This window comes from Esox lucius, unplaced genomic scaffold, assembly GCF_011004845.1.
Source record: "Esox lucius isolate fEsoLuc1 unplaced genomic scaffold, fEsoLuc1.pri scaffold_53_arrow_ctg1, whole genome shotgun sequence".
Lineage (NCBI taxonomy): Eukaryota > Metazoa > Chordata > Actinopteri > Esociformes > Esocidae > Esox > Esox lucius.
The window spans coordinates 1-56,115 of record NW_022995033.1 but is presented as its reverse complement, the minus strand read 5'-3'; the positions used below and the strand labels follow the sequence as shown (position 1 = coordinate 56,115).

The 56,115-nt window shown below is 50.0% G+C and overlaps 5 long non-coding RNA genes across 5 annotated transcripts; all 5 read left to right on the top strand.

Moving 5' to 3' along the window:
- The first annotated feature begins 12,375 nt into the window (after window positions 1-12,375).
- On the top strand, window positions 12,376-37,318 carry LOC117594221. Its single transcript, XR_004575585.1, has 3 exons — window positions 12,376-13,354; window positions 17,814-18,018; window positions 37,049-37,318. It is a non-coding gene; the product is annotated as an uncharacterized LOC117594221 (long non-coding RNA).
- LOC114839312 lies at window positions 18,293-19,552 on the top strand. The gene is made up of 2 exons (XR_004575582.1): window positions 18,293-18,415; window positions 19,357-19,552. It is a non-coding gene; the product is annotated as an uncharacterized LOC114839312 (long non-coding RNA).
- On the top strand, window positions 28,577-29,881 carry LOC117594220. Its single transcript, XR_004575584.1, has 2 exons — window positions 28,577-28,664; window positions 29,686-29,881. It is a non-coding gene; the product is annotated as an uncharacterized LOC117594220 (long non-coding RNA).
- A 178-nt stretch (window positions 37,319-37,496) lies between the features above and the next one.
- LOC117594219 lies at window positions 37,497-38,793 on the top strand. The gene is made up of 2 exons (XR_004575583.1): window positions 37,497-37,581; window positions 38,598-38,793. It is a non-coding gene; the product is annotated as an uncharacterized LOC117594219 (long non-coding RNA).
- A 9,056-nt stretch (window positions 38,794-47,849) lies between these two features.
- LOC117594218 lies at window positions 47,850-49,164 on the top strand. The gene is made up of 2 exons (XR_004575581.1): window positions 47,850-47,972; window positions 48,969-49,164. It is a non-coding gene; the product is annotated as an uncharacterized LOC117594218 (long non-coding RNA).
- Window positions 49,165-56,115: the final 6,951 nt, after the last annotated feature.

Below are 56,115 nucleotides of genomic sequence, written 5' to 3'. Positions count from 1 at the left end.
GTAGAATGAGGCCTGTTGCCTGTCTATGGAGGTCAGCTGGAGCTGACCCCTGAGTTCATGTCCCCCATGAGTAGGGAGAAGCATACACAAGTGTAGCCTGAATATAGGACCAGAGGTAGGCATACAATCATGGTCAATGTAGCCTAGATTGAGCCCTCTCCTGTGGTAAGAATGAGGCCTGTTGCCTGTCTATGGAGGTCAGCTGGAGCTGACCCCTGAGTTTAAGTTCCCCATGAGTAGAGGAGAAGCATACACAAGTGTAGCCTGAATATAGGACCAGAGTAGGCATACAATCATGGTCAATGTAGCCTAGATTGAGCCCTCTCTGTGGTAGAATGAGGCCTGTTGCCTGTCTATGGAGGTCAGCTGGAGCTGACCCCTGAGTTTAAGTTCCCCATGAGTAGGGAGAAGCATACACAAGTGTAGCCTGAATATAGGACCAGAGGTAGGCATACAATCATGGTCAATGTAGCCTAGATTGAGCCCTCTCCTGTGGGTAGAATGAGGCCTGTTGCCTGTCTATGGAGGTCAGCTGGAGCTGACCCCTGAGTTTAAGTTCCCCATGAGTAGGGAGAAGCATACACAAGTGTAGCCTGAATATAGGACCAGAGGTAGGCATACAATCATGGTCAATGTAGCCTAGATTGAGCCCTCTCCTGTGGGTAGAATGAGGCCTGTTGCCTGTCTATGGAGGTCAGCTGGAGCTGACCCCTGAGTTCATGTTCCCCATGAATAGGGAGAAGCATACACAAGTGTAGCCTGAATTGGGGACCAGAGGTAAAGGCCTAAAATCATGATCCATGTTGCCTAAATAGTGCTCTCTACTGTGGGTAGAATACAGTTTGATGCCTGCCTATAAATGTTGCCTGTCTATGGAGGTCAGCAGGAGCTGACACCTGAGTTCATGTTCCCCATGAATAGGGAGAAGCATACAGAAGTGTAGCCTGAATTGGGGACCAGAGGTAAAGGCCTAAAATCATGATCCATGTTGCCTAAATAGTGCTCTCTACTGTGGGTAGAATGCACTTTGATGCCTGCCAATGAATCCATCCTGTAGCCTGCCTATGGAGGTGAAAAGGCCCAGAGACTTGTGCCAACAGATATTCCCAATGAGCAGACTAGGACCAGCTCAGTGTAGCCTATGTGAAGGGGATGTCGTGGTCTGTGTCTCCCTCTACTGGCTCAATTTGGAACATACTCTAAGTGCTGTCTGCCACAGTTTGCATGGAGGTGAACAGGCCTAGACTTGATTCCCAGTGAGCAGAGCAGAGTATGGCTGAGTTCAAGTTCCCCATGAGTAGGGAGAAGCATACACAAGTGTAGCCTGAATTGAGGACCAGAGGTAAAGGCCTCAAATCATGACCAAACTAGCCTAGATCAGGTTCTCTCCTGTGGGTAGAATGCACTTTGATGCCTGCCTGCCTATGAATGTTGCCTGTCTATGGAGGTCAGCAGGAGCTGACCCCTGAGTTTATGTTCCCCATGAATAGGGAGAAGCATACACACAAGTGTAGCCTGAATTGGGGACCAGAGGTAAAGGCCTTAAATCATGACCAATGTGGCCTAAATAGTGCTCTCTCATGTGGGTAGAATGAGGCCTGTTCCCTGTCTATGGAGGTCAGCTGGAGCTGACCCCTGAGTTTAAGTTCCCCATGAGTAGGGAGAAGCATACACAAGTGTAGCCTGAATTGGGGACCAGAGGTAAAGGCCTTAAATCATGACCAATGTGGCCTAAATAGTGCTCTCTCATGTGGGTAGAATGAGGCCTGTTGCCTGTCTATGGAGGTCAGCTGGAGCTGACCCCTGAGTTCAATTTCCCCATGAGTAGGGAGAAGCATACACAAATGTAGCCTGAATATAGGACCACAGGTAAGGCCTAAAATCATGACCAGTGTAGCTTAGATCAGGTTCTCTCCTGTGGGTAGAATGCACTTTGATGCCTGCCTGCCTATAAATGTTGCCTGTCTATGGAGGTCAGCAGGAGCTGACCCCTGAGTTCAAGTTCCCCATGAGTAGGGAGAAGCATACACAAGTGTAGCCTGAATTGGGGACCACAGGTAAAGGCCTTAAATCATGACCAATGTAGCCTAAATAGTGCTCTCTACTGTGGGTAGAATGCACTTTGATGCCTGCCTATGAATCCATCCTGTTGCCTGTCTATGGAGGTCAGCTGGAGCTGACTCCCAGTGAGCAGAGTATGGCCTACACAGGGCTGCCTACCTACCTGCCTGCCTCCCTCCCTCCCTGGCCTACCTCCCTGGGCCTCCTCCCTGGGCTGCCTGCCTGCCTCCCTGCCTGCCTGGGCCTCCTCCCTGGGCTGCCTCCCTGCCTGCCTCCGGGCCTCCTCCCTGCCTGCCTGCCTGCCTGCCTACTCCCAGTAGCCTCCTGCAGTAGCAAGGTGGGACTCATAGGCTCCCTTGTGACCAGGCACAGGCTTGTGCTCTCCTTCCCCCCAGCCTACACCCAGCCTATACCCAGCCTACACCCAGCCTACACCCAGCCTCCTGGTCCTCAAACTGGGGGGGAATTCCACCTAAGGCCCCCGAAAAAGAAAATGCCCGTCTCAAGCATGACCCTGCCAGGGCTCATTCAATAGCCCTGGTCAAGGCCCAGAACCTCAACCTCCATGAGTCCCCGGGTACCCACTCTTAAGCACCCCCCCGACCCCCCCGGACCCCGAAAGATGCTTAGTGGCGCTCTCAAAAGGGTCGGACACCTGGTAACCAGAATGCATTAAAACAGCAGTCTACCAAACAGCCAGCAGAGGGCCGCTACCAGGGAATGCACTGCCTGGGAGAGATAGACTGATAGGACCTGATCCAAATCACACAGCCCGGTCATACACTGTCCACAAGATGCTCTGATGCTTGCTTCATATTTCACAGGGGACACTACTCAAAAACACAACACTGTACACTAGCACCAGCCTGTAAGTACACCATTTCTGAGGTAGGCAGCACCTCTTTTACTTTATTAAATGATCCAAATCATTGTAAAAAATACCCCTGGGTTATGTGCCATATTTGCCCCGTGACTGATGGCCTGGGAACATCCAAATACATCTTATTTCAGCAAATCGTTTCTTTGCACTCGCATTCACAGTGTGTCTCACAATCAACTTCATGACAAGTGTCTCCCTCTCCTGGCTGGAGTTGGTACTATGCTATATTCTCCGTAGTTGGTGAATTTTAGCATATCTCCACAGGGGGGGCGTGTTTTTGTCGACCTCTCCTGGTTGGAATTAAGAACAACATGTGCTATAGCATCGCGTCGTATTTGGTGAGTTGCAATAAATCTTCCAACACATTGTAGGCGTAATATTTCTTTTATTTTCTTCATGGAATCAATTGTTTCATCCAAGTACATGCCCGTACCATTACACCGGAACGGAACAACATTACACTGCAACGAAACGCCCGTTGCTGTTGACATTAGCCTCCCAGAAACGAGTGTAGTACAATAGTAGCCTATTCACCGTGGTGGCCAAATGCTCTTGTTTGCTAGGCAAAACTCGTCTGTGCATTACCAAACCTTGATCATATCAGACCGGGAAAGACGACGTGTTTGTAGCCTATTCATTTAGAGAAGAGGAGAAGAGGAGAATTCACAATAAATCCCTCTCACAGCCACCGGAGGGCGAGCATTCAAAGTGAGCACGGGTGAAGAGGATAACTATACAAATCATTGGAAATCTCCTTGGATAAATTCATTTGATCGCCTATTCCCTATGGGCAAAATGCTATTGATTTTTTAAACCAATCTCTTCTTGGCTTTTCTATAGCAATCGGGTGAATACGATTTACATTGCGTTAGGAACCTTTGATTCCGGATATCATGTTGACAATGGGACACGGTTAACTGTAAAACAGGATGTTTTTCTCCGTCGTTCAGGTAAGCTTTCGTTCAATACACCTGCTTAAAACACCTGTTTAGTGTATCCTATTATAACCCAGCGAAAGAGGGAGACTTGTGGTATGTAGTTGATTCATTATTTCATTCGTTTACCTATCGTTTGCGCCGCTAACAAGCTAGCGCGAGTAGCTTGCTATTTAGCCAGATACTATAGGTTACCTATGGCTTTCGCTAACCCGTTAGCAAGTAGGCCGCGCTAGCCAGCTGGCTACTAAAGACGTGAGTGCTACTTGTTTTATTTTCTCAAGTATGTATACATTAATTCCATCAAAATGGGACAACATCTCTGATGGTGGTAATAATAGATGGTAGAATAAATCCCGTTAGTAAGTAGCTTGCTATTTAGCCAGCTCCTATAGGTTACCTATGGCTTTCGCTAACCCGTTAGCAAGTAGGCCGCGCTAGCCAGCTGGCTACTAAAGACGTGTGCTACTTGTTTTATTTTCTTAGGTAACGCTGCGGGTACAGCTCCGGGGGGGAAAAAATTACAAGACCACTGAACCATTGATCTGGCCTGCCTGCCTGCCTGGGCCTCCTCCCTGCCTGGGCCTCCTCCCTGCCTGGGCCTCCTCCCTGCCTGGGCCTCCTCCCTGCCTGGGCCTCCTCCCTGCCTGCCTGCCAGCCTGCCAGCCTGCCTGCATAGAGAAACTAGAGCCAGGGCTAACCCTATCATCCAGTACCCAGGTGAGAATTGTGCTACATAAATATACTGTGTAGCCTGTATAGAGAACCAGGGCATGATCCTCCCTCTTTTGTGTGTGTGTGTGTGTGTGTGTGTGTGTGTGTGTGTGTGTGTGTGTGTGTGTGTGTGTGTGTGTGTGTGTGTGTGTTTGCTGTGAAAATTGTGAATCCAACACCAGGCCCGTGCTAATCGCACCTGTAGTTCCTAAGATAGTCCAAGTTGAAGCACAGCCAATCACAAGCCAGATATGCAAATGAGAGTCAAACTCTTGAGGGTCAAAGTCGTTTTTATCCTTATACCTAACCCTAACCCTAACCCTAACCCTAACCCTAACCCTAACCCTAACCCTAACCCTAACCCTAACCCTAACCCTAACCCTAACCCTAACCCTAACCCTAACCCTAACCCTAACCCTAACCCTAACCCTAACCCTAACCCTAACCCTAACCCTAACCCTAACCCTAACCCTAACCCTAACCCTAACCCTAACCCTAACCCTAACCCTAACCCTAACCCTAACCCTAACCCTAACCCTAGATCAGTTTCTCTCCTGTGGGTAGAATGAGGCCTGTTGCCTGTCTATGGAGGTCAGCAGGAGCTGACCCCTGAGTTCATGTCCCCCATGAGTAGGGAGAAGCATACACAAGTGTAGCCTGAATATAGGACCAGAGGTAGGCCTTAAATCATGGTCAATGTAGCCTAGATTGAGCCCTCTCCTGTGGGTAGAATGAGGCCTGTTGCCTGTCTATGGAGGTCAGCTGGAGCTGACCCCTGAGTTCATGTCCCCCATGAGTAGGGAGAAGCATACACAAGTGTAGCCTGAATATAGGACCAGAGGTAGGCATGAAATCATGGTCAATGTAGCCTAGAAAGTGCTCTCTAATGTGGGTAGAATGCACTTTGATGCCTGCCTATGAATCACTCCTGTAGCCTGCCTGTGGAGGTGAAAAGGCCCAGAGACTTGTGCTAACAGATATTCCCAATGAGCAGACTAGGACCAGCTCAGTGTAGCCTATGTGAAGGGGATGTCGTGGTCTGTGTCTCCCTCTACTGGCTCAATTTGGAACATACTCTAAGTGCTGTCTGCCACAGTTTGCATGGAGGTGAACAGGCCTAGACTTGATTCCCAGTGAGCAGAGCAGAGTATGGCTGAGTTCAAGTTCCCCATGAGTAGGGAGAAGCATACACAAGTGTAGCCTGAATTGAGGACCAGAGGTAAAGGCCTCAAATCATGACCAAACTAGCCTAGATCAGGTTCTCTCCTGTGGGTAGAATGCACTTTGATGCCTGCCTGCCTATGAATGTTGCCTGTCTATGGAGGTCAGCAGGAGCTGACCCCTGAGTTTATGTTCCCCATGAATAGGGAGAAGCATACACACAAGTGTAGCCTGAATTGGGGACCAGAGGTAAAGGCCTTAAATCATGACCAATGTGGCCTAAATAGTGCTCTCTCATGTGGGTAGAATGAGGCCTGTTCCCTGTCTTTGGAGGTCAGCTGGAGCTGACCCCTGAGTTCAATTTCCCCATGAGTAGGGAGAAGCATACACACAAGTGTAGCCTGAATATAGGACCACAGGTAAGGCCTAAAATCATGACCAGTGTAGCTTAGATCAGGTTCTCTCCTGTGGGTAGAATGCACTTTGATGCCTGCCTATAAATGTTGCCTGTCTATGGAGGTCAGCAGGAGCTGACCCCTGAGTTCCAGTTCCCCATGAGTAGGGAGAAGCATACACAAGTGTAGCCTGAATTGGGGACCACAGGTAAAGGCCTTAAATCATGACCAATGTAGCCTAAATAGTGCTCTCTACTGTGGGTAGAATGCACTTTGATGCCTGCCTATGAATCCATCCTGTTGCCTGTCTATGGAGGTCAGCTGGAGCTGACTCCCAGTGAGCAGAGTATGGCCTACACAGGCCTGCCTACCTCCCTCCCTGGCCTACCTCCCTGGGCCTCCTCCCTGGGCTGCCTGCCTGCCTCCCTGCCTGCCTGGGCCTCCTCCCTGGGCTGCCTGCCTGCCTCCCTGCCTGCCTGGGCCTCCTCCCTGGGCTGCCTGCCTCCCTGCCTGCCTGGGCCTCCTCCCTGGGCTGCCTGCCTCCCTGCCTGCCTGGGCCTCCTCCCTGGGCTGCCTGCCTCCCTACCTCCCTGGGCCTCCTCCCTGCCTGCCTGCCTGCCTGCCTGCCTACTTCCAGTAGCCTCCTGCAGTAGCAAGGTGGGACTCATAGGCTCCCTTGTGACCAGGCACAGGCTTGTGCTCTCCTTCCCCCCAGTGAGGCTTGCCTACATGGGGGAAGAGCACAAGCCAGCCTACACCCAGCCTACACCCAGCCTACACCCAGCCCATACCCAGCCTCCTGGTCCTCAAACTGGGGGGGAATTCCACCTAAGGCCCCCGAAAAATAAAATGCCCGTCTCAAGCATGACCCTGCCAGGGCTCATTAAATAGCCCTGGTCAAGGCCCAGAACCTCAACCTCCATGAGTCCCCGGGTACCCACTCTTAAGCACCCCCCCCACCCCCCCCGACCCCGAAAGATGCTTAGTGGCGCTCTCAAAAGGGTCGGACACCTGGTAACCAGAATGCATTAAAACAGCAGTCTACCAAACAGCCAGCAGAGGGCCGCTACCAGGGAATGCACTGCCTGGGAGAGATAGACTGATAGGACCTGATCCAAATCACACAGCCCGGTCATACACTGTCCACAAGATGCTCTGATGCTTGCTTCATATTTCACAGGGGACACTACTCAAAAACACAACACTGTACACTAGCACCAGCCTGTAAGTACACCATTTCTGAGGTAGGCAGCACCTCTTTTACTTTATTAAATGATCCAAATCATTGTAAAAAATACCCCTGGGTTATGTGCCATATTTGCCCCGTGACTGATGGCCTGGGAACATCCAAATACATCTTATTTCAGCAAATCATTTCTTTGCACTCGCATTCACAGTGTGTCTCACAATCAACTTCATGACAAGTGTCTCCCTCTCCTGGCTGGAGTTGGTACTATGCTATATTCTCCGTAGTTGGTGAATTTTAGCATATCTCCACAGGGGGGGCGTGTTTTTGTCGACCTCTCCTGGTTGGAATTAAGAACAACATGTGCTATAGCATCGCGTCGTATTTGGTGAGTTGCAATAAATCTTCCAACACATTGTAGGCGTAATATTTCTTTTATTTTCTTTATGGAATCAATTGTTTCATCCAAGTACATGCCCGTACCATTACACCGGAACGGAACAACATTACACTGCAACGAAACGCCCGTTGCTGTTGACATTAGCCTCCCAGAAACGAGTGTAGTACAATAGTAGCCTATTCACCGTGGTGGCCAAATGCTCTTGTTTGCTAGGCAAAACTCGTCTGTGCATTACCAAACCTTGATCATATCAGACCGGGAAAGACGACGTGTTTGTAGCCTATTCATTTAGAGAAGAGGAGAAGAGGAGAATTCACAATAAATCCCTCTCACAGCCACCGGAGGGCGAGCATTCAAAGTGAGCACGGGTGAAGAGGATAACTATACAAATCATTGGAAATCTCCTTGGATAAATTCATTTGATCGCCTATTCCCTATGGGCAAAATGCTATTGATTTTTTAAACCAATCTCTTCTTGGCTTTTCTATAGCAATCGGGTGAATACGATTTACATTGCGTTAGGAACCTTTGATTCCGGATATCATGTTGACAATGGGACACGGTTAACTGTAAAACAGGATGTTTTTCTCCGTCGTTCAGGTAAGCTTTCGTTCAATACACCTGCTTAAAACACCTGTTTAGTGTATCCTATTATAACCCAGCGAAAGAGGGAGACTTGTGGTATGTAGTTGATTCATTATTTCATTCGTTTACCTATCGTTTGCGCCGCTAACAAGCTAGCGCGAGTAGCTTGCTATTTAGCCAGATACTATAGGTTACCTATGGCTGTAGCTAACCCGTTAGCAAGTAGGCCGCGCTAGCCAGCTGGCTACTAAAGACGTGAGTGCTACTTGTTTTATTTTCTCAAGTATGTATACATTAATTCCATCAAAATGGGACAACATCTCTGATGGTGGTAATAATAGATGGTAGAATAAATCCCGTTAGTAAGTAGCTTGCTATTTAGCCAGCTCCTATAGGTTACCTATGGCTTTCGCTAACCCGTTAGCAAGTAGGCCGCGCTAGCCAGCTGGCTACTAAAGACGTGTGCTACTTGTTTTATTTTCTTAGGTAACGCTGCGGGTACAGCTCCGGGGGGGAAAAAATTACAAGACCACTGAACCATTGATCTGGCCTGCCTCCCTGCCTGGGCCTCCTCCCTGCCTGGGCCTCCTCCCTGCCTGGGCCTCCTCCCTGCCTGGGCCTCCTCCCTGCCTGGGCCTCCTCCCTGCCTGGGCCTCCTCCCTGCCTGGGCCTCCTCCCTGCCTGGGCCTCCTCCCTGCCTGGGCCTCCTCCCTGCCTGCCTGCCTGCCAGCCTGCCAGCCTGCCTGCATAGAGAAACTAGAGCCAGGGCTAACCCTATCATCCAGTACCCAGGTGAGAATTGTGCTACATAAATATACTGTGTAGCCTGTATAGAGAACCAGGGCATGATCCTCCCTCCTGTTGTGTGTGTGTGTGTGTGTGTGTGTGTGTGTGTGTGTGTGTGTGTGTGTGTGTGTGTGTGTGTGTGTGTGTGTGTGTGTGTGTGTGTGTGTTTGCTGTGAAAATTGTGAATCCAACACCAGGCCCGTGCTAATCGCACCTGTAGTTCCTAAGATAGTCCAAGTTGAAGCACAGCCAATCACAAGCCAGATATGCAAATGAGAGTCAAACTCTTGAGGGTCAAAGTCGTTTTTATCCTTATACCTAACCCTAACCCTAACCCTAACCCTAACCCTAACCCTAACCCTAACCCTAACCCTAACCCTAACCCTAACCCTAACCCTAACCCTAACCCTAACCCTAACCCTAACCCTAACCCTAACCCTAACCCTAACCCTAACCCTAACCCTAACCCTAACCCTAACCCTAACCCTAACCCTAACCCTAACCCTAACCCTAACCCTAACCCTAACCCTCACCCTAACCCTAACCCTAACCCTAACCCTAACCCTAACCCTAACCCTAACCCTAACCCTAACCCTAACCCTAACCCTAACCCTAACCCTAACCCTAACCCTAACCCTAACCCTAACCCTAACCCTAACCCTAACCCTAGATCAGTTTCTCTCCTGTGGGTAGAATGAGGCCTGTTGCCTGTCTATGGAGGTCAGCTGGAGCTGACCCCTTAGTTCATGTCCCCCATGAGTAGGGAGAAGCATACACAAGTGTAGCCTGAATATAGGACCAGAGGTAGGCCTTAAATCATGGTCAATGTAGCCTAGATTGAGCCCTCTCCTGTGGGTAGAATGAGGCCTGTTGCCTGTCTATGGAGGTCAGCTGGAGCTGACCCCTGAGTTCATGTCCCCCATGAGTAGGGAGAAGCATACACAAGTGTAGCCTGAATATAGGACCAGAGGTAGGCATGAAATCATGGTCAATGTAGCCTAGAAAGTGCTCTCTAATGTGGGTAGAATGCACTTTGATGCCTGCCTATGAATCACTCCTGTAGCCTGCCTGTGGAGGTGAAAAGGCCCAGAGACTTGTGCTAACAGATATTCCCAATGAGCAGACTAGGACCAGCTCAGTGTAGCCTATGTGAAGGGGATGTCGTGGTCTGTGTCTCCCTCTACTGGCTCAATTTGGAACATACTCTAAGTGCTGTCTGCCACAGTTTGCATGGAGGTGAACAGGCCTAGACTTGATTCCCAGTGAGCAGAGCAGAGTATGGCTGAGTTCAAGTTCCCCATGAGTAGGGAGAAGCATACACAAGTGTAGCCTGAATTGAGGACCAGAGGTAAAGGCCTCAAATCATGACCAAACTAGCCTAGATCAGGTTCTCTCCTGTGGGTAGAATGCACTTTGATGCCTGCCTGCCTATGAATGTTGCCTGTCTATGGAGGTCAGCAGGAGCTGACCCCTGAGTTTATGTTCCCCATGAATAGGGAGAAGCATACACACAAGTGTAGCCTGAATTGGGGACCAGAGGTAAAGGCCTTAAATCATGACCAATGTGGCCTAAATAGTGCTCTCTCATGTGGGTAGAATGAGGCCTGTTCCCTGTCTTTGGAGGTCAGCTGGAGCTGACCCCTGAGTTCAATTTCCCCATGAGTAGGGAGAAGCATACACACAAGTGTAGCCTGAATATAGGACCACAGGTAAGGCCTAAAATCATGACCAGTGTAGCTTAGATCAGGTTCTCTCCTGTGGGTAGAATGCACTTTGATGCCTGCCTATAAATGTTGCCTGTCTATGGAGGTCAGCAGGAGCTGACCCCTGAGTTCAAGTTCCCCATGAGTAGGGAGAAGCATACACAAGTGTAGCCTGAATTGGGGACCACAGGTAAAGGCCTTAAATCATGACCAATGTAGCCTAAATAGTGCTCTCTACTGTGGGTAGAATGCACTTTGATGCCTGCCTATGAATCCATCCTGTTGCCTGTCTATGGAGGTCAGCTGGAGCTGACTCCCAGTGAGCAGAGTATGGCCTACACAGGCCTGCCTACCTCCCTCCCTGGCCTACCTCCCTGGGCCTCCTCCCTGGGCTGCCTGCCTGCCTCCCTGCCTGCCTGGGCCTCCTCCCTGGGCTGCCTGCCTGCCTCCCTGCCTGCCTGGGCCTCCTCCCTGGGCTGCCTGCCTCCCTGCCTGCCTGGGCCTCCTCCCTGGGCTGCCTGCCTCCCTGCCTGCCTGGGCCTCCTCCCTGGGCTGCCTGCCTCCCTGCCTGCCTGGGCCTCCTCCCTGCCTGCCTGCCTGCCTGCCTGCCTACTCCCAGTAGCCTCCTGCAGTAGCAAGGTGGGACTCATAGGCTCCCTTGTGACCAGGCACAGGCTTGTGCTCTCCTTCCCCCCAGTGAGGCTTGCCTACATGGGGGAAGAGCACAAGCCAGCCTACACCCAGCCTACACCCAGCCTACACCCAGCCCATACCCAGCCTCCTGGTCCTCAAACTGGGGGGGAATTCCACCTAAGGCCCCCGAAAAATAAAATGCCCGTCTCAAGCATGACCCTGCCGGGGCTCATTAAATAGCCCTGGTCAAGGCCCAGAACCTCAACCTCCATGAGTCCCCGGGTACCCACTCTTAAGCACCCCCCCGACCCCCCCGGACCCCGAAAGATGCTTAGTGGCGCTCTCAAAAGGGTCGGACACCTGGTAACCAGAATGCATTAAAACAGCAGTCTACCAAACAGCCAGCAGAGGGCCGCTACCAGGGAATGCACTGCCTGGGAGAGATAGACTGATAGGACCTGATCCAAATCACACAGCCCGGTCATACACTGTCCACAAGATGCTCTGATGCTTGCTTCATATTTCACAGGGGACACTACTCCAAAACACAACACTGTACACTAGCACCAGCCTGTAAGTACACCATTTCTGAGGTAGGCAGCACCTCTTTTACTTTATTAAATGATCCAAATCATTGTAAAAAATACCCCTGGGTTATGTGCCATATTTGCCCCGTGACTGATGGCCTGGGAACATCCAAATACATCTTATTTCAGCAAATCCTTTCTTTGCACTCGCATTCACAGTGTGTCTCACAATCAACTTCATGACAAGTGTCTCCCTCTCCTGGCTGGAGTTGGTACTATGCTATATTCTCCGTAGTTGGTGAATTTTAGCATATCTCCACAGGGGGGGCGTGTTTTTGTCGACCTCTCCTGGTTGGAATTAAGAACAACATGTGCTATAGCATCGCGTCGTATTTGGTGAGTTGCAATAAATCTTCCAACACATTGTAGGCGTAATATTTCTTTTATTTTCTTTATGGAATCAATTGTTTCATCCAAGTACATGCCCGTACCATTACACCGGAACGGAACAACATTACACTGCAACGAAACGCCCGTTGCTGTTGACATTAGCCTCCCAGAAACGAGTGTAGTACAATAGTAGCCTATTCACCGTGGTGGCCAAATGCTCTTGTTTGCTAGGCAAAACTCGTCTGTGCATTACCAAACCTTGATCATATCAGACCGGGAAAGACGACGTGTTTGTAGCCTATTCATTTAGAGAAGAGGAGAAGAGGAGAATTCACAATAAATCCCTCTCACAGCCACCGGAGGGCGAGCATTCAAAGTGAGCACGGGTGAAGAGGATAACTATACAAATCATTGGAAATCTCCTTGGATAAATTCATTTGATCGCCTATTCCCTATGGGCAAAATGCTATTGATTTTTTAAACCAATCTCTTCTTGGCTTTTCTATAGCAATCGGGTGAATACGATTTACATTGCGTTAGGAACCTTTGATTCCGGATATCATGTTGACAATGGGACACGGTTAACTGTAAAACAGGATGTTTTTCTCCGTCGTTCAGGTAAGCTTTCGTTCAATACACCTGCTTAAAACACCTGTTTAGTGTATCCTATTATAACCCAGCGAAAGAGGGAGACTTGTGGTATGTAGTTGATTCATTATTTCATTCGTTTACCTATCGTTTGCGCCGCTAACAAGCTAGCGCGAGTAGCTTGCTATTTAGCCAGCTACTATAGGTTACCTATGGCTGTAGCTAACCCGTTAGCAAGTAGGCCGCGCTAGCCAGCTGGCTACTAAAGACGTGAGTGCTACTTGTTTTATTTTCTCAAGTATGTATACATTAATTCCATCAAAATGGGACAACATCTCTGGTGGTGGTAATAATAGATGGTAGAATAAATCCCGTTAGTAAGTAGCTTGCTATTTAGCCAGCTCCTATAGGTTACCTATGGCTTTCGCTAACCCGTTAGCAAGTAGGCCGCGCTAGCCAGCTGGCTACTAAAGACGTGTGCTACTTGTTTTATTTTCTTAGGTAACGCTGCGGGTACAGCTCCGGGGGGGAAAAAATTACAAGACCACTGAACCATTGATCTGGCCTGCCTCCCTGCCTGGGCCTCCTCCCTGCCTGGGCCTCCTCCCTGCCTGGGCCTCCTCCCTGCCTGGGCCTCCTCCCTGCCTGGGCCTCCTCCCTGCCTGGGCCTCCTCCCTGCCTGGGCCTCCTCCCTGCCTGGGCCTCCTCCCTGCCTGGGCCTCCTCCCTGCCTGCCTGCCTGCCAGCCTGCCAGCCTGCCTGCATAGAGAAACTAGAGCCAGGGCTAACCCTATCATCCAGTACCCAGGTGAGAATTGTGCTACATAAATATACTGTGTAGCCTGTATAGAGAACCAGGGCATGATCCTCCCTCCTGTTGTGTGTGTGTGTGTGTGTGTGTGTGTGTGTGTGTGTGTGTGTGTGTGTGTGTGTGTGTGTGTGTGTGTGTGTGTGTGTGTGTGTGTGTGTGTGTTTGCTGTGAAAATTGTGAATCCAACACCAGGCCCGTGCTAATCGCACCTGTAGTTCCTAAGATAGTCCAAGTTGAAGCACAGCCAATCACAAGCCAGATATGCAAATGAGAGTCAAACTCTTGAGGGTCAAAGTCGTTTTTATCCTTATACCTAACCCTAACCCTAACCCTAACCCTAACCCTAACCCTAACCCTAACCCTAACCCTAACCCTAACCCTAACCCTAACCCTAACCCTAACCCTAACCCTAACCCTAACCCTAACCCTAACCCTAACCCTAACCCTAACCCTAACCCTAACCCTAACCCTAACCCTAACCCTAACCCTAACCCTAACCCTAACCCTAACCCTAACCCTAACCCTAACCCTAACCCTAACCCTAACCCTAACCCTAACCCTAACCCTAACCCTAACCCTAACCCTAACCCTAACCCTAACCCTAACCCTAACCCTAACCCTAACCCTAACCCTAACCCTAACCCTAACCCTAACCCTAACCCTAACCCTAACCCTAACCCTAGATCAGTTTCTCTCCTGTGGGTAGAATGAGGCCTGTTGCCTGTCTATGGAGGTCAGCTGGAGCTGACCCCTGAGTTCATGTCCCCCATGAGTAGGGAGAAGCATACACAAGTGTAGCCTGAATATAGGACCAGAGGTAGGCCTTAAATCATGGTCAATGTAGCCTAGATTGAGCCCTCTCCTGTGGGTAGAATGAGGCCTGTTGCCTGTCTATGGAGGTCAGCTGGAGCTGACCCCTGAGTTCATGTCCCCCATGAGTAGGGAGAAGCATACACAAGTGTAGCCTGAATATAGGACCAGAGGTAGGCATGAAATCATGGTCAATGTAGCCTAGAAAGTGCTCTCTAATGTGGGTAGAATGCACTTTGATGCCTGCCTATGAATCACTCCTGTAGCCTGCCTGTGGAGGTGAAAAGGCCCAGAGACTTGTGCTAACAGATATTCCCAATGAGCAGACTAGGACCAGCTCAGTGTAGCCTATGTGAAGGGGATGTCGTGGTCTGTGTCTCCCTCTACTGGCTCAATTTGGAACATACTCTAAGTGCTGTCTGCCACAGTTTGCATGGAGGTGAACAGGCCTAGACTTGATTCCCAGTGAGCAGAGCAGAGTATGGCTGAGTTCAAGTTCCCCATGAGTAGGGAGAAGCATACACAAGTGTAGCCTGAATTGAGGACCAGAGGTAAAGGCCTCAAATCATGACCAAACTAGCCTAGATCAGGTTCTCTCCTGTGGGTAGAATGCACTTTGATGCCTGCCTGCCTATGAATGTTGCCTGTCTATGGAGGTCAGCAGGAGCTGACCCCTGAGTTTATGTTCCCCATGAATAGGGAGAAGCATACACACAAGTGTAGCCTGAATTGGGGACCAGAGGTAAAGGCCTTAAATCATGACCAATGTGGCCTAAATAGTGCTCTCTCATGTGGGTAGAATGAGGCCTGTTCCCTGTCTTTGGAGGTCAGCTGGAGCTGACCCCTGAGTTCAATTTCCCCATGAGTAGGGAGAAGCATACACACAAGTGTAGCCTGAATATAGGACCACAGGTAAGGCCTAAAATCATGACCAGTGTAGCTTAGATCAGGTTCTCTCCTGTGGGTAGAATGCACTTTGATGCCTGCCTATAAATGTTGCCTGTCTATGGAGGTCAGCAGGAGCTGACCCCTGAGTTCAAGTTCCCCATGAGTAGGGAGAAGCATACACAAGTGTAGCCTGAATTGGGGACCACAGGTAAAGGCCTTAAATCATGACCAATGTAGCCTAAATAGTGCTCTCTACTGTGGGTAGAATGCACTTTGATGCCTGCCTATGAATCCATCCTGTTGCCTGTCTATGGAGGTCAGCTGGAGCTGACTCCCAGTGAGCAGAGTATGGCCTACACAGGCCTGCCTACCTCCCTCCCTGGCCTACCTCCCTGGGCCTCCTCCCTGGGCTGCCTGCCTGCCTCCCTGCCTGCCTGGGCCTCCTCCCTGGGCTGCCTGCCTGCCTCCCTGCCTGCCTGGGCCTCCTCCCTGGGCTGCCTGCCTCCCTGCCTGCCTGGGCCTCCTCCCTGGGCTGCCTCCCTCCCTGCCTGCCTGGGCCTCCTCCCTGGGCTGCCTGCCTCCCTGCCTGCCTGGGCCTCCTCCCTGCCTGCCTGCCTGCCTGCCTGCCTACTCCCAGTAGCCTCCTGCAGTAGCAAGGTGGGACTCATAGGCTCCCTTGTGACCAGGCACAGGCTTGTGCTCTCCTTCCCCCCAGTGAGGCTTGCCTACATGGGGGAAGAGCACAAGCCAGCCTACACCCAGCCTACACCCAGCCTACACCCAGCCCATACCCAGCCTCCTGGTCCTCAAACTGGGGGGGAATTCCACCTAAGGCCCCCGAAAAATAAAATGCCCGTCTCAAGCATGACCCTGCCGGGGCTCATTAAATAGCCCTGGTCAAGGCCCAGAACCTCAACCTCCATGAGTCCCCGGGTACCCACTCTTAAGCACCCCCCCGACCCCCCCGGACCCCGAAAGATGCTTAGTGGCGCTCTCAAAAGGGTCGGACACCTGGTAACCAGAATGCATTAAAACAGCAGTCTACCAAACAGCCAGCAGAGGGCCGCTACCAGGGAATGCACTGCCTGGGAGAGATAGACTGATAGGACCTGATCCAAATCACACAGCCCGGTCATACACTGTCCACAAGATGCTCTGATGCTTGCTTCATATTTCACAGGGGACACTACTCCAAAACACAACACTGTACACTAGCACCAGCCTGTAAGTACACCATTTCTGAGGTAGGCAGCACCTCTTTTACTTTATTAAATGATCCAAATCATTGTAAAAAATACCCCTGGGTTATGTGCCATATTTGCCCCGTGACTGATGGCCTGGGAACATCCAAATACATCTTATTTCAGCAAATCGTTTCTTTGCACTCGCATTCACAGTGTGTCTCACAATCAACTTCATGACAAGTGTCTCCCTCTCCTGGCTGGAGTTGGTACTATGCTATATTCTCCGTAGTTGGTGAATTTTAGCATATCTCCACAGGGGGGGCGTGTTTTTGTCGACCTCTCCTGGTTGGAATTAAGAACAACATGTGCTATAGCATCGCGTCGTATTTGGTGAGTTGCAATAAATCTTCCAACACATTGTAGGCGTAATATTTCTTTTATTTTCTTTATGGAATCAATTGTTTCATCCAAGTACATGCCCGTACCATTACACCGGAACGGAACAACATTACACTGCAACGAAACGCCCGTTGCTGTTGACATTAGCCTCCCAGAAACGAGTGTAGTACAATAGTAGCCTATTCACCGTGGTGGCCAAATGCTCTTGTTTGCTAGGCAAAACTCGTCTGTGCATTACCAAACCTTGATCATATCAGACCGGGAAAGACGACGTGTTTGTAGCCTATTCATTTAGAGAAGAGGAGAAGAGGAGAATTCACAATAAATCCCTCTCACAGCCACCGGAGGGCGAGCATTCAAAGTGAGCACGGGTGAAGAGGATAACTATACAAATCATTGGAAATCTCCTTGGATAAATTCATTTGATCGCCTATTCCCTATGGGCAAAATGCTATTGATTTTTTAAACCAATCTCTTCTTGGCTTTTCTATGGCAATCGGGTGAATACGATTTACATTGCGTTAGGAACCTTTGATTCCGGATATCATGTTGACAATGGGACACGGTTAACTGTAAAACAGGATGTTTTTCTCCGTCGTTCAGGTAAGCTTTCGTTCAATACACCTGCTTAAAACACCTGTTTAGTGTATCCTATTATAACCCAGCGAAAGAGGGAGACTTGTGGTATGTAGTTGATTCATTATTTCATTCGTTTACCTATCGTTTGCGCCGCTAACAAGCTAGCGCGAGTAGCTTGCTATTTAGCCAGATACTATAGGTTACCTATGGCTTTCGCTAACCCGTTAGCAAGTAGGCCGCGCTAGCCAGCTGGCTACTAAAGACGTGAGTGCTACTTGTTTTATTTTCTCAAGTATGTATACATTAATTCCATCAAAATGGGACAACATCTCTGATGGTGGTAATAATAGATGGTAGAATAAATCCCGTTAGTAAGTAGCTTGCTATTTAGCCAGCTCCTATAGGTTACCTATGGCTTTCGCTAACCCGTTAGCAAGTAGGCCGCGCTAGCCAGCTGGCTACTAAAGACGTGTGCTACTTGTTTTATTTTCTTAGGTAACGCTGCGGGTACAGCTCCGGGGGGGAAAAAATTACAAGACCACTGAACCATTGATCTGGCCTGCCTCCCTGCCTGGGCCTCCTCCCTGCCTGGGCCTCCTCCCTGCCTGGGCCTCCTCCCTGCCTGGGCCTCCTCCCTGCCTGGGCCTCCTCCCTGCCTGGGCCTCCTCCCTGCCTGGGCCTCCTCCCTGCCTGGGCCTCCTCCCTGCCTGGGCCTCCTCCCTGCCTGCCTGCCTGCCAGCCTGCCAGCCTGCCTGCATAGAGAAACTAGAGCCAGGGCTAACCCTATCATCCAGTACCCAGGTGAGAATTGTGCTACATAAATATACTGTGTAGCCTGTATAGAGAACCAGGGCATGATCCTCCCTCCTGTTGTGTGTGTGTGTGTGTGTGTGTGTGTGTGTGTGTGTGTGTGTGTGTGTGTGTGTGTGTGTGTGTGTGTGTGTGTGTGTGTGTGTGTGTGTGTGTTTGCTGTGAAAATTGTGAATCCAACACCAGGCCCGTGCTAATCGCACCTGTAGTTCCTAAGATAGTCCAAGTTGAAGCACAGCCAATCACAAGCCAGATATGCAAATGAGAGTCAAACTCTTGAGGGTCAAAGTCGTTTTTATCCTTATACCTAACCAAATCCTTTCCCCAAACCCTAACCCTAACCCTTTCCCCAAACCCTAACCCTTTCCCCAAACCCTAACCCTTTCCCCAAACCCTAACCCTTTCCCCAAACCCTAACCCTTTCCCCAAACCCTAACCCTTTCCCCAAACCCTAACCCTTTCCCCAAACCCTTTAACCCTTTCCCCAAACCCTTTCCCCAAACCCTAACCCTTTCCCCAAACCCTTTAACCCTTTCCCCAAACCCTTTCCCCAAACCCTTTAACCCTAACCCTTTCCCCAAACCCTTTCCCCAAACCCTTTAACCCTAACCCTTTAACCCTTTCCCCAAACCCTTTCCCCAAACCCTTTAACCCTTTCCCCAAACCCTTTAACCCTAACCCCAAACCCTTTCCCCAAACCCTTAACCCTGAGCCAAAGTTAGCCCTATTCCCTAAGTAATAGCTAAACCCTTAACCATAACCCATTTCACAGGTGAAGCTTTTGGAATATATAGGTGTGTGTGTGTGTGTGTGTGTGTGTGTGTGTGTGTGTGTGTGTGTGTGTGTGTGTGTGTGTGTGTGTGTGTGTGTGTGTGTGTGTGTGTGTGTGTGTGTGTGTGTGTGTGACACATGTGTTTTTGTCTTGATTGCAGGATGCTACAGAATGCCCTGGGCCCAGGCAGGGGAATCAGCCTTCTACCTGGCCCCACAACACCCAGGCAGGGGAATCAGCCTTCAACCTGACCCCACAACACCTTCCCTGGAAGGAACTGAGCCTGAAACTGCACCCCCTCTTCACCCTGCTCTATGCACCTATTATGATTATTTCAATAAATGTCGTGAAAATGATCTGTCTGTTTTGAATCTATTAACCTACAGTCTATGTTTAGCCAGGAGAGATGTCTCCTAGATGGTGTAAAGACAGGGTGCTTGTGTATGGTTCTCCTGGCTCTATTTGGAACATACTCTAAGTGCTGGCTGCCACAGTGCATAGAGGTCAGCAGGAGCTGAGCCCTGAGTTCCAGTTCCCCATGAGTAGGGAGAAGCATACACAAGTGTAGCCTGAATATAGGACCAGAGGTAGGCATAAAATCATGATCCATGTAGCCTAGATCAGTTTCTCTCCTGTGGGTAGAATGAGGCCTGTTGCCTGTCTATGGAGGTCAGCTGGAGCTGACCCCTGAGTTCATGTCCCCCATGAGTAGGGAGAAGCATACACAAGTGTAGCCTGAATTGGGGACCACAGGTAAGGCATCAAATCATGATCCATGTACCCTAGAAAGTGCTCTCTACTGTGGGTAGAATGCACTTTGATGCCTGCCTGCCTATGAATGTTGCCTGTCTATGGAGGTCAGCTGGAGCTGACCCCTGAGTTCATGTTCCCCATGAGTAGGGAGAAGCATACAGAAGTGTAGCCTGAATTGGGGACCAGAGGTAGGCATACAATCATGGTCAATGTAGCCTAGATCAGTTTCTCTCCTGTGGGTAGAATGAGGCCTGTTGCCTGTCTATGGAGGTCAGCTGGAGCTGACCCCTGAGTTCATGTCCCCCATGAGTAGGGAGAAGCATACACAAGTGTAGCCTGAATTGGGGACCACAGGTAAGGCATCAAATCATGATCCATGTACCCTAGAAAGTGCTCTCTACTGTGGGTAGAATGCACTTTGATGCCTGCCTGCCTATGAATGTTGCCTGTCTATGGAGGTCAGCTGGAGCTGACCCCTGAGTTCATGTCCCCCATGAGTAGGGAGAAGCATACACAAGTGTAGCCTGAATTGGGGACCAGAGGTAGGCATAAAATCATGGTCAATGTAGCCTAGATTGAGCCCTCTCCTGTGGGTAGAATGAGGCCTGTTGCCTGTCTATGGAGGTCACCTGGAGCTGACCCCTTAGTTCATGTCCCCCATGAGTAGGGAGAAGCATACACAAGTGTAGCCTGAATATAGGACCAGAGGTAGGCCTTAAATCATGGTCAATGTAGCCTAGATTGAGCCCTCTCCTGTGGGTAGAATGAGGCCTGTTGCCTGTCTATGGAGGTCAGCTGGAGCTGACCCCTTAGTTCATGTCCCCCATGGGTAGGGAGAAGCATACACAAGTGTAGCCTGAATATAGGACCAGAGGTAGGCCTTAAATCATGGTCAATGTAGCCTAGATTGAGCCCTCTCCTGTGGGTAGAATGAGGCCTGTTGCCTGTCTATGGAGGTCAGCTGAAGCTGACCCCTTAGTTCATGTCCCCCATGAGTAGGGAGAAGCATACACAAGTGTAGCCTGAATATAGGACCAGAGGTAGGCATAAAATCATGGTCAATGTAGCCTAGATTGAGCCCTCTCCTGTGGGTAGAATGAGGCCTGTTGCCTGTCTATGGAGGTCAGCTGGAGCTGACCCCTTAGTTCATGTCCCCCATGAGTAGGGAGAAGCATACAGAAGTGTAGCCTGAATTGGGGACCAGAGGTAGGCATACAATCATGGTCAATGTAGCCTAGATTGAGCCCTCTCCTGTGGGTAGAATGAGGCCTGTTGCCTGTCTATGGAGGTCAGCAGGAGCTGACCCCTGAGTTCATGTTCCCCATGAGTAGGGAGAAGCATACAGAAGTGTAGCCTGAATTGGGGACCAGAGGTAGGCATACAATCATGGTCAATGTAGCCTAGATTGAGCCCTCTCCTGTGGGTAGAATGAGGCCTGTTGCCTGTCTATGGAGGTCAGCTGGAGCTGACCCCTTAGTTCATGTCCCCCATGAGTAGGGAGAAGCATACAGAAGTGTAGCCTGAATTGGGGACCAGAGGTAGGCATACAATCATGGTCAATGTAGCCTAGATTGAGCCCTCTCCTGTGGGTAGAATGAGGCCTGTTGCCTGTCTATGGAGGTCAGCTGGAGCTGACCCCTTAGTTCATGTCCCCCATGAGTAGGGAGAAGCATACACAAGTGTAGCCTGAATATAGGACCAGAGGGAGGCATAAAATCATGGTCAATGTAGCCTAGATCAGTTTCTCTCCTGTGGGTAGAATGAGGCCTGTTGCCTGTCTATGGAGGTCAGCAGGAGCTGACCCCTGAGTTCATGTCCCCCATGAGTAGGGAGAAGCATACACAAGTGTAGCCTGAATATAGGACCAGAGGTAGGCCTTAAATCATGGTCAATGTAGCCTAGATTGAGCCCTCTCCTGTGGGTAGAATGAGGCCTGTAGCCTGCCTATGGAGGTGAAAAGGCCCAGAGACTTGTGCCAACAGATATTCCCAATGAGCAGACTAGGACCAGCTCAGTGTAGCCTATGTGAAGGGGATGTCGTGGTCTGTGTCTCCCTCTACTGGCTCAATTTGGAACATACTCTAAGTGCTGTCTGCCACAGTTTGCATGAAGGTGAACAGGCCTAGACTTGATTCCCAGTGAGCAGAGCAGAGTATGGCTGAGTTCAAGTTCCCCATGAGTAGGGAGAAGCATGCACAAGTGTAGCCTGAATTGGGGACCACAGGTAAAGGCCTTAAATCATGACCAATGTGGCCTAAATAGTGCTCTCTCATGTGGGTAGAATGAGGCCTGTTGCCTGTCTATGGAGGTCAGCTGGAGCTGACCCCTTAGTTCATGTCCCCCATGAGTAGGGAGAAGCATACAGAAGTGTAGCCTGAATTGGGGACCAGAGGTAGGCATACAATCATGGTCAATGTAGCCTAGATTGAGCCCTCTCCTGTGGGTAGAATGAGGCCTGTTGCCTGTCTATGGAGGTCAGCTGGAGCTGACCCCTTAGTTCATGTCCCCCATGAGTAGGGAGAAGCATACAGAAGTGTAGCCTGAATTGGGGACCAGAGGTAGGCATACAATCATGGTCAATGTAGCCTAGATTGAGCCCTCTCCTGTGGGTAGAATGAGGCCTGTTGCCTGTCTATGGAGGTCAGCTGGAGCTGACCCCTTAGTTCATGTCCCCCATGAGTAGGGAGAAGCATACACAAGTGTAGCCTGAATATAGGACCAGAGGGAGGCATAAAATCATGGTCAATGTAGCCTAGATCAGTTTCTCTCCTGTGGGTAGAATGAGGCCTGTTGCCTGTCTATGGAGGTCAGCTGGAGCTGACCCCTTAGTTCATGTCCCCCATGAGTAGGGAGAAGCATACACAAGTGTAGCCTGAATATAGGACCAGAGGTAGGCCTTAAATCATGGTCAATGTAGCCTAGATTGAGCCCTCTCCTGTGGGTAGAATGAGGCCTGTAGCCTGCCTATGGAGGTGAAAAGGCCCAGAGACTTGTGCCAACAGATATTCCCAATGAGCAGACTAGGACCAGCTCAGTGTAGCCTATGTGAAGGGGATGTCGTGGTCTGTGTCTCCCTCTACTGGCTCAATTTGGAACATACTCTAAGTGCTGTCTGCCACAGTTTGCATGAAGGTGAACAGGCCTAGACTTGATTCCCAGTGAGCAGAGCAGAGTATGGCTGAGTTCAAGTTCCCCATGAGTAGGGAGAAGCATGCACAAGTGTAGCCTGAATTGGGGACCACAGGTAAAGGCCTTAAATCATGACCAATGTGGCCTAAATAGTGCTCTCTCATGTGGGTAGAATGAGGCCTGTTGCCTGTCTATGGAGGTCAGCTGGAGCTGACCCCTTAGTTCATGTCCCCCATGAGTAGGGAGAAGCATACAGAAGTGTAGCCTGAATTGGGGACCAGAGGTAGGCATACAATCATGGTCAATGTAGCCTAGATTGAGCCCTCTCCTGTGGGTAGAATGAGGCCTGTTGCCTGTCTATGGAGGTCAGCTGGAGCTGACCCCTTAGTTCATGTCCCCCATGAGTAGGGAGAAGCATACAGAAGTGTAGCCTGAATTGGGGACCAGAGGTAGGCATACAATCATGGTCAATGTAGCCTAGATTGAGCCCTCTCCTGTGGGTAGAATGAGGCCTGTTGCCTGTCTATGGAGGTCAGCTGGAGCTGACCCCTTAGTTCATGTCCCCCATGAGTAGGGAGAAGCATACACAAGTGTAGCCTGAATATAGGACCAGAGGGAGGCATAAAATCATGGTCAATGTAGCCTAGATCAGTTTCTCTCCTGTGGGTAGAATGAGGCCTGTTGCCTGTCTATGGAGGTCAGCTGGAGCTGACCCCTGAGTTCATGTCCCCCATGAGTAGGGAGAAGCATACACAAGTGTAGCCTGAATATAGGACCAGAGGTAGGCCTTAAATCATGGTCAATGTAGCCTAGATTGAGCCCTCTCCTGTGGGTAGAATGAGGCCTGTAGCCTGCCTATGGAGGTGAAAAGGCCCAGAGACTTGTGCCAACAGATATTCCCAATGAGCAGACTAGGACCAGCTCAGTGTAGCCTATGTGAAGGGGATGTCGTGGTCTGTGTCTCCCTCTACTGGCTCAATTTGGAACATACTCTAAGTGCTGTCTGCCACAGTTTGCATGAAGGTGAACAGGCCTAGACTTGATTCCCAGTGAGCAGAGCAGAGTATGGCTGAGTTCAAGTTCCCCATGAGTAGGGAGAAGCATGCACAAGTGTAGCCTGAATTGGGGACCACAGGTAAAGGCCTTAAATCATGACCAATGTGGCCTAAATAGTGCTCTCTCATGTGGGTAGAATGAGGCCTGTTGCCTGTCTATGGAGGTCAGCTGGAGCTGACCCCTTAGTTCATGTCCCCCATGAGTAGGGAGAAGCATACACAAGTGTAGCCTGAATATAGGACCAGAGGTAGGCATACAATCATGGTCAATGTAGCCTAGATTGAGCCCTCTCCTGTGGGTAGAATGAGGCCTGTTGCCTGTCTATGGAGGTCAGCTGGAGCTGACCCCTTAGTTCATGTCCCCCATGAGTAGGGAGAAGCATACAGAAGTGTAGCCTGAATTGGGGACCAGAGGTAGGCATACAATCATGGTCAATGTAGCCTAGATTGAGCCCTCTCCTGTGGGTAGAATGAGGCCTGTTGCCTGTCTATGGAGGTCAGCTGGAGCTGACCCCTTAGTTCATGTCCCCCATGAGTAGGGAGAAGCATACACAAGTGTAGCCTGAATATAGGACCAGAGGGAGGCATAAAATCATGGTCAATGTAGCCTAGATCAGTTTCTCTCCTGTGGGTAGAATGAGGCCTGTTGCCTGTCTATGGAGGTCAGCAGGAGCTGACCCCTGAGTTCATGTCCCCCATGAGTAGGGAGAAGCATACACAAGTGTAGCCTGAATATAGGACCAGAGGTAGGCCTTAAATCATGGTCAATGTAGCCTAGATTGAGCCCTCTCCTGTGGGTAGAATGAGGCCTGTTGCCTGTCTATGGAGGTCAGCTGGAGCTGACCCCTGAGTTCATGTCCCCCATGAGTAGGGAGAAGCATACACAAGTGTAGCCTGAATATAGGACCAGAGGTAGGCATGAAATCATGGTCAATGTAGCCTAGAAAGTGCTCTCTAATGTGGGTAGAATGCACTTTGATGCCTGCCTATGAATCACTCCTGTAGCCTGCCTGTGGAGGTGAAAAGGCCCAGAGACTTGTGCTAACAGATATTCCCAATGAGCAGACTAGGACCAGCTCAGTGTAGCCTATGTGAAGGGGATGTCGTGGTCTGTGTCTCCCTCTACTGGCTCAATTTGGAACATACTCTAAGTGCTGTCTGCCACAGTTTGCATGGAGGTGAACAGGCCTAGACTTGATTCCCAGTGAGCAGAGCAGAGTATGGCTGAGTTCAAGTTCCCCATGAGTAGGGAGAAGCATACACAAGTGTAGCCTGAATTGAGGACCAGAGGTAAAGGCCTCAAATCATGACCAAACTAGCCTAGATCAGGTTCTCTCCTGTGGGTAGAATGCACTTTGATGCCTGCCTGCCTATGAATGTTGCCTGTCTATGGAGGTCAGCAGGAGCTGACCCCTGAGTTTATGTTCCCCATGAATAGGGAGAAGCATACACAAGTGTAGCCTGAATTGGGGACCAGAGGTAAAGGCCTTAAATCATGACCAATGTGGCCTAAATAGTGCTCTCTCATGTGGGTAGAATGAGGCCTGTTCCCTGTCTATGGAGGTCAGCTGGAGCTGACCCCTGAGTTTAAGTTCCCCATGAGTAGGGAGAAGCATACACACAAGTGTAGCCTGAATTGGGGACCACAGGTAAGGCCTAAAATCATGACCAGTGTAGCCTAAATAGTGCTCTCTCATGTGGGTAGAATGAGGCCTGTTCCCTGTCTATGGAGGTCAGCTGGAGCTGACCCCTGAGTTCAATTTCCCCATGAGTAGGGAGAAGCATACACACAAGTGTAGCCTGAATATAGGACCACAGGTAAGGCCTAAAATCATGACCAGTGTAGCTTAGATCAGGTTCTCTCCTGTGGGTAGAATGCACTTTGATGCCTGCCTATAAATGTTGCCTGTCTATGGAGGTCAGCAGGAGCTGACCCCTGAGTTCCAGTTCCCCATGAGTAGGGAGAAGCATACACAAGTGTAGCCTGAATTGGGGACCACAGGTAAAGGCCTTAAATCATGACCAATGTAGCCTAAATAGTGCTCTCTACTGTGGGTAGAATGCACTTTGATGCCTGCCTATGAATCCATCCTGTTGCCTGTCTATGGAGGTCAGCTGGAGCTGACTCCCAGTGAGCAGAGTATGGCCTACACAGGCCTGCCTACCTCCCTCCCTGGCCTGCCTCCCTGCCTCCCTGGCCTACCTCCCTGGGCCTCCTCCCTGTGCTGCCTCCCTCCCTGCCTGGGCCTCCTCCCTGTGCTGCCTCCCTCCCTGCCTGGGCCTCCTCCCTGCCTGCCTGCCTGCCTGCCTACTCCCAGTAGCCTCCTGCAGTAGCAAGGTGGGACTCATAGGCTCCCTTGTGACCAGGCACAGGCTTGTGCTCTCCTTCCCCCCAGCCTACACCCAGCCTACACCCAGCCTACACCCAGCCCATACCCAGCCTCCTGGTCCTCAAACTGGGGGGGAATTCCACCTGAGGCCCCCGAAAAAGAAAATGCCCGTCTCAAGCATGACCCTGCCGGGGCTCATTAAATAGCCCTGGTCAAGGCCCAGAACCTCAACCTCCATGAGTCCCCGGGTACCCACTCTTAAGCACCCCCCCGACCCCCCCGGACCCCGAAAGATGCTTAGTGGCGCTCTCAAAAGGGTCGGACACCTGGTAACCAGAATGCATTAAAACAGCAGTCTACCAAACAGCCAGCAGAGGGCCGCTACCAGGGAATGCACTGCCTGGGAGAGATAGACTGATAGGACCTGATCCAAATCACACAGCCCGGTCATACACTGTCCACAAGATGCTCTGATGCTTGCTTCATATTTCACAGGGGACACTACTCAAAAACACAACACTGTACACTAGCACCAGCCTGTAAGTACACCATTTCTGAGGTAGGCAGCACCTCTTTTACTTTATTAAATGATCCAAATCATTGTAAAAAATACCCCTGGGTTATGTGCCATATTTGCCCCGTGACTGATGGCCTGGGAACATCCAAATACATCTTATTTCAGCAAATCGTTTCTTTGCACTCGCATTCACAGTGTGTCTCACAATCAACTTCATGACAAGTGTCTCCCTCTCCTGGCTGGAGTTGGTACTATGCTATATTCTCCGTAGTTGGTGAATTTTAGCATATCTCCACAGGGGGGGCGTGTTTTTGTCGACCTCTCCTGGTTGGAATTAAGAACAACATGTGCTATAGCATCGCGTCGTATTTGGTGAGTTGCAATAAATCTTCCAACACATTGTAGGCGTAATATTTCTTTTATTTTCTTCATGGAATCAATTGTTTCATCCAAGTACATGCCCGTACCATTACACCGGAACGGAACAACATTACACTGCAACGAAACGCCCGTTGCTGTTGACATTAGCCTCCCAGAAACGAGTGTAGTACAATAGTAGCCTATTCACCGTGGTGGCCAAATGCTCTTGTTTGCTAGGCAAAACTCGTCTGTGCATTACCAAACCTTGATCATATCAGACCGGGAAAGACGACGTGTTTGTAGCCTATTCATTTAGAGAAGAGGAGAAGAGGAGAATTCACAATAAATCCCTCTCACAGCCACCGGAGGGCGAGCATTCAAAGTGAGCACGGGTGAAGAGGATAACTATACAAATCATTGGAAATCTCCTTGGATAAATTCATTTGATCGCCTATTCCCTATGGGCAAAATGCTATTGATTTTTTAAACCAATCTCTTCTTGGCTTTTCTATAGCAATCGGGTGAATACGATTTACATTGCGTTAGGAACCTTTGATTCCGGATATCATGTTGACAATGGGACACGGTTAACTGTAAAACAGGATGTTTTTCTCCGTCGTTCAGGTAAGCTTTCGTTCAATACACCTGCTTAAAACACCTGTTTAGTGTATCCTATTATAACCCAGCGAAAGAGGGAGACTTGTGGTATGTAGTTGATTCATTATTTCATTCGTTTACCTATCGTTTGCGCCGCTAACAAGCTAGCGCGAGTAGCTTGCTATTTAGCCAGATACTATAGGTTACCTATGGCTGTAGCTAACCCGTTAGCAAGTAGGCCGCGCTAGCCAGCTGGCTACTAAAGACGTGAGTGCTACTTGTTTTATTTTCTCAAGTATGTATACATTAATTCCATCAAAATGGGACAACATCTCTGGTGGTGGTGAGAATAGATGGTAGAATAAATCCCGTTAGTAAGTAGCTTGCTATTTAGCCAGCTCCTATAGGTTACCTATGGCTTTCGCTAACCCGTTAGCAAGTAGGCCGCGCTAGCCAGCTGGCTACTAAAGACGTGTGCTACTTGTTTTATTTTCTTAGGTAACGCTGCGGGTACAGCTCCGGGGGGGAAAAAATTACAAGACCACTGAACCATTGATCTGGCCTGCCTGCCTGCCTGGGCCTCCTCCCTGCCTGGGCCTCCTCCCTGCCTGGGCCTCCTCCCTGCCTGCCTGCCTGCCTGCCTGCCTGGCCTGCCTGCCTGCCAGCCTGCCAGCCTGCCTGCATAGAGAAACTAGAGCCAGGGCTAACCCTATCATCCAGTACCCAGGTGAGAATTGTGCTACATAAATATACTGTGTAGCCTGTATAGAGAACCAGGGCATGATCCTCCCTCCTGTTGTGTGTGTGTGTGTGTGTGTGTGTGTGTGTGTGTGTGTGTGTGTGTGTGTGTGTGTGTGTGTGTGTGTGTGTGTGTGTGTGTGTGTGTGTGTTTGCTGTGAAAATTGTGAATCCAACACCAGGCCCGTGCTAATCGCACCTGTAGTTCCTAAGATAGTCCAAGTTGAAGCACAGCCAATCACAAGCCAGATATGCAAATGAGAGTCAAACTCTTGAGGGTCAAAGTCGTTTTTATCCTTATACCTAACCAAATCCTTTCCCCAAACCCTAACCCTAACCCTTTCCCCAAACCCTAACCCTTTCCCCAAACCCTAACCCTTTCCCCAAACCCTAACCCTTTCCCCAAACCCTAACCCTTTCCCCAAACCCTAACCCTTTCCCCAAACCCTTTAACCCTTTCCCCAAACCCTTTCCCCAAACCCTTTAACCCTAACCCTTTCCCCAAACCCTTTCCCCAAACCCTTTAACCCTAACCCTTTCCCCAAACCCTAACCCTTTCCCCAAACCCTAACCCTTTCCCCAAACCCTTTAACCCTTTCCCCAAACCCTTTCCCCAAACCCTTTAACCCTAACCCTTTCCCCAAACCCTTTCCCCAAACCCTTTAACCCTAACCCTTTAACCCTTTCCCCAAACCCTTTAACCCTTTCCCCAAACCCTTTAACCCTAACCCCAAACCCTTTCCCCAAACCCTTAACCCTGAGCCAAAGTTAGCCCTATTCCCTAAGTAATAGCTAAACCCTTAACCATAACCCATTTCACAGGTGAAGCTTTTGGAATATATAGGTGTGTGTGTGTGTGTGTGTGTGTGTGTGTGTGTGTGTGTGTGTGTGTGTGTGTGTGTGTGTGTGTGTGTGTGTGTGTGTGTGTGTGTGTGTGTGTGTGTGTGTGTGTGTGTGTGTGTGTGTGTGTGTGTGTGTGTGTGACACATGTGTTTTTGTCTTGATTGCAGGATGCTACAGAATGCCCTGGGCCCAGGCAGGGGAATCAGCCTTCTACCTGGCCCCACAACACCCAGGCAGGGGAATCAGCCTTCAACCTGGCCCCACAACACCTTCCCTGGAAGGAACTGAGCCTGAGACTACACCCCCTCTTCACCCTGCTCTATGCACCTATTATGATTATTTCAATAAATGTCATGAAAATGATCTGTCTGTTTTGAATCTATTAACCTACAGTCTATGTTTAGCCAGGAGAGATGTCTCCTAGATGGTGTAAAGACAGGGTGCTTGTGTATGGTTCTCCTGGCTCTATTTGGAACATACTCTAAGTGCTGGCTGCCACAGTGCATAGAGGTCAGCAGGAGCTGAGCCCTGAGTTCCAGTTCCCCATGAGTAGGGAGAAGCATACACAAGTGTAGCCTGAATATAGGACCAGAGGTAGGCATAAAATCATGATCCATGTAGCCTAGATCAGTTTCTCTCCTGTGGGTAGAATGAGGCCTGTTGCCTGTCTATGGAGGTCAGCTGGAGCTGACCCCTGAGTTCATGTCCCCCATGAGTAGGGAGAAGCATACACAAGTGTAGCCTGAATTGGGGACCACAGGTAAGGCATCAAATCATGATCCATGTACCCTAGAAAGTGCTCTCTACTGTGGGTAGAATGCACTTTGATGCCTGCCTGCCTATGAATGTTGCCTGTCTATGGAGGTCAGCTGGAGCTGACCCCTGAGTTCATGTTCCCCATGAGTAGGGAGAAGCATACAGAAGTGTAGCCTGAATTGGGGACCAGAGGTAGGCATACAATCATGGTCAATGTAGCCTAGATCAGTTTCTCTCCTGTGGGTAGAATGAGGCCTGTTGCCTGTCTATGGAGGTCAGCTGGAGCTGACCCCTGAGTTCATGTCCCCCATGAGTAGGGAGAAGCATACACAAGTGTAGCCTGAATTGGGGACCACAGGTAAGGCATCAAATCATGATCCATGTACCCTAGAAAGTGCTCTCTACTGTGGGTAGAATGCACTTTGATGCCTGCCTGCCTATGAATGTTGCCTGTCTATGGAGGTCAGCTGGAGCTGACCCCTGAGTTCATGTCCCCCATGAGTAGGGAGAAGCATACACAAGTGTAGCCCGAATTGGGGACCAGAGGTAGGCATAAAATCATGGTCAATGTAGCCTAGATTGAGCCCTCTCCTGTGGGTAGAATGAGGCCTGTTGCCTGTCTATGGAGGTCACCTGGAGCTGACCCCTTAGTTCATGTCCCCCATGAGTAGGGAGAAGCATACACAAGTGTAGCCTGAATATAGGACCAGAGGTAGGCCTTAAATCATGGTCAATGTAGCCTAGATTGAGCCCTCTCCTGTGGGTAGAATGAGGCCTGTTGCCTGTCTATGGAGGTCAGCTGGAGCTGACCCCTTAGTTCATGTCCCCCATGGGTAGGGAGAAGCATACACAAGTGTAGCCTGAATATAGGACCAGAGGTAGGCCTTAAATCATGGTCAATGTAGCCTAGATTGAGCCCTCTCCTGTGGGTAGAATGAGGCCTGTTGCCTGTCTATGGAGGTCAGCTGAAGCTGACCCCTTAGTTCATGTCCCCCATGAGTAGGGAGAAGCATACACAAGTGTAGCCTGAATATAGGACCAGAGGTAGGCATAAAATCATGGTCAATGTAGCCTAGATTGAGCCCTCTCCTGTGGGTAGAATGAGGCCTGTTGCCTGTCTATGGAGGTCAGCTGGAGCTGACCCCTTAGTTCATGTCCCCCATGAGTAGGGAGAAGCATACAGCAAGTGTAGCCTGAATTGGGGACCAGAGGTAGGCATACAATCATGGTCAATGTAGCCTAGATTGAGCCCTCTCCTGTGGGTAGAATGAGGCCTGTTGCCTGTCTATGGAGGTCAGCAGGAGCTGACCCCTGAGTTCATGTTCCCCATGAGTAGGGAGAAGCATACAGAAGTGTAGCCTGAATTGGGGACCAGAGGTAGGCATACAATCATGGTCAATGTAGCCTAGATTGAGCCCTCTCCTGTGGGTAGAATGAGGCCTGTTGCCTGTCTATGGAGGTCAGCTGGAGCTGACCCCTTAGTTCATGTCCCCCATGAGTAGGGAGAAGCATACAGAAGTGTAGCCTGAATTGGGGACCAGAGGTAGGCATACAATCATGGTCAATGTAGCCTAGATTGAGCCCTCTCCTGTGGGTAGAATGAGGCCTGTTGCCTGTCTATGGAGGTCAGCTGGAGCTGACCCCTTAGTTCATGTCCCCCATGAGTAGGGAGAAGCATACACAAGTGTAGCCTGAATTGGGGACCAGAGGTAGGCATACAATCATGGTCAATGTAGCCTAGATTGAGCCCTCTCCTGTGGGTAGAATGAGGCCTGTTGCCTGTCTATGGAGGTCAGCTGGAGCTGACCCCTTAGTTCATGTCCCCCATGAGTAGGGAGAAGCATACACAAGTGTAGCCTGAATATAGGACCAGAGGTAGGCATAAAATCATGGTGGGGACCAGAGGTAAAGGCCTAAAATCATGATCCATGTTGCCTAAATAGTGCTCTCTCATGTGGGTAGATTGAGGCCTGTTGCCTGTCTATGGAGGTCAGCTGGAGCTGACCCCTGAGTTCATGTCCCCCATGAGTAGGGAGAAGCATACACAAGTGTAGCCTGAATATAGGACCAGAGGTAGGCATACAATCATGGTCAATGTAGCCTAGATTGAGCCCTCTCCTGTGGGTAGAATGAGGCCTGTTGCCTGTCTATGGAGGTCAGCTGGAGCTGACCCCTTAGTTCATGTCCCCCATGAGTAGGGAGAAGCATACACAAGTGTAGCCTGAATATAGGACCAGAGGTAGGCATACAATCATGGTCAATGTAGCCTAGATTGAGCCCTCTCCTGTGGGTAGAATGAGGCCTGTTGCCTGTCTATGGAGGTCAGCTGGAGCTGACCCCTGAGTTCATGTCCCCCATGAGTAGGGAGAAGCATACACAAGTGTAGCCTGAATATAGGACCAGAGGTAGGCCTAAAATCATGGTCAATGTAGCCTAGATTGAGCCCTCTCCTGTGGGTAGAATGAGGCCTGTTGCCTGTCTATGGAGGTCAGCTGGAGCTGACCCCTGAGTTCATGTCCCCCATGAGTAGGGAGAAGCATACACAAGTGTAGCCTGAATATAGGACCAGAGGTAGGCATGAAATCATGGTCAATGTAGCCTAGAAAGTGCTCTCTAATGTGGGTAGAATGCACTTTGATGCCTGCCTATGAATCACTCCTGTAGCCTGCCTGTGGAGGTGAAAAGGCCCAGAGACTTGTGCTAACAGATATTCCCAATGAGCAGACTAGGACCAGCTCAGTGTAGCCTATGTGAAGGGGATGTCGTGGTCTGTGTCTCCCTCTACTGGCTCAATTTGGAACATACTCTAAGTGCTGTCTGCCACAGTTTGCATGGAGGTGAACAGGCCTAGACTTGATTCCCAGTGAGCAGAGCAGAGTATGGCTGAGTTCAAGTTCCCCATGAGTAGGGAGAAGCATACACAAGTGTAGCCTGAATTGAGGACCAGAGGTAAAGGCCTCAAATCATGACCAAACTAGCCTAGATCAGGTTCTCTCCTGTGGGTAGAATGCACTTTGATGCCAGCCTGAATATAGGACCAGAGGTAGGCATACAATCATGGTCAATGTAGCCTAGATTGAGCCCTCTCCTGTGGGTAGAATGAGGCCTGTTGCCTGTCTATGGAGGTCAGCTGGAGCTGACCCCTGAGTTTAAGTTCCCCATGAGTAGGGAGAAGCATACACAAGTGTAGCCTGAATATAGGACCAGAGGTAGGCATACAATCATGGTCAATGTAGCCTAGATTGAGCCCTCTCCTGTGGGTAGAATGAGGCCTGTTGCCTGTCTATGGAGGTCAGCTGGAGCTGACCCCTGAGTTTAAGTTCCCCATGAGTAGGGAGAAGCATACACAAGTGTAGCCTGAATATAGGACCAGAGGTAGGCATAAAATCATGGTCAATGTAGCCTAGATTGAGCCCTCTCCTGTGGGTAGAATGAGGCCTGTTGCCTGTCTATGGAGGTCAGCTGGAGCTGACCCCTGAGTTTAAGTTCCCCATGAGTAGGGAGAAGCATACACAAGTGTAGCCTGAATATAGGACCAGAGGTAGGCATACAATCATGGTCAATGTAGCCTAGATTGAGCCCTCTCCTGTGGGTAGAATGAGGCCTGTTGCCTGTCTATGGAGGTCAGCTGGAGCTGACCCCTGAGTTTAAGTTCCCCATGAGTAGGGAGAAGCATACAGAAGTGTAGCCTGAATTGGGGACCAGGGGCAAAGCATAAAACAATGATCCATGTACCCTAGAAAGTGCTCTCTACTGTGGGTAGAATGCACTTTGATGCCTGCCTATGAATCACTCCTGTAGCCTGCCTTTGGAGGTGAAAAGGCCCAGAGACTTGTGCTAACAGATATTCCCAATGAGCAGACTAGGACCAGCTCAGTGTAGCCTATGTGAAGGGGATGTCGTGGTCTGTGTCTCCCTCTACTGGCTCAATTTGGAACATACTCTAAGTGCTGTCTGCCACAGTGTGCATGGAGGTGAACAGGCCTAGACTTGATTCCCAGTGAGCAGAGCAGAGTATGGCTGAGTTCAAGTTCCCCATGAGTAGGGAGAAGCATACACAAGTGTAGCCTGAATTGAGGACCAGAGGTAAAGGCCTCAAATCATGACCAAACTAGCCTAGATCAGGTTCTCTCCTGTGGGTAGAATGCACTTTGATGCCTGCCTGCCTATGAATGTTGCCTGTCTATGGAGGTCAGCTGGAGCTGACCCCTGAGTTTAAGTTCCCCATGAGTAGGGAGAAGCATACACAAGTGTAGCCTGAATTGGGGACCACAGGTAAAGGCCTTAAATCATGACCAATGTGGCCTAAATAGTGCTCTCTCATGTGGGTAGAATGAGGCCTGTTGCCTGTCTATGGAGGTCAGCTGGAGCTGACCCCTGAGTTTAAGTTCCCCATGAGTAGGGAGAAGCATGCACAAGTGTAGCCTGAATTGGGGACCAGAGGTAAAGGCCTTAAATCATGACCAATGTGGCCTAAATAGTGCTCTCTCATGTGGGTAGAATGAGGCCTGTATAAATGTTGCCTGTCTATGGAGGTCAGCAGGAGCTGACCCCTGAGTTTATGTTCCCCATGAATAGGGAGAAGCATACACAAGTGTAGCCTGAATTGGGGACCAGAGGTAAAGGCCTTAAATCATGACCAATGTGGCCTAAATAGTGCTCTCTCATGTGGGTAGAATGAGGCCTGTTGCCTGTCTATGGAGGTCAGCTGGAGCTGACCCCTGAGTTTAAGTTCCCCATGAGTAGGGAGAAGCATACACAAGTGTAGCCTGAATTGGGGACCAGAGGTAAAGGCCTTAAATCATGACCAATGTAGCCTAAATAGTGCTCTCTACTGTGGGTAGAATGCACTTTGATGCCTGCCTATGAATCCATCCTGTTGCCTGTCTATGGAGGTCAGCTGGAGCTGACTCCCAGTGAGCAGAGTATGGCCTACACAGGGCTGCCTACCTACCTGCCTGCCTCCCTCCCTCCCTGGCCTACCTCCCTGGCCTACCTCCCTGCCTGCCTGGGCCTCCTCCCTGTGCTGCCTCCCTCCCTGCCTGGGCCTCCTCCCTGCCTGCCTGCCTGCCTGCCTACTCCCAGTAGCCTCCTGCAGTAGCAAGGTGGGACTCATAGGCTCCCTTGTGACCAGGCACAGGCTTGTGCTCTCCTTCCCCCCAGCCTACACCCAGCCTACACCCAGCCTACACCCAGCCCATACCCAGCCTCCTGGTCCTCAAACTGGGGGGGAATTCCACCTGAGGCCCCCGAAAAAGAAAATGCCCGTCTCAAGCATGACCCTGCCGGGGCTCATTCAATAGCCCTGGTCCTGGCCCAGAACCTCAACCTCCATGAGTCCCCGGGTACCCACTCTTAAGCACCCCCCCGACCCCCCCGGACCCCGAAAGATGCTTAGTGGCGCTCTCAAAAGGGTCGGACACCTGGTAACCAGAATGCATTAAAACAGCAGTCTACCAAACAGCCAGCAGAGGGCCGCTACCAGGGAATGCACTGCCTGGGAGAGATAGACTGATAGGACCTGATCCAAATCACACAGCCCGGTCATACACTGTCCACAAGATGCTCTGATGCTTGCTTCATATTTCACAGGGGACACTACTCAAAAACACAACACTGTACACTAGCACCAGCCTGTAAGTACACCATTTCTGAGGTAGGCAGCACCTCTTTTACTTTATTAAATGATCCAAATCATTGTAAAAAATACCCCTGGGTTATGTGCCATATTTGCCCCGTGACTGATGGCCTGGGAACATCCAAATACATCTTATTTCAGCAAATCCTTTCTTTGCACTCGCATTCACAGTGTGTCTCACAATCAACTTCATGACAAGTGTCTCCCTCTCCTGGCTGGAGTTGGTACTATGCTATATTCTCCGTAGTTGGTGAATTTTAGCATATCTCCACAGGGGGGGCGTGTTTTTGTCGACCTCTCCTGGTTGGAATTAAGAACAACATGTGCTATAGCATCGCGTCGTATTTGGTGAGTTGCAATAAATCTTCCAACACATTGTAGGCGTAATATTTCTTTTATTTTCTTCATGGAATCAATTGTTTCATCCAAGTACATGCCCGTACCATTACACCGGAACTGAACAACATTACACTGCAACGAAACGCCCGTTGCTGTTGACATTAGCCTCCCAGAAACGAGTGTAGTACAATAGTAGCCTATTCACCGTGGTGGCCAAATGCTCTTGTTTGCTAGGCAAAACTCGTCTGTGCATTACCAAACCTTGATCATATCAGACCGGGAAAGACGACGTGTTTGTAGCCTATTCATTTAGAGAAGAGGAGAAGAGGAGAATTCACAATAAATCCCTCTCACAGCCACCGGAGGGCGAGCATTCAAAGTGAGCACGGGTGAAGAGGATAACTATACAAATCATTGGAAATCTCCTTGGATAAATTCATTTGATCGCCTATTCCCTATGGGCAAAATGCTATTGATTTTTTAAACCAATCTCTTCTTGGCTTTTTCTATAGCAATCGGGTGAATACGATTTACATTGCGTTAGGAACCTTTGATTCCGGATATCATGTTGACAATGGGACACGGTTAACTGTAAAACAGGATGTTTTTCTCCGTCGTTCAGGTAAGCTTTCGTTCAATACACCTGCTTAAAACACCTGTTTAGTGTATCCTATTATAACCCAGCGAAAGAGGGAGACTTGTGGTATGTAGTTGATTCATTATTTCATTCGTTTACCTATCGTTTGCGCCGCTAACAAGCTAGCGCGAGTAGCTTGCTATTTAGCCAGATACTATAGGTTACCTATGGCTTTCGCTAACCCGTTAGCAAGTAGGCCGCGCTAGCCAGCTGGCTACTAAAGACGTGAGTGCTACTTGTTTTATTTTCTCAAGTATGTATACATTAATTCCATCAAAATGGGACAACATCTCTGATGGTGGTAATAATAGATGGTAGAATAAATCCCGTTAGTAAGTAGCTTGCTATTTAGCCAGCTCCTATAGGTTACCTATGGCTTTCGCTAACCCGTTAGCAAGTAGGCCGCGCTAGCCAGCTGGCTACTAAAGACGTGTGCTACTTGTTTTATTTTCTTAGGTAACGCTGCGGGTACAGCTCCGGGGGGGAAAAAATTACAAGACCACTGAACCATTGATCTGGCCTGCCTGCCTGCCTGGGCCTCCTCCCTGCCTGGGCCTCCTCCCTGCCTGGGCCTCCTCCCTGCCTGGGCCTCCTCCCTGCCTGGCCTCCTCCCTGCCTGCCTGCCTGCCAGCCTGCCAGCCTGCCTGCATAGAGAAACTAGAGCCAGGGCTAACCCTATCATCCAGTACCCAGGTGAGAATTGTGCTACATAAATATACTGTGTAGCCTGTATAGAGAACCAGGGCATGATCCTCCCTCCTGTTGTGTGTGTGTGTGTGTGTGTGTGTGTGTGTGTGTGTGTGTGTGTGTGTGTGTGTGTGTGTGTGTGTGTGTGTGTGTGTGTGTGTGTGTGTTTGCTGTGAAAATTGTGAATCCAACACCAGGCCCGTGCTAATCGCACCTGTAGTTCCTAAGATAGTCCAAGTTGAAGCACAGCCAATCACAAGCCAGATATGCAAATGAGAGTCAAACTCTTGAGGGTCAAAGTCGTTTTTATCCTTATACCTAACCAAATCCTTTCCCCAAACCCTAACCCTAACCCTTTCCCCAAACCCTAACCCTTTCCCCAAACCCTAACCCTTTCCCCAAACCCTAACCCTTTCCCCAAACCCTAACCCTTTCCCCAAACCCTAACCCTTTCCCCAAACCCTTTAACCCTTTCCCCAAACCCTTTCCCCAAACCCTTTAACCCTAACCCTTTCCCCAAACCCTTTCCCCAAACCCTTTAACCCTAACCCTTTCCCCAAACCCTAACCCTTTCCCCAAACCCTAACCCTTTCCCCAAACCCTTTAACCCTTTCCCCAAACCCTTTCCCCAAACCCTTTAACCCTAACCCTTTCCCCAAACCCTTTCCCCAAACCCTTTAACCCTAACCCTTTAACCCTTTCCCCAAACCCTTTCCCCAAACCCTTTAACCCTTTCCCCAAACCCTTTAACCCTAACCCCAAACCCTTTCCCCAAACCCTTAACCCTGAGCCAAAGTTAGCCCTATTCCCTAAGTAATAGCTAAACCCTTAACCATAACCCATTTCACAGGTGAAGCTTTTGGAATATATAGGTGTGTGTGTGTGTGTGTGTGTGTGTGTGTGTGTGTGTGTGTGTGTGTGTGTGTGTGTGTGTGTGTGTGTGTGTGTGTGTGTGTGTGTGTGTGTGTGTGTGTGTGTGTGTGTGTGTGTGTGTGACACATGTGTTTTTGTCTTGATTGCAGGATGCTACAGAATGCCCTGGGCCCAGGCAGGGGAATCAGCCTTCTACCTGGCCCCACAACACCCAGGCAGGGGAATCAGCCTTCAACCTGGCCCCACAACACCTTCCCTGGAAGGAACTGAGCCTGAGACTACACCCCCTCTTCACCCTGCTCTATGCACCTATTATGATTATTTCAATAAATGTCATGAAAATGATCTGTCTGTTTTGAATCTATTAACCTACAGTCTATGTTTAGCCAGGAGAGATGTCTCCTAGATGGTGTAAAGACAGGGTGCTTGTGTATGGTTCTCCTGGCTCTATTTGGAACATACTCTAAGTGCTGGCTGCCACAGTGCATAGAGGTCAGCAGGAGCTGAGCCCTGAGTTCCAGTTCCCCATGAGTAGGGAGAAGCATACACAAGTGTAGCCTGAATATAGGACCAGAGGTAGGCATAAAATCATGATCCATGTAGCCTAGATCAGTTTCTCTCCTGTGGGTAGAATGAGGCCTGTTGCCTGTCTATGGAGGTCAGCTGGAGCTGACCCCTGAGTTCATGTCCCCCATGAGTAGGGAGAAGCATACACAAGTGTAGCCTGAATTGGGGACCACAGGTAAGGCATCAAATCATGATCCATGTACCCTAGAAAGTGCTCTCTACTGTGGGTAGAATGCACTTTGATGCCTGCCTGCCTATGAATGTTGCCTGTCTATGGAGGTCAGCTGGAGCTGACCCCTGAGTTCATGTTCCCCATGAGTAGGGAGAAGCATACAGAAGTGTAGCCTGAATTGGGGACCAGAGGTAGGCATACAATCATGGTCAATGTAGCCTAGATCAGTTTCTCTCCTGTGGGTAGAATGAGGCCTGTTGCCTGTCTATGGAGGTCAGCTGGAGCTGACCCCTGAGTTCATGTCCCCCATGAGTAGGGAGAAGCATACACAAGTGTAGCCTGAATTGGGGACCACAGGTAAGGCATCAAATCATGATCCATGTACCCTAGAAAGTGCTCTCTACTGTGGGTAGAATGCACTTTGATGCCTGCCTGCCTATGAATGTTGCCTGTCTATGGAGGTCAGCTGGAGCTGACCCCTGAGTTCATGTCCCCCATGAGTAGGGAGAAGCATACACAAGTGTAGCCTGAATTGGGGACCAGAGGTAGGCATAAAATCATGGTCAATGTAGCCTAGATTGAGCCCTCTCCTGTGGGTAGAATGAGGCCTGTTGCCTGTCTATGGAGGTCACCTGGAGCTGACCCCTTAGTTCATGTCCCCCATGAGTAGGGAGAAGCATACACAAGTGTAGCCTGAATATAGGACCAGAGGTAGGCCTTAAATCATGGTCAATGTAGCCTAGATTGAGCCCTCTCCTGTGGGTAGAATGAGGCCTGTTGCCTGTCTATGGAGGTCAGCTGGAGCTGACCCCTTAGTTCATGTCCCCCATGGGTAGGGAGAAGCATACACAAGTGTAGCCTGAATATAGGACCAGAGGTAGGCCTTAAATCATGGTCAATGTAGCCTAGATTGAGCCCTCTCCTGTGGGTAGAATGAGGCCTGTTGCCTGTCTATGGAGGTCAGCTGAAGCTGACCCCTTAGTTCATGTCCCCCATGAGTAGGGAGAAGCATACACAAGTGTAGCCTGAATATAGGACCAGAGGTAGGCATAAAATCATGGTCAATGTAGCCTAGATTGAGCCCTCTCCTGTGGGTAGAATGAGGCCTGTTGCCTGTCTATGGAGGTCAGCTGGAGCTGACCCCTTAGTTCATGTCCCCCATGAGTAGGGAGAAGCATACAGAAGTGTAGCCTGAATTGGGGACCAGAGGTAGGCATACAATCATGGTCAATGTAGCCTAGATTGAGCCCTCTCCTGTGGGTAGAATGAGGCCTGTTGCCTGTCTATGGAGGTCAGCAGGAGCTGACCCCTGAGTTCATGTTCCCCATGAGTAGGGAGAAGCATACAGAAGTGTAGCCTGAATTGGGGACCAGAGGTAGGCATACAATCATGGTCAATGTAGCCTAGATTGAGCCCTCTCCTGTGGGTAGAATGAGGCCTGTTGCCTGTCTATGGAGGTCAGCTGGAGCTGACCCCTTAGTTCATGTCCCCCATGAGTAGGGAGAAGCATACAGAAGTGTAGCCTGAATTGGGGACCAGAGGTAGGCATACAATCATGGTCAATGTAGCCTAGATTGAGCCCTCTCCTGTGGGTAGAATGAGGCCTGTTGCCTGTCTATGGAGGTCAGCTGGAGCTGACCCCTTAGTTCATGTCCCCCATGAGTAGGGAGAAGCATACACAAGTGTAGCCTGAATATAGGACCAGAGGGAGGCATAAAATCATGGTCAATGTAGCCTAGATTGAGCCCTCTCCTGTGGGTAGAATGAGGCCTGTTGCCTGTCTATGGAGGTCAGCTGGAGCTGACCCCTGAGTTCATGTCCCCCATGAGTAGGGAGAAGCATACACAAGTGTAGCCTGAATATAGGACCAGAGGTAGGCCTAAATCATGGTCAATGTAGCCTAGATTGAGCCCTCTCCTGTGGGTAGAATGAGGCCTGTAGCCTGCCTATGGAGGTGAAAAGGCCCAGAGACTTGTGCTAACAGATATTCCCAATGAGCTGACCCCTGAGTTCATGTCCCCCATGAGTAGGGAGAAGCATACACAAGTGTAGCCTGAATATAGGACCAGAGGTAGGCATACAATCATGGTCAATGTAGCCTAGATTGAGCCCTCTCCTGTGGGTAGAATGAGGCCTGTTGCCTGTCTATGGAGGTCAGCTGGAGCTGACCCCTGAGTTCCAGGTCCCCATGAGTAGGGAGAAGCATACACAAGTGTAGCCTGAATATAGGACCAGAGGTAGGCATACAATCATGGTCAATGTAGCCTAGATTGAGCCCTCTCCTGTGGGTAGAATGAGGCCTGTTGCCTGTCTATGGAGGTCAGCTGGAGCTGACCCCTTAGTTCATGTCCCCCATGAGTAGGGAGAAGCATACACAAGTGTAGCCTGAATATAGGACCAGAGGTAGGCATAAAATCATGGTCAATGTAGCCTAGATCAGTTTCTCTCCTGTGGGTAGAATGAGGCCTGTTGCCTGTCTATGGAGGTCACATGGAGCTGACCCCTGAGTTCATGTCCCCCATGAGTAGGGAGAAGCATACACAAGTGTAGCCTGAATATAGGACCAGAGGTAGGCCTTAAATCATGGTCAATGTAGCCTAGATTGAGCCCTCTCCTGTGGGTAGAATGAGGCCTGTTGCCTGTCTATGGAGGTCAGCTGGAGCTGACCCCTGAGTTCATGTCCCCCATGAGTAGGGAGAAGCATACACAAGTGTAGCCTGAATATAGGACCAGAGGTAGGCATGAAATCATGGTCAATGTAGCCTAGAAAGTGCTCTCTAATGTGGGTAGAATGCACTTTGATGCCTGCCTATGAATCACTCCTGTAGCCTGCCTGTGGAGGTGAAAAGGCCCAGAGACTTGTGCTAACAGATATTCCCAATGAGCAGACTAGGACCAGCTCAGTGTAGCCTATGTGAAGGGGATGTCGTGGTCTGTGTCTCCCTCTACTGGCTCAATTTGGAACATACTCTAAGTGCTGTCTGCCACAGTTTGCATGGAGGTGAACAGGCCTAGACTTGATTCCCAGTGAGCAGAGCAGAGTATGGCTGAGTTCAAGTTCCCCATGAGTAGGGAGAAGCATACACAAGTGTAGCCTGAATTGAGGACCAGAGGTAAAGGCCTTAAATCATGACCAATGTAGCCTAAATAGTGCTCTCTCATGTGGGTAGAATGAGGCCTGTTGCCTGTCTATGGAGGTCAGCTGGAGCTGACCCCTTAGTTCATGTCCCCCATGAGTAGGGAGAAGCATACAGAAGTGTAGCCTGAATTGGGGACCAGAGGTAGGCCTTAAATCATGGTCAATGTAGCCTAGATTGAGCCCTCTCCTGTGGGTAGAATGAGGCCTGTTGCCTGTCTATGGAGGTCAGCTGGAGCTGACCCCTTAGTTCATGTCCCCCATGAGTAGGGAGAAGCATACAGAAGTGTAGCCTGAATTGGGGACCAGAGGTAGGCATACAATCATGGTCAATGTAGCCTAGATTGAGCCCTCTCCTGTGGGTAGAATGAGGCCTGTTGCCTGTCTATGGAGGTCAGCTGGAGCTGACCCCTTAGTTCATGTCCCCCATGAGTAGGGAGAAGCATACACAAGTGTAGCCTGAATATAGGACCAGAGGGAGGCATAAAATCATGGTCAATGTAGCCTAGATCAGTTTCTCTCCTGTGGGTAGAATGAGGCCTGTTGCCTGTCTATGGAGGTCAGCTGGAGCTGACCCCTTAGTTCATGTCCCCCATGAGTAGGGAGAAGCATACACAAGTGTAGCCTGAATATAGGACCAGAGGTAGGCCTTAAATCATGGTCAATGTAGCCTAGATTGAGCCCTCTCCTGTGGGTAGAATGAGGCCTGTAGCCTGCCTATGGAGGTGAAAAGGCCCAGAGACTTGTGCCAACAGATATTCCCAATGAGCAGACTAGGACCAGCTCAGTGTAGCCTATGTGAAGGGGATGTCGTGGTCTGTGTCTCCCTCTACTGGCTCAATTTGGAACATACTCTAAGTGCTGTCTGCCACAGTTTGCATGAAGGTGAACAGGCCTAGACTTGATTCCCAGTGAGCAGAGCAGAGTATGGCTGAGTTCAAGTTCCCCATGAGTAGGGAGAAGCATGCACAAGTGTAGCCTGAATTGGGGACCACAGGTAAAGGCCTTAAATCATGACCAATGTGGCCTAAATAGTGCTCTCTCATGTGGGTAGAATGAGGCCTGTTGCCTGTCTATGGAGGTCAGCTGGAGCTGACCCCTTAGTTCATGTCCCCCATGAGTAGGGAGAAGCATACAGAAGTGTAGCCTGAATTGGGGACCAGAGGTAGGCATACAATCATGGTCAATGTAGCCTAGATTGAGCCCTCTCCTGTGGGTAGAATGAGGCCTGTTGCCTGTCTATGGAGGTCAGCTGGAGCTGACCCCTTAGTTCATGTCCCCCATGAGTAGGGAGAAGCATACAGAAGTGTAGCCTGAATTGGGGACCAGAGGTAGGCATACAATCATGGTCAATGTAGCCTAGATTGAGCCCTCTCCTGTGGGTAGAATGAGGCCTGTTGCCTGTCTATGGAGGTCAGCTGGAGCTGACCCCTTAGTTCATGTCCCCCATGAGTAGGGAGAAGCATACACAAGTGTAGCCTGAATATAGGACCAGAGGGAGGCATAAAATCATGGTCAATGTAGCCTAGATCAGTTTCTCTCCTGTGGGTAGAATGAGGCCTGTTGCCTGTCTATGGAGGTCAGCAGGAGCTGACCCCTGAGTTCATGTCCCCCATGAGTAGGGAGAAGCATACACAAGTGTAGCCTGAATATAGGACCAGAGGTAGGCCTTAAATCATGGTCAATGTAGCCTAGATTGAGCCCTCTCCTGTGGGTAGAATGAGGCCTGTTGCCTGTCTATGGAGGTCAGCTGGAGCTGACCCCTGAGTTCATGTCCCCCATGAGTAGGGAGAAGCATACACAAGTGTAGCCTGAATATAGGACCAGAGGTAGGCATGAAATCATGGTCAATGTAGCCTAGAAAGTGCTCTCTACTGTGGGTAGAATGCACTTTGATGCCTGCCTATGAATCACTCCTGTAGCCTGCCTGTGGAGGTGAAAAGGCCCAGAGACTTGTGCTAACAGATATTCCCAATGAGCAGACTAGGACCAGCTCAGTGTAGCCTATGTGAAGGGGATGTCGTGGTCTGTGTCTCCCTCTACTGGCTCAATTTGGAACATACTCTAAGTGCTGTCTGCCACAGTTTGCATGGAGGTGAACAGGCCTAGACTTGATTCCCAGTGAGCAGAGCAGAGTATGGCTGAGTTCAAGTTCCCCATGAGTAGGGAGAAGCATACACAAGTGTAGCCTGAATTGAGGACCAGAGGTAAAGGCCTCAAATCATGACCAAACTAGCCTAGATCAGGTTCTCTCCTGTGGGTAGAATGCACTTTGATGCCTGCCTGCCTATGAATGTTGCCTGTCTATGGAGGTCAGCAGGAGCTGACCCCTGAGTTTAAGTTCCCCATGAAGTAGGGAGAAGCATACACACAAGTGTAGCCTGAATTGGGGACCAGAGGTAAAGGCCTTAAATCATGACCAATGTGGCCTAAATAGTGCTCTCTCATGTGGGTAGAATGAGGCCTGTTCCCTGTCTTTGGAGGTCAGCTGGAGCTGACCCCTGAGTTCAATTTCCCCATGAGTAGGGAGAAGCATACACACAAGTGTAGCCTGAATATAGGACCACAGGTAAGGCCTAAAATCATGACCAGTGTAGCTTAGATCAGGTTCTCTCCTGTGGGTAGAATGCACTTTGATGCCTGCCTATAAATGTTGCCTGTCTATGGAGGTCAGCAGGAGCTGACCCCTGAGTTTATGTTCCCCATGAATAGGGAGAAGCATACACAAGTGTAGCCTGAATTGGGGACCAGAGGTAAAGGCCTTAAATCATGACCAATGTGGCCTAAATAGTGCTCTCTCATGTGGGTAGAATGAGGCCTGTTGCCTGTCTATGGAGGTCAGCTGGAGCTGACCCCTGAGTTTAAGTTCCCCATGAGTAGGGAGAAGCATACACAAGTGTAGCCTGAATTGGGGACCAGAGGTAAAGGCCTTAAATCATGACCAATGTAGCCTAAATAGTGCTCTCTACTGTGGGTAGAATGCACTTTGATGCCTGCCTATGAATCCATCCTGTTGCCTGTCTATGGAGGTCAGCTGGAGCTGACTCCCAGTGAGCAGAGTATGGCCTACACAGGGCTGCCTACCTACCTGCCCTGGCCTCCCTCCCTGGCCTCCTCCCTGGGCTGCCTGCCTCCCTGTCTGCCTGGGCCTCCTCCCTGGGCTGCCTGCCTCCCTGCCTGCCTGGGCCTCCTCCCTGCCTGCCTGCCTGCCTGCCTGCCTGCCTCCCTCCCTCCCTGGGCTGCCTCCCTGCCTGCCTGCCTGCCTGCCTGCCTGCCTGCCTGCCTACTCCCAGTAGCCTCCTGCAGTAGCAAGGTGGGACTCATAGGCTCCCTTGTGACCAGGCACAGGCTTGTGCTCTCCTTCCCCCCAGTGAGGCTTGCCTACATGGGGGAAGAGCACAAGCCAGCCTACACCCAGCCTACACCCAGCCTACACCCAGCCCATACCCAGCCTCCTGGTCCTCAAACTGGGGGGGAATTCCACCTAAGGCCCCCGAAAAATAAAATGCCCGTCTCAAGCATGACCCTGCCGGGGCTCATTCAATAGCCCTGGTCCTGGCCCAGAACCTCAACCTCCATGAGTCCCCGGGTACCCACTCTTAAGCACCCCCCCGACCCCCCCGGACCCCGAAAGATGCTTAGTGGCGCTCTCAAAAGGGTCGGACACCTGGTAACCAGAATGCATTAAAACAGCAGTCTACCAAACAGCCAGCAGAGGGCCGCTACCAGGGAATGCACTGCCTGGGAGAGATAGACTGATAGGACCTGATCCAAATCACACAGCCCGGTCATACACTGTCCACAAGATGCTCTGATGCTTGCTTCATATTTCACAGGGGACACTACTCAAAAACACAACACTGTACACTAGCACCAGCCTGTAAGTACACCATTTCTGAGGTAGGCAGCACCTCTTTTACTTTATTAAATGATCCAAATCATTGTAAAAAATACCCCTGGGTTATGTGCCATATTTGCCCCGTGACTGATGGCCTGGGAACATCCAAATACATCTTATTTCAGCAAATCATTTCTTTGCACTCGCATTCACAGTGTGTCTCACAATCAACTTCATGACAAGTGTCTCCCTCTCCTGGCTGGAGTTGGTACTATGCTATATTCTCCGTAGTTGGTGAATTTTAGCATATCTCCACAGGGGGGGCGTGTTTTTGTCGACCTCTCCTGGTTGGAATTAAGAACAACATGTGCTATAGCATCGCGTCGTATTTGGTGAGTTGCAATAAATCTTCCAACACATTGTAGGCGTAATATTTCTTTTATTTTCTTCATGGAATCAATTGTTTCATCCAAGTACATGCCCGTACCATTACACCGGAACTGAACAACATTACACTGCAACGAAACGCCCGTTGCTGTTGACATTAGCCTCCCAGAAACGAGTGTAGTACAATAGTAGCCTATTCACCGTGGTGGCCAAATGCTCTTGTTTGCTAGGCAAAACTCGTCTGTGCATTACCAAACCTTGATCATATCAGACCGGGAAAGACGACGTGTTTGTAGCCTATTCATTTAGAGAAGAGGAGAAGAGGAGAATTCACAATAAATCCCTCTCACAGCCACCGGAGGGCGAGCATTCAAAGTGAGCACGGGTGAAGAGGATAACTATACAAATCATTGGAAATCTCCTTGGATAAATTCATTTGATCGCCTATTCCCTATGGGCAAAATGCTATTGATTTTTTAAACCAATCTCTTCTTGGCTTTTCTATGGCAATCGGGTGAATACGATTTACATTGCGTTAGGAACCTTTGATTCCGGATATCATGTTGACAATGGGACACGGTTAACTGTAAAACAGGATGTTTTTCTCCGTCGTTCAGGTAAGCTTTCGTTCAATACACCTGCTTAAAACACCTGTTTAGTGTATCCTATTATAACCCAGCGAAAGAGGGAGACTTGTGGTATGTAGTTGATTCATTATTTCATTCGTTTACCTATCGTTTGCGCCGCTAACAAGCTAGCGCGAGTAGCTTGCTATTTAGCCAGATACTATAGGTTACCTATGGCTGTAGCTAACCCGTTAGCAAGTAGGCCGCGCTAGCCAGCTGGCTACTAAAGACGTGAGTGCTACTTGTTTTATTTTCTCAAGTATGTATACATTAATTCCATCAAAATGGGACAACATCTCTGATGGTGGTAATAATAGATGGTAGAATAAATCCCGTTAGTAAGTAGCTTGCTATTTAGCCAGCTCCTATAGGTTACCTATGGCTTTCGCTAACCCGTTAGCAAGTAGGCCGCGCTAGCCAGCTGGCTACTAAAGACGTGTGCTACTTGTTTTATTTTCTTAGGTAACGCTGCGGGTACAGCTCCGGGGGGGAAAAAATTACAAGACCACTGAACCATTGATCTGGCCTGCCTGCCTGCCTGGGCCTCCTCCCTGCCTGGGCCTCCTCCCTGCCTGGGCCTCCTCCCTGCCTGGGCCTCCTCCCTGCCTGGGCCTCCTCCCTGCCTGGGCCTCCTCCCTGCCTGGGCCTCCTCCCTGCCTGGGCCTCCTCCCTGCCTGGGCCTCCTCCCTGCCTGGGCCTCCTCCCTGCCTGGGCCTCCTCCCTGCCTGCCTGCCAGCCTGCCAGCCTGCCTGCATAGAGAAACTAGAGCCAGGGCTAACCCTATCATCCAGTACCCAGGTGAGAATTGTGCTACATAAATATACTGTGTAGCCTGTATAGAGAACCAGGGCATGATCCTCCCTCCTGTTGTGTGTGTGTGTGTGTGTGTGTGTGTGTGTGTGTGTGTGTGTGTGTGTGTGTGTGTGTGTGTGTGTGTGTGTGTGTGTGTGTGTGTGTTTGCTGTGAAAATTGTGAATCCAACACCAGGCCCGTGCTAATCGCACCTGTAGTTCCTAAGATAGTCCAAGTTGAAGCACAGCCAATCACAAGCCAGATATGCAAATGAGAGTCAAACTCTTGAGGGTCAAAGTCGTTTTTATCCTTATACCTAACCAAATCCTTTCCCCAAACCCTAACCCTAACCCTTTCCCCAAACCCTAACCCTTTCCCCAAACCCTAACCCTTTCCCCAAACCCTAACCCTTTCCCCAAACCCTAACCCTTTCCCCAAACCCTAACCCTTTCCCCAAACCCTTTAACCCTTTCCCCAAACCCTTTCCCCAAACCCTTTAACCCTAACCCTTTCCCCAAACCCTTTCCCCAAACCCTTTAACCCTAACCCTTTCCCCAAACCCTAACCCTTTCCCCAAACCCTAACCCTTTCCCCAAACCCTTTAACCCTTTCCCCAAACCCTTTCCCCAAACCCTTTAACCCTAACCCTTTCCCCAAACCCTTTCCCCAAACCCTTTAACCCTAACCCTTTAACCCTTTCCCCAAACCCTTTCCCCAAACCCTTTAACCCTTTCCCCAAACCCTTTAACCCTAACCCCAAACCCTTTCCCCAAACCCTTAACCCTGAGCCAAAGTTAGCCCTATTCCCTAAGTAATAGCTAAACCCTTAACCATAACCCATTTCACAGGTGAAGCTTTTGGAATATATAGGTGTGTGTGTGTGTGTGTGTGTGTGTGTGTGTGTGTGTGTGTGTGTGTGTGTGTGTGTGTGTGTGTGTGTGTGTGTGTGTGTGTGTGTGTGTGTGTGTGTGTGTGACACATGTGTTTTTGTCTTGATTGCAGGATGCTACAGAATGCCCTGGGCCCAGGCAGGGGAATCAGCCTTCTACCTGGCCCCACAACACCCAGGCAGGGGAATCAGCCTTCAACCTGGCCCCACAACACCTTCCCTGGAAGGAACTGAGCCTGAGACTACACCCCCTCTTCACCCTGCTCTATGCACCTATTATGATTATTTCAATAAATGTCATGAAAATGATCTGTCTGTTTTGAATCTATTAACCTACAGTCTATGTTTAGCCAGGAGAGATGTCTCCTAGATGGTGTAAAGACAGGGTGCTTGTGTATGGTTCTCCTGGCTCTATTTGGAACATACTCTAAGTGCTGGCTGCCACAGTGCATAGAGGTCAGCAGGAGCTGAGCCCTGAGTTCCAGTTCCCCATGAGTAGGGAGAAGCATACACAAGTGTAGCCTGAATATAGGACCAGAGGTAGGCATAAAATCATGATCCATGTAGCCTAGATCAGGTTCTCTCCTGTGGGTAGAATGAGGCCTGTTGCCTGTCTATGGAGGTCAGCTGGAGCTGACCCCTGAGTTCATGTCCCCCATGAGTAGGGAGAAGCATACACAAGTGTAGCCTGAATTGGGGACCACAGGTAAGGCATCAAATCATGATCCATGTACCCTAGAAAGTGCTCTCTACTGTGGGTAGAATGCACTTTGATGCCTGCCTGCCTATGAATGTTGCCTGTCTATGGAGGTCAGCAGGAGCTGACCCCTGAGTTCATGTTCCCCATGAGTAGGGAGAAGCATACAGAAGTGTAGCCTGAATTGGGGACCAGAGGTAAGGCATCAAATCATGGTCAATGTAGCCTAGATCAGTTTCTCTCCTGTGGGTAGAATGAGGCCTGTTGCCTGTCTATGGAGGTCAGCTGGAGCTGACCCCTGAGTTCATGTCCCCCATGAGTAGGGAGAAGCATACACAAGTGTAGCCTGAATTGGGGACCACAGGTAAGGCATCAAATCATGATCCATGTACCCTAGAAAGTGCTCTCTACTGTGGGTAGAATGCACTTTGATGCCTGCCTGCCTATGAATGTTGCCTGTCTATGGAGGTCAGCTGGAGCTGACCCCTGAGTTCATGTCCCCCATGAGTAGGGAGAAGCATACACAAGTGTAGCCTGAATATGGGACCAGAGGTAGGCATAAAATCATGGTCAATGTAGCCTAGATTGAGTCCTCTCCTGTGGGTAGAATGAGGCCTGTTGCCTGTCTATGGAGGTCAGCTGGAGCTGACCCCTTAGTTCATGTCCCCCATGAGTAGGGAGAAGCATACACAAGTGTAGCCTGAATATAGGGACCAGAGGTAGGCCTTAAATCATGGTCAATGTAGCCTAGATTGAGCCCTCTCCTGTGGGTAGAATGAGGCCTGTTGCCTGTCTATGGAGGTCAGCTGGAGCTGACCCCTTAGTTCATGTCCCCCATGAGTAGGGAGAAGCATACACAAGTGTAGCCTGAATATAGGACCAGAGGTAGGCCTTAAATCATGGTCAATGTAGCCTAGATTGAGCCCTCTCCTGTGGGTAGAATGAGGCCTGTTGCCTGTCTATGGAGGTCAGCTGGAGCTGACCCCTGAGTTCATGTCCCCCATGAGTAGGGAGAAGCATACACAAGTGTAGCCTGAATATAGGACCAGAGGTAGGCATAAAATCATGGTCAATGTAGCCTAGATTGAGCCCTCTCCTGTGGGTAGAATGAGGCCTGTTGCCTGTCTATGGAGGTCAGCTGGAGCTGACCCCTGAGTTCATGTCCCCCATGAGTAGGGAGAAGCATACACAAGTGTAGCCTGAATATAGGACCAGAGGTAGGCATAAAATCATGGTCAATGTAGCCTAGATTGAGCCCTCTCCTGTGGGTAGAATGAGGCCTGTTGCCTGTCTATGGAGGTCAGCTGGAGCTGACCCCTGAGTTCATGTCCCCATGAGTAGGGAGAAGCATACACAAGTGTAGCCTGAATATAGGACCAGAGGTAGGCATAAAATCATGGTCAATGTAGCCTAGATTGAGCCCTCTCCTGTGGGTAGAATGAGGCCTGTTGCCTGTCTATGGAGGTCAGCTGGAGCTGACCCCTGAGTTCATGTCCCCCATGAGTAGGGAGAAGCATACACAAGTGTAGCCTGAATATAGGACCAGAGGTAGGCATACAATCATGGTCAATGTAGCCTAGATTGAGCCCTCTCCTGTGGGTAGAATGAGGCCTGTTGCCTGTCTATGGAGGTCAGCTGGAGCTGACCCCTGAGTTCATGTCCCCCATGAGTAGGGAGAAGCATACACAAGTGTAGCCTGAATATAGGACCAGAGGTAGGCATACAATCATGGTCAATGTAGCCTAGATTGAGCCCTCTCCTGTGGGTAGAATGAGGCCTGTTGCCTGTCTATGGAGGTCAGCTGGAGCTGACCCCTGAGTTTCATGTCCCCCATGAGTAGGGAGAAGCATACACAAGTGTAGCCTGAATATAGGACCAGAGGTAAGGCATAAATCATGGTCAATGTAGCCTAGATTGAGCCCTCTCCTGTGGGTAGAATGAGGCCTGTTGCCTGTCTATGGAGGTGAAAAGGCCCAGAGACTTGTGCTAACAGATATTCCCAATGAGCAGACTAGGACCAGCTCAGTGTAGCCTATGTGAAGGGGATGTCGTGGTCTGTGTCTCCCTCTACTGGCTCAATTTGGAACATACTCTAAGTGCTGTCTGCCACAGTTTGCATGGAGGTGAACAGGCCTAGACTTGATTCCCAGTGAGCAGAGCAGAGTATGGCTGAGTTCAAGTTCCCCATGAGTAGGGAGAAGCATACACAAGTGTAGCCTGAATTGAGGACCAGAGGTAAAGGCCTCAAATCATGACCAAACTAGCCTAGATCAGGTTCTCTCCTGTGGGTAGAATGAGGCCTGCCTGCCTATGAATGTTGCCTGTCTATGGAGGTCAGCAGGAGCTGACCCCTGAGTTCATGTCCCCCATGAGTAGGGAGAAGCATACACAAGTGTAGCCTGAATTGGGGGACCAGAGGTAAAGGCCTTAAATCATGACCAATGTGGCCTAAATAGTGCTCTCTCATGTGGGTAGAATGAGGCCTGTTCCCTGTCTATGGAGGTCAGCTGGAGCTGACCCCTTAGTTCATGTCCCCCATGAGTAGGGAGAAGCATACACACAAGTGTAGCCTGAATATAGGACCAGAGGTAGGCATAAATCATGGTCAATGTAGCCTAGATTGAGCTCTCTCCTGTGGGTAGAATGAGGCCTGTTGCCTGTCTATGGAGGTCAGCTGGAGCTGACCCCTGAGTTCATGTCCCCCATGAGTAGGGAGAAGCATACACAAGTGTAGCCTGAATATAGGACCAGAGGTAGGCATAAATCATGGTCAATGTAGCCTAGATTGAGTCCCTCTCCTGTGGGTAGAATGAGGCCTGTTGCCTGTCTATGGAGGTCAGCTGGAGCTGACCCCTGAGTTCATGTCCCCCATGAGTAGGGAGAAGCATACACAAGTGTAGCCTGAATATAGGACCAGAGGTAGGCATGAAATCATGGTCAATGTAGCCTAGATGAAGTGCTCTCTACTGTGGGTAGAATGCACTTGATGCCGCTAATCCTCTGTAGCCTGCCTTTGGAGGTGAAAAGGCCCAGAGACTTGTGCTAACAGATATTCCCAATGAGCAGACTAGGACCAGCTCAGTGTAGCCTATGTGAAGGGGATGTCGTGGTCTGTGTCTCCCTCTACTGGCTCAATTTGGAACATACTCTAAGTGCTGTCTGCCACAGTTTGCATGGAGGTGAACAGGCCTAGACTTGATTCCCAGTGAGCAGAGCAGAGTATGGCTGAGTTCAAGTTCCCCATGAGTAGGGAGAAGCATACACAAGTGTAGCCTGAATTGGGGACCAGAGGTAAAGGCCTTAAATCATGACCAATGTGGCCTAAATAGTGCTCTCTCATGTGGGTAGAATGAGGCCTGTTGCCTGTCTATGGAGGTCAGCTGGAGCTGACCCCTTAGTTCATGTCCCCCATGAGTAGGGAGAAGCATACACAAGTGTAGCCTGAATTGGGGACCAGAGGTAGGCATAAAATCATGGTCAATGTAGCCTAGATTGAGCCCTCTCCTGTGGGTAGAATGAGGCCTGTTGCCTGTCTATGGAGGTCAGCTGGAGCTGACCCCTTAGTTCATGTCCCCCATGAGTAGGGAGAAGCATACAGAAGTGTAGCCTGAATTGGGGACCAGAGGTAGGCATACAATCATGGTCAATGTAGCCTAGACTAGATGCCCTCTCCTCCTGTGGGTTGAATGAGGCCCTGTTGCCTGTCTTATGGAGCGTCAGGCTGAGCTGACCCCTTAGTTTCACTGTTCCCCCATGAGGTAGGAGCTAAGCATACACAAGTGTAGCTGAATATAGGACCAGAGGGAGGCATAAAATCATGGTCAAGTAGACCTAGATCAGTTTCTCTACTGTGGGTAGAATGAGGCTGTTTGCCTGTCCTATGGAGGTAAGCAGGAGCTGACCCCTGAGTCATGTCCCCATGAGTAGGGAGAAGCATACACAAGTGTAGCCTGAACCTGAATATAGGAACAGAGGTAGGTCTTAAATCATAGGTCAATGTAGACCTAGATGAGCTCTCTCTGTGGGTAGAATGAGGCCTGTAGCCTGCCTATGGAGAGTGAAAAGGCCCAGAGAATTCGTGCAAACAGATATTCCCAATGGCAGACTAGGACCAGCTCAGTGTAGCCTGAATTGGGACCAGAGGTAAAGGCCTAAAATCATGATCCATGTTGCCTAAATAGTGCTCTCTCATGTGGGTTAGAATGAGGCCTGTGTGCCTGTCTATGGAGGTCAGCGGAGCTGGACCCCTGAGTTCATGTCCCCATGAGCTAGGGAGAAGCATACACAAGTGTAGCCTGAATATAGACCAGAGGGAGGCAAAAATCATGGTCAATGTAGCCTAGATTGAGCCCTCTCCTGTGGGTAGAATGATGGAGGTCAGCTGGAGCTGACCCCTAGTTCATGTCCCCCATCGAGTAGGGAGAAGCATACACAAGTGTAGCCTGAATATAGGACCAGAGGTAGGCATAAAATCATGGTCAATGTAGCCTAGAGTTGGCCCTCCTCCTGTGGGTAGAATGAGGCCTGTTGCCTGTCTATGGAGGTCAGCTGGAGCTGACCCCTGAGTTTAAGTTCCCATGAGTAGGGAGAAGCATACACAAGTGTAGCCTGAATATAGGGACCAGAGGTAGGCATAAAATCATGGTCAATGTAGCCTGGATTGAGCCCTCTCCTGTGGGTAGAATGAGGCCTGTTGCCTGTCTATGGATGGTCAGCTGGAGCTGACCCCTGAGTTCATGTCCCCCATGAGTAGGGAGAAGCATACACAAGTGTAGCCTGAATTATAGGACCAGAGGTAGGCATACAATCATGGTCAATGTAGCCTAGATTGAGCCTCTCTTCCTGTGGGTAGAATGAGGCCTGTTGCCTGTCTATGGAGGTCAGCTGGAGCTGACCCCTGAGTTTAAGTTCCCCATGAGTAGGGAGAAGCATACACAAGTGTAGCCTGAATATAGGACCAGAGGTAGGCATTACAATCATGGTCAATGTAGCCTAGATTGAGCCTCTCCTGTGGGTAGAATGAGGCCTGTTGCCTGTCTATGGAGGTCAGCTGGAGCTGACCCCTGAGTTTAAGGTCCCCATGAGTAGGGAGAAGCATACAGAAGTGTAGCCTGAATATAGGACCAGAGGTAGGCATGAAATCATGGTCAATGTAGCCTAGAAAGTGCTCTCTAATGTGGGTAGAATGCACTTTGATGCCTGCCTATGAATCACTCCTGTAGCCTGCCTGTGGAGGTGAAAAGGCCCAGAGACTTGTGCTAACAGATATTCCCAATGAGCAGACTAGGACCAGCTCAGTGTAGCCTATGTGAAGGGGATGTCGTGGTCTGTGTCTCCCTCTACTGGCTCAATTTGGAACATACTCTAAGTGCTGTCTGCCACAGTTTGCATGGAGGTGAACAGGCCTAGACTTGATTCCCAGTGAGCAGAGCAGAGTATGGCTGAGTTCAAGTTCCCATGAGTAGGGAGAAGCATACACAAGTGTAGCTGAATTGAGGACCAGAGGTTAAGGCCTCAAATCATGACCAAACTAGCCTAGATCAGGTTCTCTCCTGTGGGTAGAATGCACTTTGATGCCTGCCTGCCTATGAATGTTGCCTGTCTATGGAGGTCAGCAGGAGCTGACCCCTGAGTTTAGTCCCATGAATAGGGAGAAGCATACACAAGTGTAGCCTGAATTGGGGACCAGAGGTAAAGGCCTAAATCATGACCAATGTGGCCTAAATAGTGCTCTCTCATGTGGGTAGAATGGGAGGTCAGCAGGAGCTGACCCCTGAGTTTATGTTCCCCATGAATAGGGAGAAGCATACACAAGTGTAGCCTGAATTGGGGACAGAGGTAAAGGCCTTAAAATCATGACCAATGTGGCCTAAATCAGTGCTCTCTCATGTGGGTAGAATGAGGCCTGTTGCCTGTCTATGGAGGTCAGCTGGAGCTGACCCCTGAGTTTAAGTTCCCCATGAGTAGGGAGAAGCATACACAAGTGTAGCCTGAATTGGGGACCAGAGGTAAAGGCCTTAAATCATGACCAATGTAGCCTAATAGTGCTCTCTACTGTGGGTAGAATGCACTTTGATGCCTGCCTATGAATCCATCCTGTTGCCTGTCTATGGAGGTCAGCTGGAGCTGACTCCCAGTGAGCAGAGTATGGCCTACACAGGGCTGCCTACCTACCTGCCTGCCTGCCTCCCTCCCTCCCTGGCCTACCTCCCTGGGCCTCCTCCCTGTGCTGCCTCCCTCCCTGCCTGGGCCTCCTCCCTGTGCTGCCTCCCTCCCTGCCTGGGCCTCCTCCCTGCCTGCCTGCCTGCCTGCCTACTCCCAGTAGCCTCCTGCAGTAGCAAGGTGGGACTCATAGGCTCCCTTGTGACCAGGCACAGGCTTGTGCTCTCCTTCCCCCCAGCCTACACCCAGCCTACACCCAGCCTACACCCAGCCCATACCCAGCCTCCTGGTCCTCAAACTGGGGGGGAATTCCACCTGAGGCCCCCGAAAAAGAAAATGCCCGTCTCAAGCATGACCCTGCCGGGGCTCATTCAATAGCCCTGGTCCTGGCCCAGAACCTC